This window comes from Pinus tabuliformis, chromosome 2_1 (genome assembly GCF_031772625.1).
Source record: "Pinus tabuliformis cultivar Carrire ecotype Pingquan chromosome 2_1, CPIR1, whole genome shotgun sequence".
NCBI lineage: Eukaryota > Viridiplantae > Streptophyta > Pinopsida > Pinales > Pinaceae > Pinus > Pinus tabuliformis.
This window is the reverse complement of record NC_142299.1, coordinates 327,217,013-327,289,101: the sequence shown is the minus strand read 5'-3', so window position 1 is coordinate 327,289,101 and position 72,089 is coordinate 327,217,013. Positions and strand designations below refer to the sequence as shown.

At 37.8% G+C, this 72,089-nt stretch overlaps 1 protein-coding gene across 1 annotated transcript; it reads left to right on the top strand.

Annotated features, from left to right (window-relative positions):
• The first annotated feature begins 35,735 nt into the window (after nucleotides 1–35,735).
• Nucleotides 35,736–38,914, top strand: LOC149200167 (acyltransferase GLAUCE-like). Its single transcript, XM_089400875.1, has 2 exons — nucleotides 35,736–36,191; nucleotides 38,030–38,914. Exons 1-2 carry the CDS (start codon nucleotides 35,736–35,738, stop codon nucleotides 38,912–38,914), a joined length of 1,341 nt encoding a protein of 446 aa, XP_089257001.1.
• The last annotated feature ends 33,175 nt before the right edge of the window (nucleotides 38,915–72,089 follow it).

Here is a 72,089-nt window from a genome sequence, read left to right as displayed (position 1 = left end):
TTGAATTCTCGAGAGATGAAAATTCCCAATTGAATGAAACATTTTGAAAGATTTTATACAGATAAATAAAGTCCTAATATGATAATCATAACCTGACAATGTAGATTGCATGCACCCAACTAAATATGAATTTTGCATGCTTTTATTCATTGACAAATATCTCTTCCTACTCTCTAATGCAAATTTGAAATCCATATGTTTCAAGCAATCTTTTTGGCAACATTCACTTGAAATGAGTGCACTGATAGAACTTCTTCTCGTCAAATATTCTACTCTACCCCTTGTATAACTAGAACATCTTGCATTAATACGAAAAGGTCTGCTCCTACTCCTCGATACAATATTTTTTGGCAACATCTCCATCATTGTATCATCATTTGTATAAGGATTTTCATCATCATTAAGAGGAATGTTATCCACACTATGATCAACTGTGCTTTTCAAATACTGACTTGGAGGATATTCTTCATCTTCCCCTTCTTCAGTGTTATTGTCATAGTCCTTAAAATTTGAACTCAATGGAAAATTTGACTCGATGTTTATTGGATATTCTTCCTCATGTGCATTTTCAGTGCTGCTCTCACAGTCCATAGAATTAGGACTAAGTGCATCATCCTATCCATTATCACTGCTACCTTTATACTCATTAGAATTAGGACTAAGTGTATCATCCTGTCCTTCATTACTGTTGCTCTCATAGTCCTTAGAATTAGGACTAAGAGGACATTATGACACTCCATTCTTTTGAAATTCATCATCACGCTCTTCATCACTGTTGCTCTCATAGTCCTTAGAATTAGGACTAAGTGGACACCGTGACACTCCATTCTTTTGAAATTCATCATCCCACTCTTCATCACTGCTGCTGTCATAGTCCTTAGAATTAGGACTAATTGGACACTGTGGCACTCCATACTTTTGAAATTCATCATCCCTCTCTTCATCAAAGCTGCTCTCATAGTCCTTAGAATTAGGACTAACTAGACACCATGACACTCCATAATTTTGAAATTCATCATCACGCACTTCATCACTGCTGCTCTCATAGTCCTTAGAATTAGGACTAAGTGGACACTTTGACACTCCATACTTTTCAAATTCGTTATCATGCTCTTCATCACTGTTGCTCTCATAGTCCTTAGAATTAGGACTAAGTGGACACCGTGACAATCCATTCTTTTGAAATTTGCCATCATGCTCTTCAACACTATTGCTCTCATAGTCCTTAGAATTAGGACTAAGTGGACACCGTGACACTCCATTCTTTTGAACTTCACCATCTTGCTCTTCATCACTGCTGCTTTCATAGTCCTTAGAATTAGGACTATGTGGACACCGTGAGACTCCATTCTTTTGAAATTTGTCATCAAACTCATCATCACTACTGCTTTCATATTCCTTCCAATTCGGACTAAGTGGAATCTGTAACTATTTATTTATTTGAAATTCTCCATCCCCTCTTTCATCAGTGCTGCTCTCATAGTCCTTAGGATCAGGACTAAGTGGAAGAATTGACTTTCTATTCATAGTGGAAGAATTCCTGCTATATTCATCCATATGAATAGAGTTGTTACGCGATGAAGATGTTGATGTTGTATAAATCAAAACTTCACTATCAGGACAATCCATCCCTTTTAAATAGAAGATGTTGGATTATACAAATGGAGAGTCTCCTGAAGATATTATATAGCTTAGAGAATGAAATTTTCCCTCCAAAAATTTTCACCCTAAAAAATTTCGTGAAAATATTTCCCTCCAAAAATTTTCCTCCCAAAAAATTTCGCGAAAATATTTCCCTCCTAAAAGTTTGTGAGATTTATTTCTCTTCATTATTTTATTCTACAATTTAATGAAAAATGTAAACTAAATTTTTTTATGAAATAAATCATTAAAGTTAAAATTGTAAACTACAACTTCTACCTAAATTATTTTAATAGTCAAAGTATATAATATTTACTAAACAATTGAATGTTTTTTTTAATTTTTATAATACATTCTGAAACAAATTAATCCCACATTCACCCCATTGTAAAACAATTCCATAATATTCACTTTATCATATTTTCCTTCATCGCCATAAAAAAATTAACATGTTAAAATTTATTAAAACTGATTAATCCCACATTCACCATACAGTTAAACATCTCTGTAATTTCACCTATATATTCCATTATCACTATTACTCACATTATATCAAGGTTTTCCGAGGTTCGTTGAAAGACTTGGAGCGAATTTGTGGAGCAGCTACATTGGTATCAACAACATATTCAACGAAGAATTCTCGCAATTGAAAGGTCAGTTAAATTTTTTCCTTGAAAATTCTCATGTTAAATTAGTTTAATGAAATAGATTTTTTTTTTAAACTTCAGATTTTTTGTCAGCCAATTTAACCAATATTTTCACCGTGAGCATGGTGGGCCGGGGGCACCCCCATCCTGTAATCGGCCGGCCACCCACTCCTTCCCGCCACTTCGCAGATGGACGAGGTGGTGTCGGTGGGCTTCTGCCATTTCTTAGTGTTAATATTTTTTTAATTTCAATTATCTGATTATACAAATTAAAAATTTATGATATATTTTCGTTGTGGATTTAAGTTAATATGTTTTCATTATTTATTGATTTATGTGTTTCTATTTTTCAGGAAAATGGCATCAAAGAATATTTCTGTGAATATGTCTAGACCAAAGACTCTTAAAGGTGCATCTAAAAAAAACATTGGTGAACGAACTCCAACTGAGCTCATGGCTACAAATCTTTCAAGTGCCTCAAATGATAAGAAGATGATTTCAAACTAGAAGAATTCAAAAGAGGTGAAATTCCTATCAAGAATATGGTATGTGAAAGAAAGAGAAAGCCAAAATGTGAATATATATCTATATATTGATATACCGAATGAAAATGGAATTTTTGAGCTGATGGGAAGAGTCATAGATATGTGTTCGATACCGGACACTAAAGTTGTTTACATACTTACAAAAGCTCCCAAGTCACATGAAAGGATTAAATATCGACTAACATATTCATTGTATGACACGAGAGAGGTATCTACAAAGTTGTGTAAACAAATCATAAATGAGATGAAACAAAACATCGTAAGTATAGTTATTTATATTTGTATTTTGCTTTCTTGAAAGTGTCTCATTATATTTTTTTAATTTTGTTTTTACTGACATATGATATTTTGTTTGGCAGAATTTTGTTGAAAGTTGTTCAATTAGGTTGGGATGCATTCATTTCATAGAGCATGATATCATGAAAGTTGTCAGCAGTTTTTACTCAGTGTCAGAAGAAGATATGGAAAACAAGAAAAATGTAGTAATTGATGATGCTATAAAACTACATCCAAAGGATCAGAAAAAAAGGTCTCTAGTGGATAAATCTAGCAAGGGTAGACAAGTTACTTTTGAGTGCGATGAAGTTGAAACTGACAATGAAGCATATGTTTCTGTTACTGAAGATGACATTGGAACTGAGAAGAGCCATAAAAGACTAAAAGTAACAATGCCCAAGAATAAATCTGTTGAGAATGTTATGATGAAGAAAAGTAAAGTTGAAGATTTTGAAGTAGTGAAACTTCAAAAGAAAGCAGAGAAATCATTACACTAGGAGCTGATTTAGAGGATGGCATTATTAGAACAAAACAAAATGACATTCGACAGAATTTGAAAAAGAAAAACTTAATTGATGGTGGTCGTACATTTCAGCTTAATGTCAAACAAACCTATAAGGAAAGTGAAGGACAATGTTAATATCAAGTCAGAAAGCCACACCATCTGCATGTTCACAACTTGAAGACATTGATGAGGTACAATCCATATGCTCATGTGGTTAATTATGTGCTTCTTGTTGATCCAGTTCAAGTTCCCAACAAAGAATCATTTGATAAGTCAAAATGTTTTGAATATAATTATTATGTGCTTGGGGGGAACCATTCTGTAGAAGCTCAAAGACAATTGATGGAGGAATATCCCAATAACCCACATTTTGAAACAATGAAATGTATCATTTATGCTGGTTTATCGGATACAGAAGCAAAGTTATTGGCATGGGATCATAATTCAAATAATGAATATAGGATGTCTATGGCTTTCATCCAAAGGGTTAGATTTATTCATAGTGAATTTCAAGAAAAATGTGGTAGGGATAGGATAAATGTTACTGCAGATTTCCGAAGGGAATGTTGTATGGAAATAGGCTATCAAATTGAAGAGAAACCCAATTCAAAAGGTGGAAAACACAACATTCCTAGTGATATATTCAGAGGTTTTGATAACATTTCCCAATTGGCATTTAGAACTGGAGATGTTTGGAAGTTGATTGATGAGATTTTTAGCATGTGGGAAAACATTGGCATTAAAAACCAGAAGGTCAAAAAGTCTAAGCCATTGATATGTGACAGCAGTAAATCAGGTCCTAAATTGAAGAAGCTTCCAAAATATATGACTATCACACCTTGGAGAGCAATGCAAGGAGTGAAAGATGAAAAAATTGTCAAAATAATATTATCTCATGTGAAGTCAGGGGAATTATCATTGGAGGAAATGTCTGAGGAATTTCAAAAGTAAGTTTGTTGAATTATTTTTATTTATTTCTAGATTATAATTTTCTTTTAAATAAAACATGTTGTTCTTGGTAGTATTTGTTATACATATCATTATATTGACTTTTTGTTACTTTATCTATGCAGTCACAAAGTTTACATGAAAATTCAAAAACAAATGGTTAGATTGTTGAATGAAGATAGTTGGGAGGATGTTGTATGCAACTATCTAGATTCAAGTTCTACATCAACATTAAAAGTTTTTTATCTTTCATTTAAAAAGGTATCTTGATTTACACATTCATTTTTATTCATCTGTGTACTATTTTTAATTTATAACTTACACATATATTTGTTTATTTTATAAAAGATGAAGAAGGATGATAATGGAGCGCCAACTAGCTTCAGAATCTTTATTGAAAAAATAAAGATAGAAAGATTGAGGAAGCAATGTGTTAAGAATGTTGAACTTGATCCAACTCTTACTCATTTCGTTTGGAATGGGCTAGACACTATTCAATATCAAGTAATGCAAGGTGACTGTGAAGACATTGCTAAACTCATACCTAAAAGGGAGTATGCCCTAGTTATTGTAGATATTCCCCATGGTTTCAATATTCCAAACATTCACTATGATAGTGACCCTTATAGTTATCAAGCTCTTAGTAAAGTGGTTGCGGGATTTGTAGAAGTCACGTCATCACCATTATGGAGATTTGTGACATTTCATTCAGACACACAATTGGTAATGATATTGTCAAGCTTTAAAGGGAAAACAAATTCAAGGATGCAGCTTACATGGTAAGACGTTTAAAATGTATATTTGATTAATGTTGAAAAATTCATTTATGTACAAGTTGATTGAACTTTTACTATTTCATGTTAAGGGCAAGTCAAATCTTCTTAACCGTGATGATCAAGTATTTATAAATAATTGTGAGTTCATTCATATTGATAGTTGGGCAAAAGATGATAGCTATATGTCTATGATTTTTAATCGGGTAGACGGAAAGAGTCATAGCCAAATACTGACTTATGATGCTGTTGAGAAAACTAACATATGAAGACAAAGAAGCAAAAGGAGAGATAGTTAACATTTATCAAAAACCACAATTATTGATTAACTATCTTATAGACATATGTTCAAATGAAGGAGATTGGGTTCTAGATTTATTTTCTGGCTCAAGTAAGTTTTATTATATATAATTGAATTTCAATATGTTATTTTTTTAATTAATATGTCATTGTACTAATTTACTTCATTATTTCTTTTGTGCTTGATAATTAGGTACAAAACTAGCATGCTACCTTCAAAAAGGAAGAATTGCATTGCAATTGAAAACGATCCATTACAGTGCAATTTCATTTAGCAAAGAATTAATGCTCTTCAATTTCTTCTAGATGCAATGCAAGAAATTGGGTTGAAAAAATGGGACTTTAGTGAATCACGTGTGGCAAAAAAGGCAAAGGAACCTCAACCACCATTACATGGGATGTTTGGAAAGACATACATTGGGAGATTCGCAAACATCAAAGATCCATTATAAGACGAAAATGAGCAAAAGGAAGCAGAAAATATTATGGAAGAAGACTGATGAAACTCTAGAGGACGAAGAGTTTGGATTACGTGACATTGTTGATTAAATTTAAGTTATGCCTGGAAATCAAGCTCATTTTTTGTAACTATTAAGTAGTTATACTTGCAATGTTTTGACTTTGACATTTTATGAGAAGAATATACACTCAATCAAGGTTGTCATGCGTTCAATATTTGTAATATGTGATTTTCGCATTAATTATTAAGTTAATCATTATATTTTGAAAAAAAAAAAGTGATTATTATTTGACATGAAATTCATAAAAAAAACTATTATTTAATTATTTTTAGTTAAAATTTTCATATAAAAATTGTGATTTTCGCATGTCAATTGTAGCAAAAAATGATCAAAATGTGTAGTTTTTTAATTATATTTATGTTAAAAATGGTTGTTTTATGTCCATTGTTAAAAAATATTGTTTTTTAGAAACAATTATTTCTTGTAGATTGAAAAATTAATTAATGATGTATAAATTTGTAGAATATCGAAAATTCAAAATATCGACGTTCTTCTTTAAATATGCGAAACAATAAAAACCTCACTAAAAATAAAATAAAATAAAAATAAAAACAAGAAAATATGAAGAAAAAGACCACTTCAAAAATTATTAAATTTATAAAATAATTATTTACTTTTCATACATTAGAAAAAAGAAAAAAAAAAAAGCATTTTAAAAAAAGGGCCTGGTGTAGAATTACCACGTTTTTAAATCAACATAAAAAACACTACCATTATAAAATGCAATGTACATAAAAAAAATTATAGTGCCAAAAACTAAGCTCTAAAAAACACATTTGTGTTCTGCATCACCCCTTTTCAAAGTCAGGTCACTTTTTTGCTATCTCTACAAAACGGGTAATAGTATGGTTTCCCGTTTCAAAGTTTACATTGTTAACACCCTATGACCTGTCTACTTGTCTGCAAAATGTCCCCCATAGGGGCCATCATGAGCATCTCTCAAAACATCATAGATGTCATCTCCACTTATGTAGTGCTAGATTTGATGATCAGATCCTGTATAGAAGAGATATCCCTCTATCCATGAATAATGAGCACAGTGATGGATAATCCTTCATTGTTCTCTGTAAGACAAGTGTTGAGGCACTTTTCTTGTAGAAAGAAAGTTAGCAATATCTACATACCATAGAGTGTGAGTAGAAATTGCAAAAAGATGTTCATCTGGAAAACTAGCTTTTACAAGTGTACCTTCATCACTAGTATCCATCCTAGACAGGAAATTTGTGACTGCGTTATCTTTCCTTGGTTTGTCTACAATGGTAATATCAGATTCTTGAATTAACAACAACCATCTTGTAACACGACCATGGGTTATTAGTTTGTTTTTCAGATACTTAATAGTTGTATGATCATTGTGCAAGAAAGTAGGATATACTGTGATGTAATGCTGAAATTTATGAATAACGTAACTAACAACCAAGAACTCCTTTTCAGTTACCGTATAATTTAATTCAGTAGGGGTTCAATTCTTGTTGACATAGTAACTTATGTACGGCTTATTGTCCTCATGCTGCCCCAAAACTGCCCCTATTGTTGTTTTAGAAGCATCAGTAGAGATGTGGAATGAGAGCCTCCAGTGAGGACCGCGTAGTATTGGAGCCTTGCAGACTAGTTCTTTGATTTCTACAAAAGTTGCTTCACATTCATCTGTCCACACAAATTCTGCATCTTTAGGCAACAATTGAAAAAGCGGGAATGCTATTTTAGAAAAGAAATCTATGAAACGCCTATAATAGCCTGCATAACCAATAAAGTTACGTACCTCTTTTGGTGTCTTAGGCATAAGAATTTTTAAATTTACCTCTACCTTTGCAGGATCAACATGAATTCCTACAGCTGAAAGAAAGTGTCCCAGCACTATCCCTTCCTTCATCATCATATGGCATTTGATTGTACTTAGAGAAACATGTGTCTGCATGCATCTTTTAAGTAATTTCTCTAAGATTTTCAAAGCTTCTTTAAAGGAATCCCCATATGGGGTGATGTCGTCCATGTAAATCTCGACATTGTCATTAACTAGATCAAAAAAAAAAATCCTAATATTGCCCTTTGAAAGGTAGCAGGTGCGTTATAGAGGCCAAATGGAAGGATTCGGTAGGCGAAGGTTCCCCAAGGGAATGTGACGGTAGTTTTGTCCTGATCCCCATGAGCTATTTGTAGTTGGTTGTATCCACTAAATCCATCCAGAAAGGAGAAAAAATCCTTCCCGGCTAATGTATCAAGGACTTGGTCAATAAAGTGTAAGGGAAAATAGTATTTCTAAGTTTCTTTGTTTAGTTCCCTATAATCAACGTAGATTTTCCACTTGCCATTCTTCTTAGGAACAATGACCAACGGGGAAACCCATTGATTGTCCGATATCGGATAAATAAAGCCGACATCTAATAGCTTCTGTAATTCATCTTTGACAATGTTTTTTAAGATGGGATTCATTCTTCTTTGTGGCTACCTAATAGGTCGAGATTCCTCTTTAGTGTACATATGATGAGTACATAAATCATCAGGGATGCCTTTCATGTTGGTGTACTCCCAAACAAAAGCATCTTTATGCTCTCGAAGGACTTTTAACAGCTGTTTGTATTTGGAGTGTGAAAGGTCAAGATTAATATTCAATGTTTTCCCTGGTTCTATTTCTACAGGAACACTATTACGAGGCACAATTTCAATAATATTTTCTATTTCTGTTTCTAGTTCGATATCTTCCTAAATATTGCAGTGCATGGAAGTTTCTAATAGTTGATGGTTTGAATCAAAAACAGAGTTGGAATCGCTAAGAAAGGTGCTAATGGCATTTTCCTTCATTTCATCCTTAAAACAGAGAACCTCGCTAATGGTAAGGATGGGTCTACTTTCTTCATATTCAGATTTAGGCTCTTTGGAAGGTAGAGACTTTTGAATCAATATAAATCTAGGTTTGTTTGATGAAATTGGTTCTGCAAGGGGTAAAGGATAAGGTTCTTTGTAATTTCCCCATTGAATATTACCATCTTCCTAAACCAACACCCAATGTAAGCATCTCCAGTTGTGAGCCACTGTCTTCCTAAAATCAAAGGGTGCCCACGAGCTGGGCATTGAGTATGTAAAACCAGAAGGTCAATGGGGTATTTCCATGAGTCTACTGAAATAGTGATATCTTCCAGCTTCCCTACTGATCTAATAGTAGACGATATGCCAATTCTAGGACGTTGGGAGTTGGTTTAAGGTTCCGTAGACCCAAGGTAATTATAGTAGCAAAAGTTATAACATTAATCATTGCCCCCAAATCTACCAGTACATTTGGGATATCCACCCCATTAATTTGCACTGTCATAATTGGATTCCTAGGATCCCCGTATTTGACAGGTATAGATTTCCCTAGCATTATATTTGATAATTTTCCCATGACATGAATAGTAAGTGGGTCCTTTGGTTTTTTACTAGTTTTCTTAGAACAATATTCTTTAATTATCTTAGCATAAATTGGTACATCCTTCATATCCTGAAGTAACATAATTTTAACAAATAAATTATGCAATTCTCCCAAAAAGTCAAATTCAAGATGAGGACTTTGTTTGCTCAAAGATAGTCTTTCAGGATAGGGTGGACCTGTCTGACCCTCTAGCGACAATAGTTTGTGAAGGGGTTTTTTTCTTTATAGGAATCTGGGTTGGCTCTTCCCCTATGGTCCTCTATTTTGGTTCTGAGACTTCATCGTTTATATGCTCAACAATTATAGGCAAAGTCTAAGTATTGACCACCTGCTAAGATCAAAGCTTTAATTCATTACATTCCATAGTGGCAATACTATATGCAGGGAGGTTGAGTGTCTCAACTTGTTGAGCCCCTCTGTTATTAGGATTCATATTGGGTTGGACAAGCAATTGAGGATGAAGAGGAGGATTCCTAGTGGGTGTATTATCACGCAGTTGTATTTGTTGTGGCACAGGTTGCGAGAATTGTCCTGAAGGAGGAGGAGGGGGTCGACACCAATTCTGGGACCATGAAGAATTTAAACTAGATTGAGGATACCAAGGTTTCCATGGCATTGGATACTGGTAAGATTGTGACCAAGAGGGTGAAAAAGGTACAGACTGTTGACCAAAATTCATATTATTAAAATACTAAGACAGGTCTTAAGGCATACCTTGATTCATACTCGGTGGTCATGGTTGCCATGGTTTCCTTGATCCCATAAAATAGAGTTGTTCTGCTTCTTCATTTGTCCCCTAAAATACTGCCTTCAATCCAAGAAGAGATGGGCAAGTGCTCGTGGAATGACTATGTTCACATATAGCGCAAGACTCCACAAAATTTAATGGATGTTCCTTCAACGAATGCTTCTTCCTACATTGAGGGAAAAAAATGGACATGGCCTTCTCTGCTTCTATATGCTTTTGCTTTGCCTGCAACACATCTAGCTTCGATGATAATGTGCTCAGGATATCGGTTCTCAGATTGTCCAATAGATTCCCAATTTCATCCTATGTAACTCCACCACTGGATGGTTTAAGAGTTCAGATTCCTTGCCTCTGTCTCGCAGCCCCTCGTGAGCACTTGATTCATAATTTACAGATGGTATCAAATTCGTCCTTTGATATATTTCCTTTCCCTACTATGTTCAATAACTCCAGAGATTCCTCCCTCAGTGCCTTGAGAAAAATGATCTTCAAGATATTCTTGTCCAGGTCACTGTGGCCAGATCTCTGCAAACTATATTGAAAACGTTCCACAAAATCTTCCATATTCTCATCCTCTTTCTACATGATCTTAAAAATTTCTTCCTTTACATCCTGAGATTTGCAGTAGTCCTGATATTTCTCGAGGAAAATCGTCTTCATATCTTCCCATGTAGCAATGGATTTTCCTCCTAAACCCATAAACCATCTCAAAGTTGTGCCTTTCAAAGTAGCGGGAAATATCTTCAATTTCTGAGCATCAAAAATGTAATCATACCCCCAACAAACAACGTTGAATTCAAAAAGGAATGTGTCTGGATCCTCAGAAGTAAGACCATGGAAATTGGGTAGTGATGTCAAGGGAATAGGCTTCATAGGTGCATCACCTATGATATCTCCAATTGGAAATTCAATTGAAGAAGTTACAGGAGCCATGAATATCTGCCAATACTCACTTGGAATTTCAACAGGTTCTAGCTCTAGATATTCTATAACAAGTGATGGAAGTTGTTTGATAGCACTCCATTGATCCAATGGTGCCAAGAATCCATTCAAATCATCTTCCTCTAAACTTGCAATATGAAATTCCGCAGATCCTCTGCTTGCTACTTCTTCTTCCTCAAATTGCACTTCTGCTCTTGGAGGAGGTTCTGGTTATGAAATTGATTGCCCTCCCAATCTTGTATGAGATCTTACCCTAGCAGCAGCTCGTGACGATGCTCTAGACTCAGCCCTTGATATGATCTCCTGGATGTAAGTTTTTCTGCCCAAATAAACCCTATTTATTTACAGGGGTCTCTCTCTGCCCCTTTTATTTGTGTCTCTGTTCATACAATCAAGAAATAAAAGTGAAACATTCAAACAAATTAAAATATCAAGACCTGGAGGAGGATAAGAAACCCCTTCCCCAGGTCGAGAGAGTGGCCCCTAAAAAAAAAACAAAAGAAAGAAAATAAGAAAATCACATAAATCAAGCTCAGGACCTGAAACAGGGTGAAAAATAAAACTTCCCTTCCCAAGACGAGAGAACAATACTCATGAAAACAAAACAAAACAATCTGAAGCTCCAAACCTGGAGCAAGGTGATAAAAACTTCCTTCCCCAGGACGAGAGAACAACCCTAAAAATACAAGAAAAGAAAAGAACCAAACAACCAAACGATCTAATACTTAGGACCTGGAGCAAGGTGTAAGCTTCCTTCCCCAGGACGAGAGATCAGTCCTATGGTCAATGTTGGTTGTACTTTTGTGCCTTTGATAGCCTCCCCGACAATAGTGCCAAAATGTTGGTGTCCAAGTATGAATCGTGCAATTCACCCAAACCACATTTAATTATCAACCCAGGGCTCTACGATTTATTTCAAGGCTATCGTGAATTGTATGTGCATGCCACAGTTTCCCTACCGAGCAGTGAACATTAACTATAAATTCATCAATGTGTAACCGCAAGCAACACTCTAACAACAAATAAGAGTAACAACAAGTAATAACTGTAACAACAATTACAAGTAACAGCAATAAGGACTCACAACAAAACACTGACAAACATTTACAACAATAATAAACTTACAAAAATACACCTAACTCACATCTAATCCAATAGCACCTGGTCAGGAGAGTGGGCCCAACTCCCTGATCAGGGCTATGGCGACATCAAAAAATCATGAGATACTCAGAAGATCAATTCATTATTAATAAAATAAATACTACAACTGTGTTGTTACAAACTCGAAGTTAGAGTATTCTCTTGCAAAATTTACGCCTCTTAACAATGTTGGCTTTCACAGCCTGCAACTCTACTTTATACAAATTATCAATGATACAACTCCTAGAATTACGACACTATCTGCCCTTAATTACACGGTGGTTTCTAGAATGAAACAAAATGTTAAAAGATAGCAGTGTGTGAATCGAAAAGTTGATTCACCATTGTATCCATCATTCAACAATAGCACTGCAAGTTTGATAGCTTCGTTCATTGAATTGGTCCTAGTCATTCTCCCTTTGAATCTGCAGAAATAACTGAATTAGTAAGTCACTTTGGTAATAATCCCCTACAACTATGTTTATATATATAATTCATCAACTACAAATCCTTATTTATACATTTATTATCTAGGTTTCACATTTAATATTATTTCTTTAACCCAATTAAAATGTGCTCATAGATATTTTACTAATTATATATAACTCATTCTCCCTCCATCTATAGAAATATATACATTCTATATATTTACGTATAATTATTTAGATTAAAAAACCTATTCATAGATATTAATATATAAATTATAAATTATATTTACATTCCCTTAGTCGTCTTTAAATGTCTCCTAGACATACCCATCCACTATTGATTCCCTTCCGCTTTCATATAATTTTGACATGTCTTGACAATGGACCAGGATAGTGGCTCTGAAACGTTGACAATAAAACTCATATCTATGAATCTTCTTGTATCAACAAGTAAATTTATTGTTTTAAGGGCCTTCTTTCTATTTTTTTTCTTGGAAATTGATTGAGTTCCCCTAAAATTTATCAGCATGGATATATTTAGAAGTTATAATATTCCACCACCTTTTATTTTTATTGATCACAATTATTATTTTCGGGCCATTAAAATGAGAACTACTATAGGAATCATATTGTGTTGAATGGGTTTAAAGAACCAATAAGTCAAGTAGCTTATACAAACATGACACGAGATAAAAACTATCAACAGATAACCAACAAGCACAAGGGCTTCATTGACAAAGCAATACCATACCACATGCATTCATATTGGGGCATAAATAATGAGGAAAAATGAAATAATATATTGAGAATATAATAGTATGCGTATTATAAGGTATTTTTTATACAATACATTTTGAAATTAGGTCGTAAAGGAATGGATTGAATATTAGGATGCATAAGAGACAACTTCAACTGATTCCTTTTTAAGTCCATAGCAGAAAGCAACCTTGTTTGATAGGTTATTGTTGTTTGTGTTGTTGACTGAGTTTCCATGTTACTTTTGACCTTGTAATTTCTCTCTTCAGTCTGTTGGTAATCTTTTTGCCATGACAATCTACTGGGGAAGAAGTCTCTTCAATTGGAAATGTTGAAATAGAAGAAGAATCAGTACATATTGTGTTTCCCAATTGCATTTGGAAACCAGGCTAATCTAAGGGCCCTTCTATCAATTTAACTTGTATATCTCCTTCATATTCTCCTTGAACCTTTGAATCCTTCATCTTCTACAATGTATATTAAAAGAAGAAAGGTGCATTGTAGAAATCATGTGGGGTGATAAGAGAGGCATCATGTCACTATACTAGTGATATAAATATAAAGGGTATAAAAAATGTTAATGAAAAAATGGATACCTACAATATCTAGTGAAAATAGGGGTTTTTTAAATGGGGAAGGTGTATTGGGTTCATATTGGTAGGGGGTTAAATAAAAATGATTTTTAAAGGTATTTTTCAATATGTTTTCAAATTAAGGGTATTGTTTAGTATGTCGCGAACACACCTTCTATGTTAGAGGTTCTTTGAGTGAAGCCCCCATGCCAACAAGAAGTATGATGCAACACCAATTTTTTCATTAAAAAGGGGTTGGATGATAACATTGTCACTAAAATTGCAACAACAACTAGGTCAAAGAAAGTTTGGGATATTATAAAGATGGCATATAATGAAAGCTTAAGCAAGAATGATCAAAACATTGTTGTAATTATTTAAAGAAGAAGAATATTTACAAGACATGGAAAGTATACTTGTCATACACACTATAGAGAAGTTTGGTGAACAAATTGCAAAAGAAAAAGTGATGTGGTACTTGAGATGCATAACATGACCAGGGTGAAGAAAGTTAAGCACATTGTGTAGATACACTTATGGATGATGAAATTAAAGTTGAAGATGAAATTAAAATTATCTTTGTAGTACTTGCAAAATGTAAAAAGAATGTAGCATTGAATGTTGAGCTTGATTATGAAGCCAAGTTAACATTCCTTGAAGAGTGATTTGCAAAGTTCGATAGTATCATGTAGATGAATGTTGATATGGAAAAATTGTTGTCACGACTACAAAAGAAGGAACATAAATGATAAAATAAACTATTGGAGTTGTGGAATTTTTTGTGAAAGTTAGTGAGGAGATCAAAGAAAATGAATAAGTTTTCTATCTTATAGAGGTTGAGGGAAATGTTTGATTGATAATATGTAATGCACAAGAAAATGTAAAAGAAAAACTAGAAGATGAAAATAGTTAAAGTAAAAGTAGGTGTAAAATAAAAAATAGATGAAGATGAAAATAAAAATGAAGAAATATTGAAGAAGAAGACTAGATTAAAGTTGAAGCTAAAAGTATGAAAAATATAAATTTTGGAGCAACATGGAGAAAAATTTTGCACAACATAGAGGACAACCCGCACCACCACGTAATTTTAACAAAAGTTTTTGAATGGATGTACAACCTTCCCCAGCATGTAAAACTAAAAGAAGTTTTTGAATTGATGTCAAGTCTTGTAAGCCTAGCCTTGGCTTAGACAAGAAATAACTAGTGGTTGTAATTGATAGGAATTGTTGGAATGTGTTAATTACTCCTATTTTTCATGTAGTTTGCATGTGTTGCATGTAGAATCTAAATTTAAGATGCAATAGTTAAAATTAGTTTGGTTATTATTAGCATTATTGGATCCTTCTAAATAATATCTTCATAAAAAAATTCTATCTATTTATTCTTCTATTCCCGATCAATTCATGTAATTAGAATTCATTAACTACGACTCTATAATCAATTCATGTAATTAGAATTCATTAACTATGACTCTATTGTATAGTATTGTGTGAATTATTTCTATGCATTTAACTATTATAGCGATTTTTATTTCCTTTTCTATCCACTAGATTTGGCAATAAAAATGTACAAATATTTTAAACGAAAACAAAGATTCATAAAGACATGACTATATATTGTCCTTGTACATATGCACATTTAAATATCAATTTTGTGATCAAGATTTGTATGAGTTAATTGGAAGGGAAGCAGTTGGCAGTGATAGAAATTCTACATGGGTTTTATATGTAGAAAACATATAACTTGCATCAAGTGAGTGGAATGAAGGAATGGATCGTGAGATGAAACTTTTGAGGGTGTTGGTTCTGCTCTTTGAAGTGGATATATATTTTGGCAATATGTTGGTGGGAAAATATACATTTTCCATCTGAAACTTTGTTTGTTTTTATGCTTGAACCATCCAATGTGAATTGAATTCAACAATGCGAGGCAGGGTAAGAGCAAAGTTGGGAAGTCGTTCACCCTTTAAAAATAGTGGGAATTGGGCCTCAGCCACCTGACAACGTAAATATTTATGAAACACATGGAATGTTGACCACATGACTGTTATAGACATTTTTGGGCACTGCAACCCCAATGATACATGTCCATAAACCAAGGGCTCCTAAGTCCCTAAAAGTGTTGCTTCACACCCCAAAGGAACAAGGTTAGCTAATTACATCATCTCCCAGAAGTTCTCCACAGAAAACTGCTCAGAATTGGTCAAAGCTGGACTCCTGTGACACTTGCCTCTCTGAATTCGCCCAGGGATGAGTAAGAGATCATCAATATCCAAGTGGAATCAAGAACTATCAGAGAAAGGACAGTAATCAAAATCCCAGAAGCTGACTCACCCCCTTGCAATCATCTATATATGGATCCCTCATCCCAGAGATCCAGAGGCTAGAATTTTGTATTTTGTAAGGAAGTGTTGTTGGTTTCTTGGTGGAACATCATAGTGTTGGGTGATCTAAGCTTTTCATGAGGTGAAGAAGGGCTTTCATGCTGAGAGGATGACGCTGGGTTAGAACAATTGGTTGTAATCCTCTTTGCTATTCTTGATATTAATAAATCTATTCAAATTTTCCTCCACATTCTTGTATGTTTGATGATATATGCATTTGTGTGGTCAATATATATCTAGTCCTTTATTGTTTATGATTGTAGATCTCTGTTCTTCGATAGTATTCTGCTGCTTTGATCCCACAGGTGCTCTTTGAAGCCGGGTAGATGAAGGAAAAGCGACAAGGATCTGTCAGAAGGGAGAGGAACCAAGCAAGGAATCAAGCGCAAGACTGAGGTTGGTGTCCTTTGTTCCTCTCTTATCTACTTCTCATAAAGGAAAGTGAAATTAGTTTTAGTTTGTTTATTTCTAAGATAGCTACCAATATTAGTGGGACTAGTAGCTCTGAGTGGACACTAGATTTCCCGATAAAAAAATGGCGACTCCACTGTGGAGTGAATAGATTGTTTGCTTGTCTATATTTGTTTGCTTTATAAACTTACAGACGGAGCCTGAAGTTAAGCCAGCTAGCCTTCGAACTATTTTCTATGCAAGTGCAAAGTAGATCAATGCCGCTTCAGTCTATCTCCAGGTTTTGTTTATAAACTGAACAATTGATTTGCAAACATCCTAATTGCCCTAGTGGTGGCTCTAGTAACCTCATTAGATCAACCCTTGTGATTTATATTTACTGAACATCACTTGCTCGGCCTAAATCCCTGAACTGAGCTGCAAACTGTGACCAAATACCAAGTAAAAGTCTCACACTGGTACCATCGCACCCTCTCTTCAAGGAAGTCTATATGCATCGCACCTCCCGTGTGCAGTAGGTGGGATGCATATTGGACTCCCTATGTAACAGGTGTGATGGTCAGAAAAGGCTAATTTTGCCTTCATACTTTGGCTTTTCTTCACTCTCTTCAGCTCTATTCAGGAGTTTTTTTGTTTGTGATCAGTATACCACTGTAGAAACTTCCTTCTTTTGCATGATTCTACCTCCATAGTACAAAGAATTGTGAATGTTTTTATGTATTGTGTGCCATTTACAGTTCTCTTTTACAAAAAGTAACATAATAAAACTGTCGTCTTTTGATTTGGAAGTGTTGCAAGTGTCATTTTCAGTCAAAGAAAAGAATTCTATTGTTCTTGATGGTCGATTATACAGTTACTCTTGTATTTGATTTGAATTAGTAGTTTTTCAAGTGTCGAAAGTAGTTTTCAATTCAAAATAGCAAAGTGTTGTCATTATCTTCCTTTCGTTTTTGAAGAGAAATTTGTTAGGACTGTCGCTTTGAAAAGATAATTTAGATTTGTACTTAGCATTCTTCTTGTCATTCACACATTAAGAAAGCTGAAAACAAATACATGCATGTGCATTTGCATTTAGACTGCTTGTTGGTTTGATTTAGGACAGTGCATCTAGTGTGTGCTCTCTGCTCTATGTTGAAAGAATATCATCTCTCTTTCTTTAGTAGCTAGGATTTTCATTGCAAAAAGAAGATTAAACGATTGTTTATCATCTTAGATTGCATTTTATGAATTGTATATCTACATCACACGGTGAACCTGAAAGGAAAATTTCTTAAGAAAGATCAACTGTAAAATAAATTTAATGAACATAAAAATGCTTTGGAACCTAACGCACAACATTTAGAAGTCTAGGCTAGAGACGTATTCCGGTGTCGTAAAGCCTGGTAACTGTCGCTTTCATTGTTGGTTGGGTGATTCCTCCTCTTTGAGACGACAAGTGCCAGTACAGACTTGTGCTCCCACGTACCGTCGAGTATATATTGGGAGACCACAATAGGCTATATCCTTTATCCATAGGAAGCCGTGTCTACCGCCCCATCAATCGCAATGCACTGAACACAGCATTTGAGAAGATTAACTGCCGTACCGTAAAAAGTATTCTGCAGTTTTGCAATTGGTTTAGTAATCCCTATATCTAGATTTCCAAAGTAGTCTCTTTCGTTCCTGTTCAGACTCCTTAAAGGAAAAGGTCCATCTGAGCACTTGTCACTTCAGGCTCATTAAAAATCGAAGGCGACTAGAGTCATCTTTTGTTTTTTCTTGACTCTTAAAAATTGAAAAAACAAGTTGTGTCAAAGCGTCTAAAATTCATTTAATTCAGAAACATTTTCCCCCCTCTATTTTTAGTTGATCGAGTAATCCACAATCATGGAGGAAAGTCAATCAAAACCCCGTCGTTCGCGGAGACTTACGAGTCAACCGTCTTTGTCTCCAGAATCAAAACTATTCCGGACAAAGCGAACTCGTTTAACCGGTTCAAAGTCCCTTGGTCTGGTTGGAACAAGTGTTCTGACACCCTCGGAGACTCTGGTTACTCCAAACATTTCTGGTATCCCTGCCTTTACAGAAGAAGTTCCACAGCCACTAGAGGATAGTAGAACTTATCCTAGTGTGAAGGTAAACACTTCTATTCCTAAACCGGCTCCATCTGCAGCTGATTCGGAAGGTGTTATTCCCCAAACATCTGTCACTGCAGAATCTATACCTTCTTCAGCATCGGAAATATTTTATGGACCTGACGGTCTACCTCTTCCACCTAGATTGATTGCTATAGAAGAGATTGTGGAGGATCCCCCATCTAGTACTCCATCGCATTTTGGAGTTGGGATCACCCTATATCCTTCTTCGTCATAAATTAGTCTACCATTATCGGAAGTTCCTGTAGAATTGCTAGGAAATCTTTTGGATAGACTAGATATGTCTGAACAACCATCGACATCTAGGACTGTGTCATCTGACATAGCAGCGGCAGAACTTCCTGCTGCCACTCCAACAATGTTCGTCGGCGTACCGTCTGTCGCAACTAGTTCTCAATCGCTGGATGGAATCCATCCAGGGGCTGTTTCAATAGTATGGTCTATTCCCGTTTGTTCGTTAGGAATAATTTCTGGAATCTCTTATGTTGAGTCTCAACAAATTGATCCTTCGCAGTGTCAATTTGGGCAGTCCGGTCCTCAAAGGAAAATCATTCCCTTAAGCACTGGATTACCGCCGTATGGGGGGCAATATGCCCTTTCATTGTCTCCTCCGGGAGGTCAAACATACGAGAGTTCACAACAGAATTCAGGTTATGCTAGAATTACATCCAATGGTTGGATGCCAATACTACCTCAACAACTAAGAGTTGTATACTCAATGCAACAAAGTCTGCCTATGTCAAATATCCCCACTACACCGGCTATTGTGACGGTGTCGCAAGTACAAGTGTTACCTGTTGTATGCCAACCTCAAGTCTCTCAGGTCGTAATCCAACAGCCCCTTGTCTCTACGACGCCACCACAATCATTGATTAGTGGCTCCTTAACTGGAGTGACCCAGGCTCAAATGGGTACCATTACCCCTCATCTTGGTCAAACAACGAGTATTGGACAACAACAAATGGTCTCACAACCATGGCTGGTGCAATATCAACAACCACAATTCCAACAAGTTTACTAAGGATCTGAGAACCAAATATTTGCAAGTAATGGGCAACCGTATATTCAAAACCGTCAACATCAACCATTTCATAATGGTTATGCCCATCAACCTTACCAAAATTATCAGCATCAAATGCACTATGCTGGTATGCAAAGACCCACTTCTCAGGCAATCACATCTTATCCTGGGTATGCTTCGCCGAACCCGAATCAACAGTTGCCCTTCGTGGCAACTTTAGAGTTACCAATCTAAATCGGCTGACAAACGATCCAATTGCTTACGCCCCTTGTGGCCAGCGATTCCTCATAAACTTCTGTCAGATATTCCTAAATTTAATGGAAATCTGGGTGAAGACCCGTCAAATCATGTGATGACCTTTCATCTGTGGTGTTCATCTAACACTCTAAATGATGATTTGATTAAGCTTTGCCTGTTTCAGCGAACTTTAACTGGTCCGGCAGCAAAATGGTATATCGAATTGCCTAGAGCTTCGTTTGATAACTTTAGTACCCTAGCCACAACCTTTTTAACCCATTTTCAGTTACCCATAGGTACAAAACAGGAACAGAGCTTCTTACCAATTTCAAGCAAATGACAGCCACTCACGTATCCGATCATATTCATGAGTGGCGACGTCGTCGTAGAATGCAAAAAACATATGTTCCTAATCAGCTGTTGGCTGAATGGTTTATTAAGTCATTGTTACCTTTTATTACAGAAGATGTGGCAAAGGGAGGAGTCGTCACTGAAGAGCAAGTCATTGCTCGTGCGCAATATTTAGATTTGATCTATACTCAGTCTGGCACGCTCTATGATAAAATCCCTGATGCTCCTAGACCAGAATTTTCCGTTCCTCCCTCTCCTAAATCAAACAAAGACTCTCATGCCAGGGACGGTGTGATAGGAACACCAGCACAAAAACCGTAAATGTTAAGTCGAAGAAGGCCCGTACGGATTCAGGTCAAAATGAAAATGAAGAACTTCTCGCCTCGGAAGTAAATGCCGTATCGACTAACAAAGGCAAAGAAACCAAGCAACTAGGAGGCAAGAAGAAAAAGAAAGGGAAGAAGAAGAAACAGGAGGAGTCATCCCCTGAAAAGTCTTCTACAAACCCTTCTGGAGATAGGAAACCAAATCGTCCATGCCTTATATGCAATGAGGATCATTGGACAAGAGAGTGTCCATATAAAGTTGAGCTTAGAAAATTCTTCAAGAATTCAAAAACCTCGGTGGTATTGACTGATCCGTTTCCAAATCCAGGAACAAATCTGGTTGCTAGTGACAATGCTTCCCTGTCCCAAGTGCTAATGTTGTCGGTTTCGAAGCAGCAAAATGATGCTTTGATATCAACAAGGAATAAAGATTACGAGAATCCACAGCTGTCGGACAACAAGGCCAATGATCAACCTATTAGTTCGACAACAACTTCAACCGAAGTTGTGCCACCCATCATTCCTGAACTAACGATAAAGCCGCCAAAGGGAGTAAGTAGTACACAAATCAACATTTAATCCTCATGCCAAAGTAGCACAGCATTATAATATAGTGGAGGATCTGGCCCAATCGTCGTCCGCTATGTCGACACTTGAGGTACTACAAAATTGCCCCTCCCAAAAGCAGGCTTTATATTCAGTGATATGTGGGATTGACCCAACAGATTCCAATCTTGTGTCCTTTAATCACAAAGGATATGACCCTCAATTACCATCTCAACTAGCTTTCCTGATTCAAGTGAAAGCCCTCAACAAAACTGTTCATCGAACAATTATTGATGAGGGGACATCTACATGTATTATGTCGATGAGTTGCTAGAAAACTTTAGGATCTCCACCCTTGTTGCGATCTTCAACGAAATTAAAAGCATTTGATGGACGAACATACACCCCATATGGGATTTTAAGTAACTTGCAAGTCGAACTGGGGGGAAAAACAGTAAATAGATGTTGAAGTAATTGACGGAAACCTTGATTACAACATCCTACTGGGAAGGCCCTGGATATATGCTATGGCAGCCGTTGTGTCGACCCACTTCAAGAATATTGCATTTCCATTTCAAGGAGGAATTACAATCGTTGACCAACAAACATTTCTTCCCAACAGTTCACAAGTTACGGGAAGCATTCCGATGATCCACAGAAGCCCTCATTCACTTCAAAATATCGAAGTAGGCCTACTAAAAGACCCTATATTAATGGGGACTTTTGCCCTACCGCCTCCAATCAATCTAGCAGAAGTGGCAACGGTGGGAACCTGCAATATGATATCTTCTATTCAAAAGATCTTTGAAAACGATATTAACATGGATCATTTGCAAGTATTGCCTCCAAGCCCAATAGAAATATTGTAGCAATCAATGTTTTCGGCATGGAAGGAAAACCCAAATCAACGATCATCAAGCATTTGGATAGACAGGTCTAAGGAATATGGTACCCCTTCAGATCCTTGGTCGCAAGTACATTCTACAGATGAAGGAATTGTTTAGTCAATGATGATTGACGGGGCACCATGGGAAGATTACCACCATCGTTCCCATCTTCTGGATTACAAAGAGGATACTCCTACTGACCTTCATCATCCCTCAGTTTTTGACTTTCTATCAAATAATGTAAACACGGTGGATTCCGAATGAAACTTGTCCAATATTGAAGAGACTATCGCCATAAATATCTCGACCAAAACAGATCTTTTAGAGAATATTCATGTCGGCAAATCTTGTTCTCCTTTAGAACTGGAAATATATCACGCTCTTTTTCGCGAATTTAGAGATGTCTTTGCTTGGTCGTATGATGAAATGCCAGGCATTGACTCGAGCATAGTTGAACACAAAATTAAGATGTATCTAGATGTCAAACTGGTACGACAGCGGCTACGGCAGGTGCACCCCAAGAAAGTCGCTGCCATCAAGGCAGAAGTTGAAAAACTTTTCCATGCTAGTTTTATTTACCCGGTTCCTCTAATCGATTAGGTATCGAATATTGTTCCTGTAATGAAAAAGCAAGGAACGATTAGAGTGTGCGTCGATTATAGGGATGTAAATCAAGCTTGTCCAAAAGACAACTACCCTACACCCTTCATTGACCAGATAATTGATGAATGCGCCGGATGTGAAATCTTTTCATTTATGGATAGATTTTCTGGGTATAATCAAATAAGTATCCACCCATAGGACCAATCAAAGACTACATTTATTTGTCCGTGGGGCACATTTGCATATCCCATGCTACCCTTTGGTTTAAAGAAGGCAGCGGCAACATTTCATAGGGCAATGAATTATGCCTTCCATGACATCAAAAACATCGTTCAACCATATCTCGACGATCTTCCGGCTCATTCACGAAAGCGGACCGATCATCTGCAACATTCGAGAGCGATATTTCTACGTTGCCGACACTACAAGATACGACTCAATCCACACAAATGTGTGTTCTATTTCAGTTCTAGTCTTTTACTTGCCTTTGTGGTCTCAAAGGAAGGGATTCGTCTCGACCCATGTAAGGTTCAGGCAATCATTAACTTGCCTCCACCTTCAAATTTGCTTCAGATTCAGAAACTCCAAGGGAAAGCAAACTTTCTGAGGAGGTTCATTCAAAATTATGCCGAACTTGCTAAAGGTTATACTCGTCTATTGAAAAAAGAAGTACCCTTCATCTGGGATCAGGTTGCACAAGTTCCTTTGATGCTTTAAAGGAATCCCTAATAAAAGCATCATTAATGTACACTCCTGATTATCAAAAAGACTTTAACCTGTATCTGGCTGCAGTGGATATGACCATCGCAATGGTTTTAGTTCAAGAAGACAATGGAATTGAACATCCTATATATTATTTGAGTAGAAACTTAAATGATACAGAAAGCAAGTACTCCTACGTTGAAAAGCTGGCTCTCGCAGCTGTTCAAGTGATACAGAGATTTCGACACTATGTCCTCTTTCGAAAAACTACCCTTTCGTCAAAATGCAACCCCATGACTTATATATTGTCACGACAGTTGCTGGGGGGCAAATATTCAAAATGGATAGTAATTCTACAAGAGTTTGATCTGGAATTTATAAAATCCAAATCGAAGAAATCCCTGGTTTTCACGGAGTTACTATGTGATCTCCCATCATCGTCCAACGATGCAACCTCAGAAGAAGCGATCATGGACGAATCTTTGTTTCTGATATCTTCAAGCAATCCATGGTATGGAGACATAATAATCTATCTCCAAACCCAAACATATAGGTCTAATACCTCACGCGCGGAACAAAGATGAATTCGATACCAAGCAAAAGACTACATGATCGTCGGTGACACGCTTTACCATCGTGGTGTCGATACAGTTCTGCGGAGGTGCCTCACCCATGAGGAGGCCGAAAAAGTCTTGAATGATTGCCATTCAGGCGCATGTGGGGGGCATCAATCTGGTTACACTATGGCGCAAAAGATTTTACAGGCAGGATACTTCTGGCCAACAATGTTCAAAGATTGCATAACCGCAGTCAGAATTTTCCATGCCTGTCAAATCTTCGATTGCAAAACCAGAATACCACCCACACCTCTGCAACCAGTAGTTGTTGTTGGGCCATTTGCCAAATGGGGCATAGATTTCATGACATGTAACCCCACCTCGGCCGGGGGGCATGGGTATATCATAGTCGCAGTAGACTATTTTACCAAATGGGCCGAGGCGATGCCTACATTAAACAACAGCGGCGAAACGGCTGCCCTCTTCTTTTTCAATCATGTAGTCTCCAGATTCGGCATTCCACAGGCCATAGTTACAGATCATGGATCACATTTTTGCAATCACATGATGGTTGAGTTGGCTGCCAAATTAGGGTTGTCCCATGACAGCTCTACTCCATATTATCTGCAGGCTAACAGACAAGTTGAGGCAATCAACAAGGTCCTAAAGCGGATGCTGCAAAGGATGATTGGAGTCCATAAAAGGAGTTGGAACTTGATCCTATATTGAGCCTTGTGGGCATACCGGACCTCAGTGAGGAATGCAACCATGTTTACACCCTTTCAACTGGTGTATGGCCTGGAAGCAATCTTACCGGTTCAATGTGAAATCTCGTCCCTCAAACTCGCGGTCGACCTTCTCCCCGGAACTTCAGAAGAGGAGACTCATTTCTTGGAACTAATCCAATTGGATGAAACCCATCGTGATTACGCTTTGGCTAACGAAGCCCATAAGAAACGAGTCAAGGTGCAGTTCGACAAGAATGTCAAACCCTGTTTCTTCTCAGAAGGTGACCTGGTCTTACTTTACGACCAGGAGTCTGATAAATTGGGAGCAGGCAAGTTCAAGTCTTTATGGATGGGCCCCTATATAGTTAAGCGTGTATTAGCAAAAGGAGCCTACGAGTTAGTGGACTAAGATGGGATTCCACTGGCGCAACCCCACAAAGGGTTGTACCTTAAGAGTTACTATGCTTGACTCAAGATAGTAGCCCCTATGCTTTTGTTATATTTTTGTTTTCACTAAGGGTAATCGTTTTAGTTAAGTGATCCACTTTTACATTTGTTGCAGATGTCGGACCTCTTGGAATCATTTGTTGGATATTCCGACGGAGCAAGTCGTAGTTCATGGAACCTATCTTCTGCGGCCTGGGCCATCTTCGATCCAAGCGGCGAGTTAGTGAGTTTCAGAGGGGTATGTATTGGTCAGTCAATGAACAATATTGTTGAATACAACACATTGATAGAGCTCCTCTCTGATTCCATTACCTGTGGCATACACCGACTCATCGTTAGGCTAGATTCACAACTCATCATCCTATAGCTCACTGCTATCTACTCCGTACGAAATCCAACTATCTATCGCATGTTCCTAAGGGTCAAGATTTTGGAAAGGCAGTTTGATTCTATTCAATATCAGCATATTTCTAGAAACTTAAACACATTAACGGATTCATTGGAAAAATATGTGTTAGATAGACATTTGCAACATTTATAAAAGAAGCATCTCATCAATATTTACATCAAGATCACATAACTTAACCAAAATAAAGCTCCGAAAATCAAAAATATATATATAACTGTTTGTGTTTTATACATAATGTTCTGTAACCAAGACAAAATCGGTCAAATGACCCAAAACTCAAAATGCTAGGGGGCACCCTAGTCTAATGATGCTAGTGATAACAAGTCACTGCCTATGCAATCATGCGTAAAAGCCTAGTCCATCGACTTGGCACGCTAGTACTATGTCGCTGCAACCTCAGAGGCAGCTCGTCGGTCCTCATGTCCAGAATACCAAGAGTGAGGCCCTCGACCTAATCCTGCAATGCTGAAAGAGTCTCGGCCACATCAAGGTCGCGAAGGATAGCCCTCCCCACAACCTCTCCTGCTGGAACGGCAGCTGGTGCTCTCAGACATACTACTAGCCGAACTGGTCCAATATCTGCATGGGCACATGAGTTTTGATTAGTCTTGATAGAAGAAATGACAAGAACATTATAAAAAGAAATGATAAACAGAGATATGGTCAGAGAATTTACCGATAGCACCCCACTGCTCACCAGCCGGCAGCACCAAATCCAGGTCACCCCGGAAATCCATACCAACATATGGACACTCGGAAAAAACCATCTCCTAATGGTTGAACCACTCGAAGAAGGTATCAGAGAAGGAAACTTGAGACTGACTAGCATGTTGGGCCATAAGGTCGACCCATCTCTGCATCCGTGGCTCAATCGGTGGAGGTAAGCTAAGTGAAATGTACTGCGACTGCATCAGTGGCATCTTTTCCAAGGCGAAAGCGGTCAAAATAGAACCATAGCCGAAGTCCTTGGATTTTCCGCTTTTTACCTTGGTCAGTTGTTCTTTCATCACAGGAAGTACTGCGTCACACCAGTTGAACACCTTTGGTTCAAGGCATTCCAAGGTGTACTACATATAGGACCTAGTAGCCACGTGAAGAGCCACACTACTAGCCAGTCTAGCAAAATTGAACAGAATAGTCCTCAAGGACCGGTCAGTGACATCTTAGATGTTGATCTTGCCATCCCTACTAGGCTGAGATCCCTCTCTGCAATACCGGCGAATATAATCTCTCACGGATTCGCCCCCATGGGCAGAACCTGATAATGAGAGAGGGGCACCACGCCTCAATAAACTGGTCAAAAAATAGATGTCCATGACAGTCAAGGGGATGGATTTGCCTCTGATCTAAAACACCTGGTTGGTAGGATCCCATGCATCGAGAAGATATTGCAACAAGTTGATTTGTTGCCTCATGCTATAAATGCGGAAAAACTTGACCAGGCCACAATTCCGCAATGCAGTTACCGTACCTGGATCATGTAAAGCAACCATATCCTCTTCTTCATGCTCGAGTTCTCACCATGTAACAACCATTTTGCTTCGATGAATCTCTACAAAACAAACAAGAGAGGAGTCAGGGTCCTGATATGGAAAAAAACAGGCAAAAATTCCATGAGAAAACAGTGCAAAAGTTTCCTTTCTTGCACCCATCACACCCTAGCAGTGTACTGGGTGAGATGCATACTAACTGGCCAATGGGCAGGCCAGTATGCATCACACCTTTCGATATAGGAAGGGTGCGATAGAGCCAGGGCGAATTTTTCAAACCCCAGGGGCTCAGAAAAACAGGGAAACATGCTCAGAATTCAAAAAGGAAGGAATGCAACTGAAGAGCTCAGGTTTAGCTCCTACCTAGTCTAGATGGTGCCAAGAATCGTCCACAGAATCTCCTAGAATCAGCTGGTGAAAATCAAGGGGGAAAAGCACCTCCAGAGCTCCAACAAACCAAAGTTCAAATGAAATGGTAAAATGAGGGGTAAAAACCACTTTTAAATTACTTTTCACGTAATTTGAGTAAAATATTAGTGTTTTAACTCATTTTTCAAACATATATTGTTCATTTCTAATCAGTTTGATGAAGAAATTGAATAGGCAGTACAACCTTTGAAGGAACAAAGTGGTTAGCGGTGAAATCAAATAATCAATGACCATTATCATGAGCAGTTTTTATGCGAAGTTCAAGCTCATTAAAAATTAAACCTTAGCAATGAGCAAACGTTCCCCCAGAGTTTAAGCTCATTAAAAAATGAACCAATCTCCGGTAAATAACCATTGTGAATGCATTATCATCAGCTTTTGAGCCCTGGTCGTGTTCTTACCATCACCTCCACTCTGTTTTAGCCGATCATTCACCTCCATTTGATTGTTTACCCCTTTTGAGGAACATCTGCGAAGATTGATGCTATTAGCCATCCTTGTGACACTACGGTGATTGGAAAATTCCAAACCTTACCTGGAATCAGCTGCTACCTGAAATTATCACTCGTTCCTCAAAAATGAGTCTCCTTTAAGCTCTTTACATCTGACTCGTAAAATATGAAAAGATTGCCGAGCAATTGTCCTCTCCAGCTCGTTAAAGCTATCGGGAGTGCTATCCCTCCTCTAGAGTTTAATATTTTTGGACCTGAGGGATTATTACACAAAAAGATCGAGCGCTTGTTTTGTTCAGCTCGTTAAAATTACCAAAAATTCATCTCTTTCGTATTATTTTATACTTTTTTCGGACTTAAGGGATTATATGATGAAAAAGGATTATTGGAGTTTCCTTTACGTCCCTTTCAGACTCTCTAACATTGAAAAGGACTGAGTTATCTTTGTCGTTAAACTCGTTAAAACCAAATAGCGACAAACTTGTCCATATAGACAAGAACGAGTTTCACTGTCACTAGGCTCGTTAAAACATAGTGACGGGTTTGCCCGAAGGGCAAATTATAGAACAAGCATATGTTATCCTCCTCAAGCTTGACAAAAATAAAGAGGTACTGGTCAGCAATGACTGGGGAAAAATTGGGAAGAAAACTTGAAGAAACTTTATTGGTAGCAAGTCGCTCTTGAACATGACACTTTCACTCCACATCCGAGTCGGGTTGGGTTATTCTGTTCACCGGTCATATCACCATTGGTCCATCGCACCATCCATATTTGGGGTTAACGCTACCAATCCATGTCAGTGTCACCGGTATGTTCAAGAGAAGTCGCTCAGAGAATTCACCTGTGTCTCATCCGCTGCAATACATTCACGCTCCATTCTTTCATGACTGCCACCCTGAACCCTGTATCATCAGATCGTTTTCACCTCCAAAATCATTTACTTCGTTCCGTGTCGTAGATGTGGGATTCATTAAGGCCCTCCTATGATGGGTCGCTTCTTGTCGACATCAGCTCATTATCCAAGAAGTTGACTTAGGAACAACCCTTTTAGTACTTTGAAGCTTGCATGTCTCAATGGCAAGTTTCTCACTTCCGGCGATAGGTTTACATCAATGGCCTTCGACCGAAAGATTTTGTGTGGTGTTCAATGCCAAGTCCCTTTTTCACACCACACAAATTGTACTGTAGTACCTTGAGGGTCATCATCATTATCGGTGATTCCTCTCATGCTTGTTAACAGCTTACATCATTGGCTGGTAATCAAGCGATGTCTTTCCATGTTCGACTCCAGAACATCTTTCACATGGATCGACTTGTACTCCGAGTGAAGATTGGACGAGTTTGAAGACCCCGGATCTAGTTTCATCCATCTGGGCTACGATATATTTAGGAAAATAAATACATCAAATGTACATCATTGCTGCACAGATGATCATCCGAATCAAAGGATGATGACTCTATCAGAATCATCAGTCTACCACACAAACGGTTGTATGTCTTATGTACATGAAAATGAATTTATAAAGCTAAGCATGCGAATGCACGTCTCAGTTAGATCATGAAAAATATTATGAAGATAATGTATTTTATTGTATCTTATTACAAGTCACCTTCCAGCTCGAAAAAACTTTGAATTCTCATGATAAAGCATTTCACCCGACATCAAAAGATTAATGACCTCATGCTTTAGGGGGCAACTGTTATAGACATTTTTGGGCACTGCAACCCCAATCATACATGTCCATAAACCAAGGGCTCCTAAGCCCCTAAAAGTGTTGCTTCACACCCTAAAGAAACAAGGTCAGCTGATTACATCATCTCCCAAAAGTTCTCCACAGAAAACTGCTTAGAACTAGTCAAAGCTGGACCATACAGACTACCTAGTGTAGAGGGTATGATGCATCTCACCTGCTCAGTGTAAAGGGTGCGATGCATGCTAGAAAGCCCTTCTGTAGGGTGCGATGGGCGAGAGTAGACAAATGGCAGAGACAGTTTGCAAGGTGGATTGTCATGGAATCTTCCAGAAACTTCTCCTGTGACACTTGCCTCTCTGAATTCACCCAGGGATGAGTAAGAGATCATCAATATCCAAGTGGAATCAAGAACTATCAGAGAGAGGACACTAATCAAAATCTCAGAAACTGACTCACCTCCCTGCAATCATCTATATATGGATCCCTCATCCTAGAGATCCAGAGGTTGGAATTTTGTATTTTGTAAGGAAGTGCTGTTGGTTTCTTGGTGGAACATCATAATGTCGGGTGATCTAAGCTTTTCATGAGGTGAAGAAGGGCTTTCATGTTGAGAGGATGATGTTGGGTCAGAACAATTGGTTGTAATCCTCTTTGCTATTCTTGATATTAATAAAGCTATTCAAGTTTTCCTCCACATTCTTGTATATTTGATGATATATGAATTTGTGTGGTTAATATATATCTTGTCCTATATTGTTTATGATTGTGGATCTCTGTTCTTCGATAGTATTGTGCTGCTTTGATCCCACAGGTGCTCTTTGAAGCCAGGTAGACGAAGGAAAAGTGGCAAGGATCTGTCAAAAGGGAGAGGAACCAAGCAAGGAATCAAGTGTAAGACTGAGGTTGGTGTCCTTTGTTCCTCTCTTATCTACTTCTCATAAAGGAAAGCGAAAGTAGTTTTAGTTTGTTTGTTTCTAAGATAGCTACCAGTCTTAGTGGGACTAGCAGCTCCGAGTGGACACTAGATTTCCCGATAACAATGCCAGTGTGCAAATCAACATGAGAGAAAACTTTGAAATATAATTCCTACTTGTCTCAAGTGTGATGTTTTCTAAACAAAGAAGTATGTTCATATTATTTGGGAGTTTTTTATATCCAAATGTTTCCTAGACTGATGTGTGGTTGATATATTCTCTCAACCAAGTAATTGTGTGTCCAAAATAGTTTTCTTATCTTGAAGCAACACTACATGTATCTATATGTAACATTATTTGATTAAAAAAGAGTGTGATCAATAAATTTAAGTTGGTATCAAAGGCTACATGGGTGAACTTCCTCAGGAGAGGGCCCAGGGCTAGGATCAAGGACAATAGATAATTTTGGTGAGTGTTTGTTTTTCCATCGTTTGTTTTAATGTGCAGTGTTGCTACTATGTGGAAGGAGAGATGATTAACCCCTGGAATGAGAAACGAGAGGAGTTGTGAAGCGTGGAGCTTGTACTATTTTGAGTGTTGACGGAACTAAAATTTTTGTGAGTGAAATTTTTAGAAGGGAAAATTGTGGTGAATTGCAGATGTTAAACTAGTATCAAAGGCTACATGGGAAAACTTCCTCAATTGAGGGCTCGTGGCCAGAATCAAGGAGAATAATGAATTTTGGTGTGTTCGTTTGTCCATCATTTCTTTTAATGTATAACATTGCTTCTATGTGGAAGGAGAGATGTGACCATTTAGAGGAAATTAACCTCTGGAATGAGAAACAAGAGGAGTTGTGAAGCATGGAGCTTGTCCTATTTTGAGTGTTGAAGCAACTAAAATTTTTGTGAAGGAAATTTGTAGAAGGGAAAATTGTGGTGCATTGTCTTGTCTCTATCTTTTCAATGACTCTCCTTCTCTCACATCTTTCATGAACAAAACTGAGATGCTGATATTTTGTCAAAAAGTGGCTTCTCTGCTCCCCTGGGCTCAATCCACTTCTAGGAATTCATTTAGATTCCCTTCTTCGCTTGGGTCAGATCGCCTTATAGCTCCCACTCTGTCTCTTTTTTTTTCCTCTGTGTTTTTGAGCCTTTGTTCGGTTGGAACAACCTTTGTTTTCGTAGCCATGTTGGCTTAATGGGGTTGTCTTCTCTCTGTCATTGTTTTTTGGATTAAGATCTTTTATGTGTCTTTGGTTGTAAAAGGTGATTTTTTTAGCTATCACTTGGAATCTCCCTAACACAGGTCCCATATGATTGTTATCCCTCAATTTGTATGGTGATTGTATATGGGGCTTTCTTGGTCCATAGACAATTTTTGTTCTTGTGGACATCAAAACTTTGAATATGTAACTCCTTTTATCTATCAATGAAAGAAGTTGTTTATTCTGGTTTTCACTTATATAATTGCAAAACTAGTCACAAAGGACCGAGTCTTGTCCTCCGGGAAAATTGAAAACCAATCTCTCATCGATGCTTCTGTTGTCCAAAGTTGATAATCCAACTACATAGAAATTGACATCAACAACAATTGAAACATGTGGTGGTAGGTGATGTTCATGTCCAATAACATCACTTTCTTAATCTGCGACAGATAGAGAGGCTATTGTATCCTAATTAGTCTTTTGTCTTCAATGGGGTTGCTATGGGAGGCAGGAAAATTAACAGAACGTGGTACAATACCGACGGTTCTATAAGGGTCAATGAACTAGGGAAAAGGAAAGGAAATTTGCATGTAAGTCGTTGGCTTCGCATTAGGAACACCAAAGATTATTGGACTATAATAAATAATTTATAGAGCCAACGAATCACTGAGGAGTGTCGTTGTTCCAATGGCTATATAAAGCATGGATTTGATGAGGAAAATCGTCCATGACTGATTATTTGGGGTAATAGGTCGCTCTTTCTTTTTTGTGTCTCCATAGCGAGCTCTATCCTTGTACGCAGTGCCTCTGTTGTGAGCCATGAGATTAGTTTCACAATTTCTGCGGATTCCATTGCGATTGCAGCAAAAAATGCATCTCAGCGAGTGAATTCGGACTTTGATTCCTTTCTTCGAATGGAAACTCATTTCTATTGACCATTTTTTATCTTTTGTACAACGAAATGATTGAGTGGAACATGCTAGTGTCCAATGATGTAACATTTATCGCGAGCATAGATAGAAATTTGGTAGTTTGTTTGAAAGCATGGTTGTTTTTGCATGCTTTGGTAAATTATAATTTTTATGGTGAAAGTATCTTGGAATTAAAATTAGTGTGGATATTGAGATTAACCACCTCCATATGAAGATATTTTGTTTGAATTAGTTACTCTAATAAATGACAAGAAGTATGGAGACCAAGACTACTATCAAAAGTATGAAGATCTAAAACTACAATAAAAAATGAGGATGAAGAGGTTCATGACATAGCGAAGAGGTTTTTGGAATTTTGTTCAAGGATAGCAAGTGACAAAGGTTGTGGGAGAGACAATGTTTTTGGAATAATTATGTAAGCAAAGTGTATTAGTTGTGGCAACAACAAGAGATGTTGAATAAGGATGGACAACAAAGCTAAAATTGTGTGTGTAGAATAATAGCATACTCATTACCCTATTATTATGTGAGTCACATGTATTGTAGAAATCCTATGTGTTATGTTTTAAATTGATCTAGTGGTCCTAAATATCGTGTATTGTACGTGGGTCACCTGTGAGCTTGATGAGACATGTAACCCCCATATAGTTCATGGTTATCTTAAAACCACTTTGTAAGTGCAAGTTTGTAGTAAGCCATAAACCACTTTGTAGTGCAAGTTTGTGGTAAGCCAAAAATCACTTGTGAGAGTGAAGTGGACAATGATTCTTGTAGCATGGTTGATGGTCAACCAACAAAACTCTAGGCATGGTTGAGGGTCAAACGACAAGAACCTGAGCATGGTTACGGATAATCTAAGGAAACCCAGGTTGATGATGATCGAGGGGGACTTGCAAGTACAAATATAAATATGAAGATATAATGGTTTACTGAATCATGTACTTGAAGGACATCTTAGTAGATTCACAGTTGCAACAGTTGGGTGTCCATGCATTCTAGTGAATGGTGTTTCTTTATATGGACATCAACATATTTTTTGATCATGTTTGTAAACATCAGGTTCGACAACAGCTAGACTTCGCTCATTGAGATTGAGAAAAATAGTCATTAAGGGAGAGATTTAAAAAATATAAATCCTACTTGTCTTAGGTGTAATGATTTCTAAGTAAAAGAGTTGGTTCATACCTTTTAGAATTTATTTAGATATAGATGTTTTGTAGATTAATGTGCGGTTGAAATATTTTCCCAACAAGTGATTGTTTATCTAAAATAATTTTCCTATCTTAAAATAACACTGCATGTATTTATATATAACATTAAAAAAAAAAAGGAAAATTTCCAATAACCAAATAGTTACAAATTACAAATTTAGAAATTTTATAAAATAAATAAAAATTAAAAAAATAATTTCAATCTAACATCACTTTATATCAATTTCCCCAAAATAAAATTCCAAAATATTTTTAAAATTAACCATCAATTAAATTCAATGATACATAAGAACTCCTCTCATAACCATCATGATAATAGAGCCATCACACCCAACTACCTTGTAGCCATCATGACAGTACGTGGTCCCATCAAACCTTGAACAAAGAAGGTTATTCAAAAACTACAATCATGTGCATACGCTGTTACAAGAAAACACAAATCGTTAGAGGATTGCAAATTTAATATTTTAGAATAAAAATCGTTAGAGGATTGCAAATTGAATCTTTTAGAATATGAAGAATGAGTGAAATTAATTGTTTGACTTTATTTTTATTTTGTTATATTTTATGGGTTTAAGTCCTTGTAAATCTCAAGGTGGTGTAATATGAGTATTTTTATTTGAATGGTAGATTTCTGAAATATATCTCATGGACATGGATGAGTTCAAATGTTTATAGTGCTTCAAAATGAGAATTGTAAATCTCAAGGTGGTGTAATATGAGTATTTTTATTTGAATGGTAGATTTCTGAAATATATCTCATGGACATGGATGAGTTCAAATGTTTATAGTGCTTCAAAATGAGAATTCGTAATGAATTTAAGTTTAGAGATGTAATATAAGTGATGTAGTATGGTTTAAAAATGGAATTGTTTTTAGTAAGATTTTTTGGATTTTTTTGGTGTGGGTGTAATTTTTTGGAAAATATAGAAGTGAATTTTTAATTTATATTATTTAAATTGGTTTTTTCACAATATATCGATTCATCACTCTTAAAAACTTTTGAGGCACTTCAATTATGCAGAAATTACTCATCGAACTTATGATTTCAATAAATTCTTGTAAAATTTTAGAAAAAAATATTAAAAAAACCTACCCATAAAACTTTCGAAAAAAAAAATCGCTAAACAACTCTTTTAAAAATCAAGATCACTTCAAGAACATGAATTAGTTTGCATGTCATATCTGTTCGGTGGCTGTTTCTATTTCCATCTGAGTGTTTGCATGGCCATTGTTTTTGCATACGATCTTCGTGCTAACGATCTGCCAGTCCATCGAAGCAGGAGTAGAAACAGCAAGAAGATGGATGCAAGGTATTCGAATTGCTAGGGTAATCCAGAGTTCTTTACGCTAACCCAGGTAACGATCTGCCAGCCCTACATACTACTTTTATATTCATACTTATCCTAAAGCGTAAATTGAAAGTTATGTGGCATCCAGAAAATTATATTTTATTACTATCATTCTCTTTGGAATGCTGTGGGTGAATATTAGAGTGTTTATGGAACACAATGAGTTCAGTGGATGAGTCGGTTCTAATTTCTGAGTCGGACATTAAAGTTGGGGAGGTGGTGACACTGGTTCCTTCAGAACCAACACCTACAGGAACACTATATCTCTCCAACATTGATCTGGCCGTGGTTTTCCCAGTGGAAACCTTATATTTCTTCAATCCGCCTCCTTCAGACAAACCCTCCACAGACCATGTGGTGGAGAAAATGAAGGAATGGCTATCCCGGCTACTGGTATCTTATCATTTTTTTGCTGGAAGGCTGCAGCTTAATCCTGAAAATGGCAGGTTGGAGCTCAATTACAACAGAGCAGGCATTTTATTTGCAGGAGCATCGTCAGAGCTTACACTTGTGCAACTTGGAGATGTATCACGTCCAAATCCATCCTTCAGAAATCTGATTGTGAAGACCGATGAATTCAAGGAGCTATGTAATACTCCTCTGCTGACCATGCAGGTATGTATAGTAGCTATAAATGTAATTATATAGTTTTTCAAAATTTTAAGAATATTTTGGAATTATTTTGGGAAAATTTATCATAATTTAGTTCAGTTATTATTGGTTGCCATTAGTGAATGCAAGTTGACACATCACTATTATTCAAAGAAAACCATGCCACCACATGTGGTCCACAAGTGAGCAGGTTTCCACTCTTGCCAAATGCCTCTAGATCTTGGGCTGTTAACCTGTTTCCTTGTGAAAACCAGCTCTTAGCCAAGTAGAGGTAGTTTTAGCACATACTCCAAGCCCAATTTTGAAATTTTATAAACATTTTTTTTGGTAAGTTTGGTTGGGACTACATCATTACTTTGTCGGGGAATTGAATGAATAACTTACATCAATAAGTGCCTTAACAGATAACCCATAACCTTTGAAAACAACATTTTGAAAATATTATGAATTTTTATAAATAATAAAGAATTTATTTTTATTAATCAAATTACAATATTTTCAAAATTTATAATTAATTTAAATTCAACTACCATTACAGATCATGCTGAATACTATTTATTTAATTATAATTAAATTTATTTTTATTAATCAATTTCCTAAATATTTTCAAAATTTATAATCAATTTAAATTAAACTCATTACTTAAATTCAAAAATATATATATATATATAATTATAAAACGGATTAGATTTATCCTCTCCAATATATATAAAATTTTCAATATTCATAATTCATCTATGTACAACATGAAGGTTACAGTTCAAATTTGTATGGAATTAGATATTTTATTAAGTCCCATATACATTGTATAGAGTTAGATATTTCAGGTATACCCTTTTAGGTTATTGATGTTTTTGGGTATTTAAAATTGGTAAATATAGTTATATAAAGAAAATTAGTGGATAATTTTATAAGTATTTATAAATAATAAATATTAAAATATTTGTTTTATAATATATTTTTAGATAAATAAATAAAATAAAAAATTATAAAAATTAACTGATTTTATTTTAAATTATTATTATTATTTATTATAAAAAGAATTAAAATATAGATTAAACAATTTTATTATAGAGATTTTTAAGCTATAAATAATTTGTTTACAATATTATGCATTATTATCATAGCTTATTAAGTAAAAGAAATAGTTTCTCTTATATGACACTTTTTCATATGACTGTTTTTCTAATTAATCAATTTAATTCAAAATATAAATAAGACATCTGCAATATATATCAAACTTTAATTTGTAAATATTACTACAAATATTCTATTAATAAAAAGTAAGAAAACTTTAGATGTGATCCAAATATTATTTTTATTTTATTTTTAGATATTCATTTCATTAAAAAAAATGATTAATTATTTTGCTTAATTCAATATTAACAACAACAATTATTTCTTTAGATTAAAATATTATTTATTTAGTCAAATCTAAAAAAAATTATCTTCATCTATTTAACTTAATGACAAAATCTGATTCTTTATCTTATCCTGATCAACCACACTGAATGATTAAAAAAATTAAAAACTTTTCCACAAAACTCTAGTGATATAACTTTTATTGAAAATTTTCTTACTTTTCGATGATATAAATTACAAAAACTTAAATTAAAATATTCTATTAATATTAAACCCTTAACCTCTATCTAATTTTTAATTTAACTAATCTAGATTGTAACAGGTTGTTGCTCTAAATGGATTTGAGTTCTGGTATGTTGTTGATTGTAACAGGTTGCTGCTCTAAATGGATTTGAGTTTTGGTATGTTGTTCTGCATAGCATTATTTTGATAAATTTACATCCGTAAAGTTGGAGAGGAACTAACAGCAGGATGTGCAGGTTACTAGGTTTAAGTGTGGAGGATTTTGTGTTGGACTTGTAGCCTGTCACAGTCTCATGGACGGCCAATCTGCTGTAGAGTTTCTCCTTAACCTTGCATCCATTGCGAGGGGAGAAGGCCTCCTCATCGAACCAAAATTTGACAGAACCTTCTTGAAACCTCGGATTCCTCCGCAGAACAGTCATCAACATCTTGAATTAGTCAAACTCCAAGACAGTATGACTGCACCAACAGATCCACATGCCCACTCTCTCAAAAAGCTCCCAGAAATTCAGTTCTATAGAACATTCACGTTATCTACGGAGATACTGCAACGCCTGAAACAAAAGGTAATGCAAGACAATACCATCAGCAAATGCTCTACCTTCGATGTCATTGCAGCCCACATATGGCAGGCCAGAACGAGGGCAGTATTCCAGAACCCCACACAGATGTCCACCATGTTATTTGCAGTGAACATACGTTCTAAGGTGAATCCATCCCTGCCCAAAGGGTTTGTAGGTAACGGGGTGTTCACAGCCTCTGCAACTGCATCGGTACGGAAAGTGAAAGAGAATCCACTCTCTTATTGCGTTGCAGAGATTCAGAAGGCCACAACTTCCATCACGGATGATTATGTTCGATCATATATAGATTGGCTGGAGGTCCACCCTGGCATCCCTGCTGAACTAGATGGAACCATGTACCTCTCTGCTTGGTGGAAATTGCCATTCTATGAATTTGATTTGGGGTGGGGGCAGCCAGTCTATGCAGGTCCAATAGTCAGCAGCAGGCCTGAACTTGTTTTCCTCAACGCCAATGGCGCTCAGCAAGGAATAAACGTGGGGCTGATTCTGGAACCTCGTCACATGGAAAAATTTGAAAAGCACATAAAAGAGATTTAGGGATACAATAATTTCAAAGGTTGATTGGCTCTTTAACGCCATATGGAATTTTCATTGACAGCATATTGCTGCACAAACTAATAATGGAGCGGAGGCTCCTATTTATGTTATGGTTTGTTTGATTTATGATAGATCTGATCTTAACTTGTATATATTGACATCTTTTATGCAGTGGCATTCTTTTTTTTTTTATCATGATGGGTAATAGAGGGCAGATTTTAAAAATGGAAATTGAAGTTTTATAAATTTTGGGAAATTTTATTATTGGTTAATATAAAATTTATAAAATGTTTAATTATATTGTGTAAAAAAGTGTAATTAAATGAGATAAATATTAATTCACATTAAACATTACAATTTTTATTTTATTGTACATTTAACATTACTAAGATTTTTAAAATTACAAAAATTAATTAAATTATATTTTATTCTAAATTATTATTATTAATATTATTAATTATATCATACATTTCATATTACTAAAAATTTAAAATCATAAAAATGAATTCAATCAGTATATTATTTTAAATTATTATTAATTATGTCTTTGGGGTCTTAGATATAGGGTGCTCGCACTAATTGAGGTGCTCTGTTAAGGCACTAATTGATGTGAAGTCATCAATTCAATTTTTTGCTCTATCGGGGTGATATGTTGGACATGATGAAGATGTATTCCCACCAAGATTACAAAAAACAATATTATCAATTATATAATAAATCAATATATGAGTTAAATATTATACATTTAAAAAAACATGTAGCAAGATTCTTAACCACTATCGCTCCCACTTTATCATGGAGATTCTTAACCTGTATATAGCCTTTGTTACAATATCATGACTCCTCAATACCACATGCCCAAATAAAAACCATAGTGCATTTCCTATGACACTTGTTTATATAACATTTTTTTTTAATTAGCCAATTTATTTAGAAAGGGAAAAAAGGGAATAAGTACTTTGAAATAACTTTTAATCATGTATTAGAAATGAGAAAAGGCGAGAGGTAGGCTTATGTCGCCCCATCATGTCACATGACTATGGGATGTGGAAACACACCCTCATAATGGCTCTATATATAGCGATTGCAAATGGCATAGGAGAAATCCCCACTTTGTTGTTCAACGCCCAATAAATGTTTCATATCATGTACACTCATAAATTCTCAATGGTGTCCAATGCATGTCAACGAATTCTCACACCCTTTTTATGTCACTGCTAGAAAATTAGTAGGTCCAATCATTTCAAAAAGGTGAATCATTGTTGATCCACTAGAATTCCAAGCCATAGATAAATTTATCCAACTAAGACCTTACACCAAATAAATTTATCCAACAAAGACCTTACACCAACTACAAAGTCTATAAATAAAATCCAGTTTCTTAGGATGCTCTATTCATGATTATGCATCAGAACTTGTTAAGATCGCTACACTAGGACATCCCATTTCAAGGTGATGACTAGGCATAATAAAATTCCATCACTCCGAACCTTGCACTTTCAAATGCCCTATTAATAAACCCTACTTTAATATAGATTATATCCTTTACTTGTCCACCATATATTTGTTATCATTGAAGTCTTGGTCCAGTAAGGGGAAGATAGTTATAAGCTTGTCATCTACTATGTGAGAAAGAACATATCCATACATCTTCTGAACTACAATCACGATTCCACATAGCCACCATTCATGTAGTCTAGAAGCCACACCATTACATTTTTCTCTAAACCACTAAAGTCATTGCAAATTATAATCCCATGTAATGCCTACTTAATTAATGAATTATCAATGGAAATTTCACTCGTTGGATTACAATCCATTAAGATTCAATATTTATTTCATACCCCTATGAGCAAGAAGACACTCAAGCTCAATATATCTATCATAGACCTCTCATTTGACACTAAAGACCTGCGATCAAATGATAACATCCTCGATGATCACCTCTTCCTAAATTTGTCAAATGACCAATGGTGTTGTAACATCTTGACTAACCTTCACTCCTAGAAATTTCACTCAAACCTAACAGAATAAAATTAATGGCGCATATTCTATTAATCTACTCAATATCTCCTCATTAGAGATATCTTCTATAAGTGGGGAGTGGATACTACATTTCATCAATGCCTCACCCTTAAGGAAGATGAACAAGCCTTTAATGATTGTCATAGTAATTTTTGTAGCAACCATTTATTAGGAATGTCAAACACCTATAAAATAATCCATCCTATCTACTTTTAGCCTATCCTCTTCTATAACTACGCTCATGTAATCAAGAAATATGCCATTTTCTAGATATTCACTCACAAGACTAGAGATCCACCAACTCTACTACATCTTATCATCATTATCAATCCCTCATAAAATGGGGGATTGTCTTTATGACATACAATCCTCCATCTAGTGGGTGATAATAGTACATCATTGTGGCTACCAACTATCTTACCAAGTGAGTTGAAGTGGTTTCAACATATAATAATAGAATAGATATAATTGCTCACTTTTTATTTTTCCACATCATCACCTGCTTTGTCGTCTGAAAACAGCTAGTCTTAGACCATAGTGAGCATTCTGAGAATGAGATTTTTCAAGAGTTATCCTCATTACTCCAATTCACCAATGAGTTTGCATCCCTTTACTATCTACAATCTAATGGCCAACGAGGCTATCAACAAAATCCTTAGAACATGCTATAATGTATTGTTAGCAAATTCAAGTTTAATTGATATCACATGGTGTTCTTATCACTTTGGTCCTATAGGAATAAGTTAAAAAAACCATATAATTTACCCCTTTCCATCTCCTCCATTGAGTGCAATTATTTATACATGAATGTGAAATTTGAAGCCTTTGAATAACATTTGAATTCCTCCTAGATAAGACTCCACTAGAGTAGGGCATCATGGCTTTGGAGAGTAGTAATGAACATCAACAATATTCATTATAGAACAATGTATCTAAAAAACTATGATTGAAGTCCAAGAATTACTATAAAGTACATCATTCTTCCTTCAATGAGGATGACCTAGTCCTTGCATATGACATCACCAACAACACATCATGTTTGGGTAAGTGCAAGGCTCTCTAGAGAGCCCCTTTCATCTTCAAGCATTACTTGAATCATGGTAAGTACATCCCTGCATTCCTTAAGGGATGAATCTTCAAAGACCTTATTGTTAGGTTGTATTTGAAGGGATTCCAACCTTGAGAAGCCACTCACTCAACGACCCATCACATTTACATAACAATTTGTAATTAAGTAGCATTTTTTAGTCTTGTACTTTAGAGGGCCTTAGTTATTGTCTCTCCTATAAAGTGTGCTTTCTTAATATGTCAAACAATTTGTTTATCAACATATTACATCAATTTTTCCAATGATACTAATCAATGGACTCAAAATATTACCTCCATGCCTTGGGTCATTTACTCAACTTCATAGATACTACTCTAGTCAAGTGGTGTACACCTAAGGATAGCGACAAAATTTAACCATGCAAAGTATGCCATTATAATTATATTGCTTTCCAATGAAGCTCAAATTTAGTCCATTACCTTAGCATTTATATTGATTCCTATCTCTTAATGGTGTCATTGAATAATGTTTACCATGTTCATGATTCATTTAAGTGTAGAAACAATTTACAAGTGATATTTTTGTTAAGGAATTTTTAATCCATTACATTCATACATATTTATATTGAGGCTCCACTATAAATCCTCACTCTAGCTCTTATTAATTAAACCCACCTCAAAATTGGTCACTACTCAATTGATATACTTGCATAGGAATCAACGACCTCCTCTCTTAAGTCTATCTAACTTGCCTCTAAGATGCCTAACAAAACTATGTCTAGTCTCTGTCATAGGTTACCTATGCATGGAACCCTACAGTCTATCACCACTTGGAATATAGATTTAGATGTGACTAATACCTTTGTGATGTTATCCCTACATCATCATCACGGAAACCCTATCATTTCCCTACTAACTCTAGCCAAGTAGAATGCATTTCTATCACTCCTACTACTAGTCCTCATCCACTCAACCATACATCTACACACACAAATGGGTATCAATATGTATCCTATATGAATCAATAGTTGAAGATGTAATACCCCTTGATTTACCCCCTAAATGGTCTTGTAAATGTATATACAGTATTTAGGTTGGTGAACCATTATATGTTAATTTGGTTGGTGAGCCATGTTCTATTCGCCCTTGCATGCCTATGTGAGTATATATGTGTTAGAATGGTGAGCCTATTTACTAATTTGTTTTGACGTTGGGGTGCTTATGTAGAGATTTAGTGTGTTAAATTTCCAATGAGTCTAGTAATTAAGTAAACATATTTAGAATAATAAAGTGCACCACAACTTCAAACTAGGGGATGAAAAGAGTATGGGGGGATAAGTCTTCACAAAAAGGAAAAGATGAGGCAGTGGAACCAAGTTTATTAGGGGAATTTTGAGGTCTAAAATGGGCCTCCTAAGGAAATTATAAAATAATAGTGGAAATAATAAAATAAGATTAGAATACATCATCAAATTTTAGAGGGAAAAAAGAAAAAACTATTTTTTCAACTTGTATTTTCAACTTATATCCTTATGGGTTTACTCAAATTTCGAGTAGAAAAACTTGTTGGATGAAAAATTTGATTCCTCATCCAAGAAGTACCCATGTTGCATACTTTTGATTGACCCTACTACACGAAAAATGAGAAATACATGAAAAACATTATTGCAATCACATTTTTTCATGTATTTCTCATTTTTCGTGTAGAAAGGTACATCTAAAGTATGCAACATGGGTGCTCCTTGAATAAGGAATTAAATTTTTCATCCAATGAGTACTCCCACTTGAAATTTGAGTAAAACCTAAGGGAGTTAGGTTGAAAATATGAGTTGAAAAAGTATTTTTATTATTCTATTATTTTTTAATCTTTCTACTTTTTACTCCGAAAATGGTGAATCATCCCCAATGATTGACATCATCATCTTGAACCCTATTTTTTCTTATAAAGTTTATTTTCGTTGTACATTTTTCATAGGAGGCTCGTTTTAGACCTCAAAATTTGCCTAGTATGGTTGTTAGGGCCAAATAATTATTATTGTTAAAGCATTCCTAAAGTAACTTTAAGAATAATATTAAAATATATTATTATCCCAAGCTGTAAATACAAGGTAAAGGGAGTGGAATGAGACCCACTCAACCTCCCTTTCCATTAAAGACTACCAGGGGATTATTGTTGATGTAGTTTTGAGGGGAACCAAAGGAGACCTATCTACCATAACTCATGGACCCTAGGTGGGTTTGCATACTATTTTCGTTGCGACAACGATCCTCTAAATTTTTTTCCTAACTCAATTTGGAGCCTATGTGAACTGTCGTTACAAGCTGTGTAGTGTTGTCATGTTGTTTTATTTTCTATTCTTATGTTTTCTCTAAGTGTCACATCCTCCTAAGTCAATGAGTTCTAAGTGTTGTCACCTTATGCTTAGAGGTGCTTGTGTCATCTTGTCTAAATATAGGTGAAGTCATAGCTTTCTTGACTTGGTAACTAGCCGTATTCGCCATGCACACAAAAAAAAAATCAAACAAAAGCAAGAAAACACACTTTTAAAGCAAAATTTCACTTCAAGATCACGATCAATTGCTCTCTTGTTGAACGCACTCCTTTAGGCTTAACAACTACGCCCTCCTTTGAGCACACTCCTTCATGCTCAGCTAGTGCACCCTCACTTGAGCATGCTCCTTTAACACGAAGACATGCACCATTTCAAAACTCATGCATGCACTTTCTTGTTGCATGTGGGCGCACTCCTAGAAAATAGGAGCCCACTTCACTTCGCTTAACTAACTCATTCACTCATCGACAAGTGGTGAACATGCATGGAATGGATTTTCATGTGATGCTTTATAATAAACCTGGATAATAATTCTTTCTCATAATCATTCTCATATGGGTTGGGTGCACATCTTTGGATCAAGAAGCTCTTCGTCGATATTCATTCCAAGTAAGTTTTACATGTCAATTCTATTGGTTTCCTTTGATGTTTTTGTTGTCGATATTTCTTTCCTTACTCGTGTTTCACTTCCTTTCATTTTATTTATTGGCGTTTCAATATGTTCTTGTTTCTAAAGTGTCAAATTGTTGTTGCAGGTGGTGAGTCTTGATATTCTCTAACTCTTCATTTTGTAGTCATGATTGCGAAAGAATATATAAAAAATTGTAGATATTTCCTCTCAACATTTTTAACATTCTATCTTGTTGTTGAACTTGTCCTTGAGCCATTTCAATATAGAGCACACTTCTAGAAGTCAAAGCCTAACTATCTCATAAAATTGTGCCTAGAATGACAAGTTTTCTTCAAGAGTGCACTCCTTCATCACAAACAACTACACCCTCCTTGAGTGCATGAGTGCACCCTAAAGGCTTGAGTGTTTTCCCCTTCGTCTCTCCAGTATGCTTCTTTACTCCCTCCTTATTCTCTTGAGTTCATGAGCATACCTTGAAGGCCTGAAGGCCTAAAATCTAACCGTTTCGTCTCTTCGGAGTGTGCCCTTGCACCCTCTTAGCCTCCTTGAGTGCATGAGCACACCTTGAACGCCCAAAATATTTTAGTTCATACTTCATCAATGTTCCCTATGCCCTTAATGATATCTCCCTCTTACTTAATGACCCTTGAACTTCTTTCATGCTTTGATGGTGCACCCTCCTTATTTTTATGCAGATTTATTACATGTACAAGTAGCTATGTCCCGTCGTTGATAGAATGATAATTTCAGCTAAATTTTATGGCTTTATGAATATGATTTGCTAAGTTACCATTTATAATAGATAGAATATTTTGTAAAGATAATCTTTGTCGCCATGAGTGTACTTCCACATACAGGTGTTCAAGTTGCTAGTATTGTTATGCTTTCTTCATTTATTGGAATGATACCTCCCACTACACATGAAGTATCCTCCAAAGATGCTTAAGAAGGAAGCACTGAAGAAGAAGTAGAAGTTACAAATCCTAGCATTCCCATATTTGTATATACACAGTTCTTTATAGACAATTCTATTCAGGTCACGTCGAAGGACATCAAAGACACATTCATGCATAAAAAATTCTGTAAAAACTTGAAAGATTTGGAAGTATACATTAATATCAAGTGGTCCAAGTGTTGACAGTGTTGGACCTGCCAACATGTCAGGGGATCTCCCCGGTAAGGAGTCCCAACTATACCTCAAACCGTTTGGTGTAGGAGTCCCAACAGTGTGTAGTACGGTATCCCCTTGACCATGGTTGCACGTAGAGGTGAGTAAGATGTCTTTGTTGGTAGCAAGGGTGTGAACTTGAAGCAAGTCAAAGAAGGTGCATGAAAGGCTCTAACACATGGAAGGGGGAGTGAGTGTGCAACATAGAAACCTTTGATAACACACAGCTTGAAAGGGGACACACGAGCAGTAAGACATCATGAGATGAAAATAAGGATAGCCAACAATCCAAAGTGATGGGTTTTATCAGCAACACACTTCGATAAGATTCATACAAACACATACGGAATAGTCCATACATACATGCGAAATAACAACTACATGCATCATTAAAGTAACCAAGATAGCCGAACTACAATAACAAGATATGCATGAAACATGTTGGCTATGTTATATTAATAAAGTGAAAGATCCAATCATACATACAACCAAGACTTCCACTAGCCCTGATGACAGAACATTACAGTCATTGCCGCCTGCTCCTCCAAAGAGATGTATTAGCTCTGCATTGTGGATAAGCCAAGGCTCGTTACAATACAATCCAAGCTTTCTCTAAGTTACACCTTTAGGAAGATTGGCTCCCAAAAGCTTGTCCAATGAGTTATGAGGTTCTATAAATAGCAAAGGGTGGGGTGACCCTTGACATTCCCCTTTGTGACTCTTCACATATCCTCATGACTCTTCAACTACTACATGACTGTTACATTCTACTATCGACACTTAGTCTTTCGCTGTTACAACATGTTTACATTACAATCTGCACATGTAATCATGTGAGACAAAAATAGGCTTGAGTAAGACATGCAATACATCACTAAGACTCGAACAACTGTGGGAAGACTAACTCTTCAACATCCTCATAATGATCAACGATGGCGAGCTAATGACAAGCTTGGTAGTATTTGATGGTGTCTGTGTGCTCTATGGTGACATCCTTATGAAAGCGAACTCTTTCCTTCGTTGCATCTAGGTACATTGATTTGGTACCTCTATCCAACTCGTTTAATAACATGCGTATATTAGTCTTGAGTGCAACTGGACCAACAACATATTGTTGCATAGTGTCTGCGTTGATCTCCAAGTCTACGCTGGTGGCTACGTGCATCAACTCATCAAAGTACATGTCCAACTCTAGTCAGACTTGGTTCTTTTAATTTTCCTCAGTGAGTGTGCTAATGGATGGGATCGTATGTGTGTGCACAATGACATTCATGCTCCTGAACACCCATGCATGTGAAGACTGCAAACTGGTGATAAACTATGGGAGTTCCTCATAGTTCCAGAACTGACTCCGGATGCGTGGCATCAACTCTACCGCCTTTGGCTTCATCATCCTAGGCAAGTGAAATGGGGCTCCTTTGTACCTCATTGTCCATGTTTTCATGTGATGGAAAGCAGTGTGTAGATCTGACAAGATGCATGCTCTCCTAGCAAAATGGTGCTACCAACCCTTGAGATGGACAACTGACTCATGCATGGTGACGAATCTCGAGTATAACTTCTACATGGTTGTCTCAAGAGACGACACTTCATCTAGTATCGCTCTCCTCAACTCTTCTCTAGCAGATGTTGTAACCTTTTCTCCTCCCTGCTTTGGCCGCTTATAGTACCTTAGCCATGCACTTGTTCTTAGGTATCAAGAATCTAACACTCGAGCTGGTGGCTTCGACGTATGCTTTGGTAGCATCGACCAATGCAACTGTATGCTTGTGCACATTGGACATGATCACTCGTTCTTCAAATTGCATAAGAGATGCATGGACATCCGAAGTAGGCACTCTGCGTGACTTCACAACTCTGTGTTGTGGCTTATTGAAAGATATTTTATGCATATTCGCTTCCAAATTGTCTTCAAGGATTTTTGTGTCTCCTTGATTTCTTGGGACTTTCTCTTCTTCTGGATCTAGTGAAGCCAATGGGGTGACCTCCTGGTTATAAGGGATGAGGTCAATATCTTGATTTAACTCTCGTTGAACCATGTCTGTGTCCATCTTCTCTAGAATCTATTCAATCTCTTGAGAAAGGTCATGCTCCTACGACTGCTCACCCTATCTGCTTTGTGTCAGATGCTCAGATGAGTCTATAACCTGTATGGGTGCAATTTCATCAATTTGTGCATGCTACAACTCCTGTTGTACCTATTCTTGCTGCACTTCCTTCTCTCTTCTGTACACCTCTTGTTCTTCTTTGAGTTGTTGCTTCAATTCCTGCAACTCCTTTTCTGTTTCATCCATCCTCTTCTTATTTCTTTAACTTTGTGTGATTCTCCAGTCACATTGTCACCTCTTAGCCTCAATCTCCAAATTTTCTTTCAACAGAAGTGGATCTTCTTTGAACTTTCAGCTTCACTCTACCTCTTCACTATCAACAACCATTATCTTGCCTTTGTTGCACACAGGTATTCTACCCTCTTCTGCTGCTGATGATGCTGCTCTCTGAGATGATGTTTCCTTCTACTTTACTAACCACTCTACAACTATGCTGACTGGTTCATTGAGCCTTGAGAAGTGATGATGCAGGAGCATGAGGCTTGAAGACAAAATACTTCGAATTTTATTCCCAAAATACAAAAAAAGCTTACAAGCAAAGTAGTGGGATCCTTTAGCTGTCACTTTACAAAGCTTTCTAGATAGGATTTGAGCTAGAATTCAAGGATTTGAATTATCTTGTAATTAATTCAAGTATTTAGGTTTAGTTGAGATTCTTGAGGAGAATATCATACAGATTATATATTATCTAGGATTAGGCAGATTTTATCCATTGATTTAGGATCTGATTGTTGTATGAGCAGGTATTTATGTAAGTTTTGAATTAGTAGAATGGGATTTTTGACATATTTTGGCTGGATTTTGGTTGAGGAGGATTGGAATGTAAAATTTGGAATTTCTCTATATCTCTGTGAATACTGTGCATGAATGGTCAAATCACAGAGGTTTTATTTCCTTCAAAATATTTCTGATTTTTGTATAATCTTGTGTTGTTGCATCTAAATCTTCACTCACTGTGTATTTAAATAATTTAGAGATAGAATAAACTTCGCAGAGGTGCTAAGTCTGGCGAGGAAACCTGATAAATTTACGAGAAAATCAGGAAAAGGTATGAATCGTCCGATTGGACAGATCCAACATATATAATGGTCATCACGTGCCAACAAGCACAGACATTAATCAGAATAGGAGAGTCGTCTTCGTAGGCGTAAGAAGTATCTCGCGCAGTCTCAAAGCGATAAGTGGTATTTTGAAAATGCATGTGATTACCCTTAATGGTTGACATATAGCACGGGAAAACCTCTTTTCTCACACGCTTTCAACTTGGTATGCATCATACAAGAATCCACGCGAGATTATGCAATAGTCGTTGGATCAAGTGGGATTGATTAATGGTGGGGATTGGCCAAACTACTTGGCGAGCGGGTAACGTGACAGCCGTCGGATTGAGGAATGAGATCGATGATGGAGATTTAATGCGCTAAAGGTTTTTGGAGTGGCGAACGCGATAAGGTTATGAACTGTGTTTTAATTCCTTTTAGTTTTGCCATATATCGGGTAAATTAAAAAGTTCTACTATTTTAGCAGAATAGCTAAATTTGGAGGTTGATTACTGATACTCCAAAGAAAACCCGAGAAGAAGTTCCACCCGAACTTGAAGAAATCGCTTCTAGTTTTGAATGATTATCCTTAACACCTGCAACCAACCCACCATTAGTGATATCAAAGAAACTTATTGACACTGAACAGGATCTCAATGATCAGAAAAAGAAATCCAACATAGGAGGAAGTCGTGGTGGTGGTCAAAGAAGAGGAAGACCAGTTGCAAATGTTGAAGTGTTGAAAGCTATGCAACATATGCAATCTAGATTAGAAGCAGTGGAAATGGGAAATCAAAGACACGCAAGTGTTGGAGATGTCAGTGAGCCTGAAGTTGAAGTTGTATAAGAAGAGGAACATGCAAAATTTACTCTTGAAATGAGATTCTTTAAATCAATGTTGGGATCCACATCTAAACCCAGACTTGAGGGTTCAGTTTATACAGGAGGTTTAAACCTTGAGGAGTTGATAGATTAGATTAATGACATGGATAAATTCTTTGACTATGAAGAAATGGAAGAAGGAAAGAGAGTGAAATTTGTTGTCACAAAATTGAAAGGACATGCAGCACTTTGGTGGGATGGAGTGCAGGCAGAAAGAAGGAGACTTAGTAAGCAGCCAATTAAAAAGTGGAACAGGATGGTGGCAAAGTTGAGAGGTAAGTTTTTTCCAAGTGATTATCAACAGTCATTATTTAGACAGATGCATAATATTAGATAGAGGTCTTTGATAGTGAAAGAATACAAAGAGGAATTTTACAAAGTGAGCATAAGAGTTGGACAAATTCAAGATACAGACGAGAAGGTTGCAAGATATATAAATGGTCTCAGAATGGAGATCCAAGATGAGATAAGTGTGTTGTCTCCTAAAACAGTAGAAGAGGCTTATCAAATGGTATTGAAGGCTGAAGGAAAACCCATGAGGAAGCAGTATGCTAGAAGTAGAGGTACTTTCAAAAGAAGAGGAAGTCAAGGTGGTAGAAGAAGATCTACAACACCTAGAGATAGAGCTAGCAGTAGCTTGAATCAACATACACCCATAGAAGGTGATGCAAGTGGCAGAAGGAGTTTTTCAGAGGAAGAGGAGGCAGAGGTAGAGGAAGAGAAATAAGATGTTACAGATGTAACAAGCTAGGACATTGATCCTATGAGTTCCTAGAAAATGCAGGGACAAATCAGGGAAATGTAATTGTTTCTCAGACTGAAGATGAAGTAGCAAAGGTGCTAGAAGAAGAAATTGTACCAGAGAAAGGGGAATGTTTGGTAGTTAACAAAATTTTGTTAGAGCCAGCAAAGGAAGTTGTTCAACCAGCGTAAAGAAATACTTTGTTTAGGACTGTGTGCAAGGTTCAAGGAAAATGTTGTCAAATTTTATTGATAGTGGCAACACCAATAATTTGGTCTCTACATAAGTGGTGGAAAAGTTGAAATTAAAGACAAATAAACATCCAACACCTTACAAGGTGTCATGGCTTCAAAAAGGACATCATTTGTTAGTGAATGAAAAGTGTGAATTTGAGTTGCAGTTGGGCAGATACAAAGACAAAATTCTGTGTGATGTGATGCCTATGGATGTGTGTGACATATTGTTGGGAAGACCTTGGCAGTATCACAGAGGAGCTATGCATGATGAGAAAAAGAACACATACAAATTTGGTAAAGATGGTATTAATCATACATTGTTGCCTATGGAAGAAGAGGATGCATCAAGAAAATCTGATCCAAAGACTCTATTGCTGAGTGGAAAAGAATACTTGCAGCAGATTGAAGAGAATGAGGCAAATTTTGCATTGATTTGCAAACCCAAGGTAATAATTATTTCCACTAAAACTTCTAATTTTCTAATTGAAATTCAAGAGATGATGGAAAATTATTCTGATATCATTGTAGATGATTTTCCTAATGAGTTACCACCCATTGCAAAAATCAGTCATCATATAGATTTGATTCCAGGGGCAAATCTGCCAAATAAAGTAGCTTACAGGATGAATCCCACAGAAAATGAAGATATCAGAAGACAGGTTTAGGAATCATTAGATAAAAGATTGGTTAGAGAGAGTTTGAGTCCTTGTGCAATGCCAACAGTGTTGAGTCCAAAGAAAGACAGAGGCTAGAGAATGTGCATTGATTCAAGAGAGATCAACAAAATAACAATTAGGTACATATTTCCTTTACCTAGAATTGAAGATTTGATGGATTGTTTAAGTGGAGCAAGATATTTTACAAAGTTGGATTTAAAAAGTGGGTATCATCAAATGAGGATTAGAGAAGGAGATGAATGGAAAATTTCTTTTTAAACAAATGAAGGACTGTATGAATGGATGGTAATACCTTTTGGGTTATCAAATGCTCCTAGTACATTTATGAGGCTTATGAATGAAGTGCTGAAAGAATTTATTGGTAAATTTGTAATAGTGTATCTGGATGATATATTAGTTTATAATAGATCTAAAGAGGAACATAAGAGACATCTGAGTTATGTCTTATAGAAGCTGCAACAAGAAAAGTTACTACTAAATTTAAAGAAATGTTCATTCATGAAGGAAGAGTTGGTATATTTGGGCTTTGTTGTTTCTGTTGATGGATTAAGGATGGATCTAGAGAACATAAAGGCAATCATAGAGTGGCCTTCACCGAAAAGTGTTTTTGAGGTAAGAAGTTTTCATGGTCTTGCTAGGTTTTATAGAAAATCCATAAGGAGTTTTGTAAGATCAATGCTTCTATTATTAACACTATAAAGAAGGATAAACATCCATTTAAATGGACTATTGATGGAAAAAAGAACTTCCAATTTTTGAAAAGAAAGATCACTGAAAAACCTATTTTAATTTTGCCTGATTTTAATAAACCTTTTCAAGTGAAATGTGATGCTAGTGGAGAAGCTATTGGCGTTGTTTTAAGTCGAGAGGAAAGAGTTGTAGCTTATTTCAATGAAAAACTGAATGAATCGAAGAAGAAATGTTCTTCTTATGATAAGGAATTTTGTGTAGTTGTACAGTCGTTGAAAAAGTGGAGACACTATTTGATGTCTAAAGAGTTTATACTTTATTCAAACAATCATGCATTACAGTACATTATGCAATAGCCAAAGCTTAGTCAAAAACATGCAAAATGGGTAGAATATCTTCAAAGTTTTAATTTTGTGTTAAAACATATAAATGGCCAATCAAACAAAGTTGAAGATTCCTTAAGCAGAAAAAGTATCCTACTTCAAGAAAGTCAAATTCAAGTGTTGGGTTTTGATTTTCTTAAAGAATTATATGAGAAAGATATAGATTTTAAAGAGGCATTTGAAGCGTGTAAAAATCTTGTTTTGTTAGATAGAAGAAAGTGGCTAGATTTTTTCTTGCAAGAAGGATTGTTGTTTAAAAGAAATTAGATGTGCATACCAACTTGTTGTATGAGGGAAAATTTAATCAAGGAGAAACATAATGGTGGACTTGGAGGACATTTTGGTGCAGACAAGACTTGTGAACAGTTGAATCGCTTTTATTTTTGGGCAAAGATGAGATATGAAGTGGAGAAGTATGTAAAAAATTGTAAAGTTTGTCAGTATGCAAAGGGAAGGAGCCAAAACACAGGTTTGTATGTTCCATTACCTATTCCAGATAGACCTTGGGATATGGTAAGTATGGATTTTGTTTTGGGTTTACCAAAAACCCAAAGAGGAGATGATTCAATTTATGTTGTGGTTGACAAATTTTCTAAAATGGCACATTTTATTCCATGTTATAAAACCAATGATGCTACTCACGTTGCTAATCTATTTTTTAAGGAGATTTTAAGGTTGCATGGGTTACCTAAGAGCATTGTTTGAGACAAAGACACCAAATTTGTTGGTCATTTCTGGAGGACCTTGTGGAAGAAACTTGGTATTAAACTGAGTTTCAATTCAGCGTATCATACTCAGACTGATGGATAGACTGAAGTTGTAAACAGAAGCTTGGGTAATCCTCTGAAAAGTCTTGCAGGTGAACATCCAAAATAGTGGGATCAAATTTTGGGATAGGTTGAATATGCTTATAATGATTCTCCTAACAGGAGTACAGGACAGATTCCATTTGATATAATTTATGGAATGCACCCAAGAGGAGTGTCTGAATTAAGAGACTTTGGAAAATCTTAAAAGAGAAGTTCTAAAAGAGAAGATTTTTCTTCAGAAATTCAAGCAGTACATGAACGGGTAAAACAACAGTTACAGGGTAGAAACATAAAGTACAAGAGCATAGCAGACTTGAAGAAGAGAGAAGTTAATTTTGAGGTTGGAGATTTGGTTTTAGCACACCTAAGGAAGGAAAGATTTCCAAAAAGGGAGTATAACAAGTTAAAATTTAAGAAAATTGGACCATGCAAAGTCTTGAGGAAATTTTTTGCAAATGCATATGAAATTGAATTACCTCCTGACATTGGAATATCTCCAATTTTCAATGTTACTGATTTGTACAGGTATGAGAATAGAAATGATGATGATACAATAGAAGATAAAGAAGAACAAGAGGTCGATTGGGAAAAACAATTACCTACAGCAAAGGCATTGTAGCCAGAAAATATTTTAGACAAGATATTGTTTAAAAAGACAATAGGATAAGAGTATTTTCAGTATTTGATCAAGTGGAAAGATCAACCAATTGTTGATGCTACTGGATGACAGATGCCATGCTACAGAAGTTGGGTAGTTCTCTGAGAAGAGCTCATGGACAAGATCCCATGAAGAATTTTGTCCTTAGGAGTCTGATGCAGAAGCATGAGGCTTGAAGACAAAAGACTTCAAATTTTCTTCCAAAAAAAAAAAAAAAAACATTACAAGCAAAGGAGTTGGATCCTTTAGTTATCACTTTACAAATCTTTCTAGATAGGACTTTAGCTAGAATTCAAGGATTTGAATTATCTTGTAATTAATTCAAGTATTTAGGTTTAGTTGAGATTCTTGAGGAGAATATCATGCAGATTAGATATTATCTAGGATTAGGTATATTCAATCCATTGATTTAGGATCTGATTGTTGTATGAGTAGGTATTTATGTAAGTTTTGAATTAGTAGAATGGGATTTTTGATAGATTTTGGCTGGATTTTGGTTGAGGAGGATTGGAATGTAAAATTTGGAATTTCTCTGTATCTCTGTGAATACTGTGCATGAATGGTCAAATCCTGGAGGTTTTATTTCCTTCGAAATATTTCTAAGTTTTGTTGAGTTTTGTATAATCTTGTGTTGTCGCATCTAAATCTTCACTCACTGTGTATTTAAATAATTTAGAGACAGACTAAACTTGGCGGAGGTGCTAAGTCTGGTGAGGAAACCTGATAAATTCACGAGAAACCCAGGAAAAGATCTGAATCATCCAATCAGATAGATCCAACAGATCTAATGGTCATCGTGTGCCAACAAGCGCAAACGTTAATCAGAATAGAAGAGTGGTCTTCGTAGGCATAAGAAGTATCTCGCGTGGTCTCAAAGCGGTAAGTGGTATTTTGCAAATTCACGCGATTACCCTTAATGGTTGACATGTAGCATGGGAAAACCACTTTTCTCGCACGCTCTCGACTTGTTATGCACCATGAAAGAATCCATGCGAGATTATGTGATAGTTGTTGGATCAAGCAGGATTGATCGACATTGGGGATCGGCCAAGCTAGTTGGCGAGCGGGTGACGCGACAACCATCGGATTGAGGAATGAGATCAATGGCAGAGATTTAATGCACTAAAGGTTTGTGGAGTGGCAGACGTGATAAGTTTATGAACTGGGGTTTTAATTCCTTTTGGTTTTGTGGAAAAATTAAAGTTTTTCCATATATCAGGTAAATTAAATAGTTCTGCTATTTTAGCAGAATAGCTAAATTTGGAGGTCGATGACTAATACTCCAAAGAAAACCCGAGAATAAGTTCCACCCAAACTTGAAGAAATCGCTTCTAGTTTTAAATGATTATCCTTAACACCTGCAACCAGCCCACCAAGTGATAGCAGTATCTCCATGGTTCTTCCTCAGGCTAATGACACGCCCCGTGGATACAAGGATGTTGCACTCTCACACAGTGGTACTTCACTAAGAAATGTGGGTCATGCGGATTGAAACTTCTGGTGCCAAAGGTGAATCTTTTGAATTCCTTTGTCTTGGCCTTAGCATGCTTGAGATTTCAGATCTCATACAACTTGATCCGCAAAGAAAAATCGGGCCAAGATGCTTTATTCTTCTTGTGTAGTCTCACTGACAACCTTGTCAATATGTGATATGACACTCTTGCATGACGAGCTTGTCCATGGAAAACTTCAGGAAAACATGCGAAGCCTTCTCTGCACTATACACCTATATGAAGGTGTTAAGGGGTGAGGCATACCAATCTGTTATATCGATCAATGCCTCCATCACTACATGCGACATGCAAGGTGGATCCTGCTCAAATATCATCCTATGCATCGGGCTGACGAAGTGGTCTGATAATTGTATGATAACTCCACAGAGTTTGCATTCGAAGAAAATCCTGCAATAAGGTGCACATAGGTTTCTGAAGGTGTCCATGCCCAACCCAAGCCTGGAAATTGCAGACGGGCACAGAATGCATCCAGTATGTAAGAGGACATGTATATATTGGCTTGCTGACCCTTAGGCAGATGCCAGCCTTCTATTACCTGTTCTTTCAACTTGAGCACCAACATGTCAGATGAGTTGCAAGGTCTTCCTTCACTAGCAAGTTGATCCAACATTATCACCCAACTCTGTGGGAAGGTTTTTGTGCTCTCTTGGCCATGTATGTGGCATACAAAGATGAACAGGAGTTGATATTCCTTCTGCAGTATCTTTGTCTTGTAAACCTAGCTGGGTGTTGTCCTAAACTTGGCTGGCTCTTTCACCCAGCTCTTCAAGATATCTCTTGAGTTTGCACTACTAATGGATTTAGTGAAGGGTGTATCCATCGTGATCACTGGCCGTGGCAAGTGATACATCTCCTAAAATTCCTTCGCCCTAAGGGTAGCAAGTTGTGTTCCAATAACACTACTCAACACCATTGACTCTGGATCAATACGTAAGACAATCCAGTGGATCATGTACGTGCATGGAAATGCGAGATACCTGCATGCAAACCGGTACAAGCTAGACTTGTGAATGTTGACATAGACACTACGGTCTTCCATATTTTCCTCAAATGTGCTTGAAAGGTGTTGTTGATGTCCTGCCATTTCATCTTGATATCCTTTTCTTTGAGAAACTTGGTGTCTCCATAGGTAGGTAAGCTCATAGAGACTTGCTCAACTATACTTCTAGTTGTGCTCTCAACGGTGTCCTTTGACCCTGCTCTCTTGGAGGCGATTGTACCTATACTCCTAAGAGACAGATGAACACCCGTGACACTTGGAGATAGAGCAACACTCATGGCAAGCAATCTGTCAATTGAAAACCAAAACAATTTGAGGACTATCATGCAACATAACTAGGTGACTGACTGGGAAGATTGCGTAATTTTCACCGGGAGGCTGGGAGACTGACTGCCAAAACTACACAAAGCACAGTCTATACTATCAGTGGGATGATCGAGTGTTGAAATTTTGCAATGGGCAGTCCATCCTGGCCTGCTGAGGACTAAAACTGCGCAGTTTCAGTAAGCAGTGACTATAAACCAACAACTGCATTTGCGCAATTTCGGGGGCTAGCAAGGCACTGCCTCTTAGAATTGCATAGAGAAAGCCTAGAGGCTAGTGGTGGGCCAACTTTGTGCAACTTTTGGGAGGAAGGTAGAGCCTTCACTCTCAGAAATGTGCATTGCCAGTCAGGCAAGGCCAGGTCTAGGCCAAGGCAACCCAAACCCACCGACGGGCGACTGAACACATGAAAAGTATGAACAGATGGAAAATCTAAGTGAAAACAAGAGTGAATGATCATGCATGCAAACAATTAGTGCAAGATTTAGAAAATGGGAAAAAAATCATGTGTGTGAAGCGAGTCGTCGCAACGATGACTATTAGTGCATAAACAATGTCATGCCTGCGAGAATAGTGAGATGCACTGAAAAACCTGAAACAATGCTTCTACAAGCTAACATGCATTAAAACGACAACATGTGTTCAACAAAACCAAGAAAGCAACACTCACACAAGCTAAAATACAAAAAGAGACAGAAAAGAAGCAAAAGACATGAAAAGTGGACTTACCTGGAAAAAGCTGAGCTGAGTGTGTTGAATGCTCCTAGATACAATGTGGGATGTGAGAGCTCCAAGATCGATGTGGGGAATGAGCTTTGAAGCGTCAAATAAATAAGTTTTGATAAGATCGAGGCTTATGATGCACATGCCACAAATCTAGGAAAAAGCGACACTTGGTGGGAGGTTTCTAAAATGGCTTTTGCATGTAACCTCTAACTGCTAAAAATGGATCCCTAAAATCAAGGGATGTTTTTTTCTTTTTTTTTTTCTTTTTTCTTTTTCGGGAAAAGTATCCCATGCATGCAAATCAATATTGCTCAGTCCTAGAGGGAACTGGTCAACCTGGGAGCACATGCAACAACCTGCAAGCTTGGGAATGACATTTGCGTAGTTTCTGGGTTGAGCAAGTCTAGTTGACCCGAATGCATTATGCAATTTCTGGACTGAAGCCCTGGTAGTCAGACAGAATTATGCAATTTTTTGAGAGGAAGCCCTGTATTGGGCTACATTACATAGTTTCTAGAGGGAAGGTTTCCTAGTTGTTCTACGCATTTCAAGAGAGCAGCTGGAAACCTAGATGGATTACACAATTTCCATAGGGAAGGCTACTTCCCCTCCAGAATTGTGCAATTTTCCAAGTGAACCTGACGACCAGAAACTGACCAAGTTCTGAAGTGTTAGCCTACAGGTGGGATGCAGCCAAGTTGAAAAGCACAAACTAATAAGCCACTGAAACTTAGATGAAGCATTTGTACTTGGATAGTGCAAGACATACTGCTAAGGATGTTGGTAGGAAGGCTCCAAAACAAAGCTAAGGAAAAATTCTGGAGGGTGGTTGTAGCCACTACAACACTTGGTGACACACTGGTAGAACTCCAGCGCTCTGAATGGACCTTGTTTCGTGAAAAGCAAGTCTAACTCCTCGGGAAGTATTGTTCGATTCTTAGATCATCATGGTTTCGACACTAGCTTGATTGAAAGATGTAGCACCTACAATGCTCTTGATTGGTCAGCACACATTCCAAGCCAAGTCAACACAATTGTTTCAATTGGAGATGAGGGGTATATTGGTGCACAAGCAATATGACATTCAATGTCTAAGTTTCATCTCTAGTGTTTCTCCACTACCAGCAGGCCTAGACAGTACCTCGACAGAGTCATGCATGAACACAAGCATCGCTATGCTACCAGTGAGCCTGGTCATTACCCTGACAAAATTACTTGCATCACCTCTCTACGTAGGAAGCCTTTCTCTTCTTTCTCCTTATTCATTTTTCAAAAATTTCACATTTTCATTTTTTTCATTTTCGTTTTTTCAAGAACTGTGCATAGCACTTATTTATTTCAGAGGTGGAAGAGGGATCCCGACTTATTGAGAGCAGAAGAGGTTGTTCCTTTAGAGAAGTATTTTGTATATACCTCTGACATACTTGTTAAGGTTTTCCCCCTCACCTTACTCTACTTGACTGGGTTGACAAGGGTTAACCCAAAAACGACTGACTAGAGTAGGTAATACTAGTTAGCATGCAAGCGTTGTGTTTTCATCACGGTTCACTTTGAAATGAACATATTTTCCATTGGTATATCATTGAATGAAGACAAAAAGTTCTACATAAAGAGATAGGACAACAGATAAGCAGGTATTGATAGTTGTACAAGTCCTCTTATACTTTACCCTGCTTGTTCTAAGAGTCATACACGGTTTCATGAGAAACTAACCTACGTGTGTAAACAAGTAAACATAACAAAACAACACAAAGAACAGAAGCGAATTTGAAAGTAAAGAATATAAGCAAAGAAAGCAAGAAAGAAAACAAACAATAAAGCAAGAAAGCAAACATGCATGCAAGCAAACAAAACAAAAGAAAACACTACTCTTGCTCCTAAGCTAACGGTATATGGGTCTGATAATATGAAGTGATATTTCCAATGCAGCCACTGGCACATTGGTTAACCCATGTTGGTGAAGGCATGGTTCTTGAAGAGCACAGTCAGGCGAACCAACAAACTTGAAAGATATAACAATGAAGACAAACACACTTCAAGTTTAAATGCATCCATAGAAAAGAAAAAAGTGAAAGCGCATGACATGCACTTTGTGGAATTGCCATGGTGATGTGCTACAATGCATGTAGATGTTAAGCATATTCATTTTCTTGACTATGAAATGCAAGCAAACATGAGAAACATAGACAATTTGTGTCGCGCAACTGTGCTTTCTATGTAAGATTCCTCCAATGCATGAGCGATGGGATCATGTGGTTTGAGTGGAGGAAGCGAAATCTGTGTGTTGGATTGATCTTCAATGCATACAGATGAGTGATGAGGAGCCTTGGGTGTTTCAACAATTTCCTGATCATAAGTGAAACTAACCTCAGGATAGCAAGGGCTTGACATAAACATCAACTTGAGTTGAAGTGCCTTGACAGCCTACGCGGTTTTGACTTCATTGATAGATAGATCATCATAAATAGGTGGTTTTGAAAGATCAACAATGATAGAATTAACATTGTGATCCAATACGGAGTAAATGGAACACGACGGCTATGATAAAAAAAATCAATAATTTCATCGACATCCTCATAATCATATAAATCAAACACAGGGGTAGACGAGAAGCAAGAATGTTCATCCTCTGCATTTCCAAAAAAAGCAGATGAAAAATTAAGTGGATTTTCAATGAATAATTTGTCCTCTCCGCTATCGAATGATGGACTGACATCAGATGTGTTTTGTGAATGATCAACAGTGGATGCATCCATGGATGGATTTACACAAGGAAAATTAGAGATAGAAGAATCACCAAATATGTTAGGAAAAGCGGAGGAGGTGTGGACAGAAGGAGATCATCCTTCGTCGCGAGTTGATGTTCAGGTTCCTAGTCATACTCATCCTAAATGACAGTGCAGGTTGGTTGTGAAACACCAACTCCATCGATGGCTTTATCCTTATTCACAATAGGTGTAGAGTCTAGAACAAAAGAACACAAGACAATACAATCCAAAGGATCGGCAAAACGCAAAGACAGAGGCTGAGGTAACAAATTCATGTGACAACCCATGGGATTCCCAACCAATTCTATGTAGAAATTGAGAGCAGTGATGATGGGAGGATGTGACAGTTGAACAAACGTGTGTGCATGTTTTCCCACGTCACTCTGTGGTGGCGGAGCTGTTTGATGAGGGGAAGGAGGAAAGCCACTTATGACAGCAACTGTGTCCACCTGTGATTGCACAAATCCATTGTCAAATTATGCTGAGTAGTGTTTGAACTTCAACTTCATTTTGGGATAGAATGATTTGTGAAGGAAATATTCAAATATTTCCCAAAGATATTGGAATTTCATATGGTTTTTGGGAGCTTCAAACCGAGGTACATGGAAGTGCTGCCAAAAATCCATAGGTAATACATGCAGAGTCTTCCATTGTTTTAACAGCTTTTTGTAAAGAGGCTCAGGATAAAAATGATGGAAAGTAGATTCAATTAGATCACATAACTGCTTAAATGATTGCATGCAATCGTGAGTTAGGTTGCGGCACCATCATTCCAAGGATTCCGAAGTGTGTGTGAAATCAGCAAGCTGACCTCAACTTCATCAAACTCCTCTACATCCTCTACGAATGCAAGGAATTCATGTAAGTGATCAAGCCAAGCTACTTTGTCTTCACCATAGTACGTGAATTCTGACAAGAGATCATAAAACTCCTTTGTGATGTTAAAGGGTTGTGTGTTAGATAGGCATAGTGGAGGGTGGACTCTAACGATATCCATGACAGATGTGCGAAGATTCAAAATAGGATTTGAGGACGCAACTTGTCATCTGGCCCTCCTACTAGTGCCAGAAATGTTGATCGTGTTCGACCTGCCAACATGTCAGGGGATCTCCTTGGTAAGAAGTCCCAACTAGACCTCAGACCATTTGGTGTAGGAGTTTCAGCAGTGGCTAGTATGGTATCGCCTTAACCGCGGTTATGGGTAGAGGTGAGTAATATTCCTTGTTGGTAGCAATGGTGTGAACTTACAGCAAGTCAAAGAAGGTGCATCAAAGGCTCCAACACACAAAAGGGGGAGTGAGTGTACCCCTTAGAAACCTGTGATGGCCGCAGCCTTAACGGCTGCAGCCTTTCAGGGGTGCATGGGGTGTAGCCGTTGGCGAACAGGCTTAGCACCTGGATACATAGGTATCTCATGCACCAGTATGCTAGGATCAATGCTGGGCATTTCTTTATAGGACCAAGCAAAGACATCACGAAATTCGCGAAAAAGATCAGTATAGAGCTGAATTTCCTTCGGAGTACAAGTGACTCCAACATGGATATGCTCGACAATCCCTGGTTTCACAGAGATGTCGATGGGTTGGGTCTGTGTGATGTTTCCAATATTTCCTTCAGAAGACACTTGAAAGACTTGAATGCGTTTCTGAAGGGTTTGGGATGGGAGACAAGGAACAAACCGCTCGAGACAGGTAAGCATTTCCCGGTGGGCAGGGAGAAACGAGGAACGATGGTGATGGTCAAACCAAGGGGGTTCCTCGAGAGACATGGGATCGATAATGGCTTCATCAGAAGGAAATATTTCTTTTAACGGATTCGAAGAAGCGTCATATCCAAGCCAAGGGGAATGAGTGTACGAGTCGGGAGCCCTGCTTGAAGGAGCAGGTTCAGAAGGTGGAGCTAATGCAGAAACAATTTCGACGTAGTTGAGCTCGGCAGGACTCAACGGCATCTCATCGCCCCAAGATTCTACCTGATCAGTGGGGGGAAGAACCCACGGATCAGAGTGAACGGAAATCATATTGATAGGAGCGACGTTAGGAGGTGGGAGTGAAAACACACCCATCAGGGTAGGATCTTTAAAAATTTCAACTCCCACACTCTCATATGGGATGGAGGTATGCTCCACAAAGGGCACGTTACCTTCGGAAGAGGAGGCGAAGAAGGACAACTGTTCTACAGTGACAATCTTCATCTGATGAGGGAAATGAATAACCCGAAATAGAGATGAAGCCACGGATCACATGGCGTATGTCCAGCTGCGTCTCAGAAGGAGGTTGTAGGTAAGATTAGCACCAACAACTTCAACTTCCACATCGACCGTCTTCCCTTCCAAAGTAATGGGCATATGTTGGAGTATACCATAAGGGCGAGACTCTCTCCCATCAAAGGCTTCCAAGGTAATAGGAGACTAGCTCAGAGTCGAAGAACCAATAGCCTTCCAACAGGCAACAAACATGATGCAAGTTGAAGCACCTTCATCAATGACTGTATGATGAATTATTTTCGAATTAATGATGACCTGAATGAGGAAGGAAATTTGGTGAGGCAGTCTTGGTACATGGCTCTCTAGGTCAAAAGTAATCAGATCTGATTCAGCCGGGTCTATGCCACCGATGGCTGATAGCAAGGACTTCCTCTGAGAGGGGCATCTCTGGAGTACTTCTAAGGCAGACATAGCCGACGAAGCCTGGGATAAGTCCTCAACAATGTTGTAGTGCTAGGCAGCATGAGCATTAGGGTTGTAAGAAGATTTCCAAAGTACACCTTTTGGAGGGGGTCGGACCGGCGTCTTAGTGCTAGGTCTCTCGATATGGAGTGGACCAGAACTGGATGGAGGAGCGCTAGAGGGGACCTCAGGCTCTTTCCCGGCAGGCGACAGATACTCTTTTGCTCAAGTACTGATGTGGACGGGAATCTTCCCAGCCATAAATACTTGAGAACCAAGGGGAGAAGAGGATTGGGATGGATCAACCACCATTTGCATTTGCTATGAGGGAAAAGGCTCTTTCAACACAGCAGGAGTCCCGGGAGCACCTTTCAATAAATGACTAACTATAGACCACCTTAGGCGGTCTTTGGTATAGTGATCCTCGTCACAGATAAGACAAGGGTACTTGGGCTTGCGTTTGGCGTCTTCCTTGGGTGGAGATTTAGGGAAATCCTGCTTAGGTTGATCCACTTTATTCTTTCCTTTTCCCTTCTTCTTTCCTTTCAAGGCTTTGTCTGCCGTGGTGGACTGAACATCGTTAACCTCAGAAGTACTACCAGAATTGGATACAACCTAAGACGTATTTTCATTCAAAGCATTCGACTTTTGCTTCCCAGGGTTCGCGGAAGTTTTCTTTGAAGGCGGATTAACGGAAGCGATGATACTGTCAACAGATGGCGTTGGCGGGGCTTTGGAAGTTCCGGGTCTCGGGGCATAAGGAAAATAATCATATAGCGTACCGAACTGGGAGTAAACCAAGTCAAGGTACTGAGCACGCATAATAGCTTGCTCTTTAGTTACACATGCCCCTATATCAATGTCATGTGCTATCGGACCGACGAATGAGGTCGTGAACCAGTCGGTAAGAAGCTGATCGGGAATCCAAAACTTAATCAAACGGCGACGCCATCTCCATTCATGGATATGATCAGAGACATGCGTAGCCATTGTCTATTTTAAGGATGTCAAGAGGTGGGTGCCCATTTCATATCGAATCGACAACTGAAAATGAGTTAAAAATTCCATAGCCAACGAGTTAAAATCCTGAAAATATCCGCGAGGTAACTCAATATACCATTTAGCAGCAAAGCCAGTGAGAGTCCTTTGAAAAAGGCAGAGCCGGATTGAATCATCAAGCCATGAATTCGATGAACACCATAGATGATAAGTCATGACGTGAGCCTGGGGATCTTCTCCAACTTACCATCGAATTTGGGGCAATCACCAGGAATCTTAGTTGGAACCGAGGGCCAACACGGATTATGAAGAATAGGATCATTGGTCAGTTTTGACACATCCGATAATTCCAACGTTGCTAAAAAGGGTAATTGAGGGTTAAAGGAAATCTGAGGCTCTGGGTAGGAAGTGGTACCAGAGTTCCAGCCAGCTGCCGATTACCCCCATTGATTATGTCCAGATGGATTTGGCCTAGGAGGGTTTTGTCCATAGGGATTTTTTCCATAGGGGTTATAGGATGGCTGACCCTGGATTTGCCCCCCAGCATTCCATTGATTACCAACTTGGCCTGCAGGAGCAACATATGGTTGCTGGTAATTCTGATAAGGACTCACCTGCAGTTGTTGATAATTTTGATACGGGGCAAATTGAGTTTGCCCTTGGGATTGCTGGAAACCATAAGGCGGTTGGGCTCCAAACTGAGCCTGAGAGGTAGGTTGTGTTTGATAGGCCGGTTGGGATTGAAATCCAACCTGCATTTGAAGACCGGATTGGGCCTGGAGCCCAGCCTGGGGCTGAAAATTGGGTTGAGCTTGAGAAGTAACAATCATTTGAGTGCTCAGTTGAGCAAGCCTAGAAAGATGTCCTTGAGAGAATTGAGGCTGAGCCATCTGGCCAAAAGGTTGACCTAGTTGAGAATGAATTTGACCCATCTGCCCAGAAGGTTGAGCTTGTTGGGTGTTGGCTTGTCCTTGCAAAACTGAGGGTTTTCCTGATAGATCGGATGGCTGAGCAGACTAGACAGTTGGTTGACCTGATTGGATCTGAGGCTAACCGACTTGTCCAGATGGTTGACCATACTGGACAGTGGGTTGGCCTTTCTGAACGTAAGGTTGACCGACTTGCCCAGAATGGTAGCCTTGCTGGACACCAGGTTGACCATGTTGCATGTAAGGTTGTCCCGGATTACCAGAAGGTTGCGCAAAATAAGTAAACGACAGACCACCAGAGGCCGAAGGTTATCCCTGGAAGGGTTGTCCTTATGGGCCTCCAGGTTGCCCTGGATAAGACTACCCGTAATATTGTTGACCATAAGAGGTTTGCATGTAAGACGGTTGGCCTTGATAAGGTGGTCCTTGAAGATGTGCAGGCGATATTTGGCCACCGCCATAACCAGTGGTGGTCCAAGCAACGGATAATGGGACCGTGACCTCAACTGCAGGTTGAGGTGGCAGAGGTCCACGGTAATAGATATGAGCCCCTCTAGAATCATAATAATGAAATGGATTTTGAGGATCGACATTCTGAAGAGCATGCAAATATTGATCGTATGCCCCCCTGCTGGAATAGAACCAGAAGAAGGTGGGGCACCTAGTGTAGGGTCAACGACTCCAGGTATGGATGCCGATGGGCCACTATTAGATGACCCTAAAGAAGGTCCAACAGCAGTGGTCACAACTGAGGATGCAGTAATGGCACCGAAAACGGGGGTTGAAGAAGCCACACAAACAGTTGGAATAGTCGGGACGGAAGTGACAGGCACATTGTGAATTTGAGGAATAAAGGACTCTGAGGTTAGAGTGATGGTGTGCGACCACATAGAACTCGTAGGGGGAGTCCTAGAAGACATAACATCCCTCAACACCTTATAGCGTAAAGGCAACGTAACACCAAGAGGGGTGATACGAAAAGGTGGAGTTTCCGTTGAGGTGGGAATTTCACCGCTCGTCGCAACGGATTCTTCACTTGTGACAAGGGATGTGTCCTCCATATCAGAAGAAGACATTGGGACTGAAACACTAGGAGGAGTACCAGGAATATCTTCTTTGGAAGGCTCCCAAACGGGGTTCCAGTGAATCTCGTAAGTCTCGTCCTCTGGAGCACGAGAGTTAATCAGTTGGATACTCGGAATAACAGGGAGAGTATCACTCACAACCGGTACCTCAGGGGCAACAGAAGAAGGAGACCCTTGGTCACTTGGAACGGGAGACGGGATCGGTGATTCCGCCAGGATGATGACTTCAAAAGATCCTAGGCAAACTAATGAGAAAGGACCCTACTCAAGCTAATGCAAACAAGATCTAACCGTGTAAATGTGAATCGTGGCCGAATAAATTTTAAGACACAGGAACAAAACTTGACCTTTTCATCTTTAAAGAGTCGATAAAAGGACAAAATATGACTCTAGTCACCTTCGAATATTTAATGAGACTGAAGTGACAAGTGCTCAGATGGACCTTTTCTTTTAGGGAGTCTGAAAAGGAATGAAAGTGACTACTCTGGAGAACTAGGCAAAAGGTTTACCAGACAAATCCGTAAAACTGCATATACACCTTGGAAGTCATATGAAAACCAAGGACTTTCCGTATGGCAGTCAATCTTCCTGAATGCTGTGTTCGGTGCGTTACGGCTTGTAAGGCGGCAGACACAGCTTCTTATGGATAAAGGATGATAACCTAGTGGGGTCTCCCAGCATATACTCGACAGTACATGGGAGCATAATTCCATGCTAGACCACTATTGAGTCACAGAAGGAGGAATCACCCAACCTTGAGTGGAAACAAAAGTGACTAGGTTTAACGACGCCGGAGCACGTCTCTAGCCTAGACTTCTAAATGTGTGTGTTATGTTCCAATGTGTTGTTAGATTTATTCAATTCATTTTAAAGTTGACCTTGGATTATGTTTCAGTGTTCAGGCCTTACCGTATGTATATAACAAAACCTAGGATGCAACTAGAATGAATGAAATATCCTTTTTAATTCGATGAACACCTACCTATGGGAGGGTAGATAGATCATTCGCAAACCAAGAAAACCAAGGAAACAAAACAGTCAATGCAAACAGACATCAATCACTAAAGTGCACGGATACTACTAATGAGAGATATAATCATTTGCTTTTCAATATGTAACTTGAAATGCAAATTCACTTTCACTTTTGCATGCTAAATGAAATGAAATTCTTTTGATTTCGATGTCTCTTAAATCTAAAAGAAACCAGTAAGAAATAAACAAATGTGGAAAAGTGGTTGATCCAAACAATTGTAATCTATGTCCGGGTAGTGAAGAGAAATCGAAAAAATGCCGAGATTGGTCCAATAACAATCACTAAACAATCAACCAAAAGTAAGCAAAGGGAAAGCTCAATCAAACCAACAGCAAGCTGCAAACGAATCTCTGCAAACAAGCAACTAAGCCAAACTGATCCAAAAGACTTGAAACAATGACACTAGGTCACAAAGCAAGAAAAACAAGATTCATTCAACAAAGCTCACAAGAGAGTGCCTCAACCTCTAAACAGTGCAAAACAAGTTATCAAACAAGTGAGAACAACAAGGGACTAGCAAGACTGTTGGATTCAGGAGGCAGAATTGAAAAAATCAATTCTACAGCAATTAGCGCGGGTGATACACAAGCAACAAGCGCTGATATGAAGCACACCGCAACAACAAAGCGATGTTAGCGCGGAAGTACATGACTTTTCTGCGATGGTCAAGCTTACAGAACCATCGCAACTGTTAAGCGTAATTACACGATGAACAGGATACTACAAAAGGGGTGACGTGAGTTAGATTAAAAGCCGCGATGATTTTCAAAACAGTAACAGGCGAACCAAAAACTCCCAAATCAAAGACAATCAATCTTTAATCAAATAAGGGCATTTCCCAGATCAGGCCAGGAAACTCAAAAGACTGGTAACTAATCCCCAAAACTTCAAAAGAGACCAAACAAAAATCAAGACAAGAGCAAACAAGAAAAGAACAAAGGCTCCCCAGCGGAGTCACCAATTTGTGATGTAGGAAAGTGTGCCCTCTACGGACAGAGGAAATCCCTCTAGCCCTAGAGTGGGTCTAGTCACAAACAAGGACAGATCAACAACAGCTTTCCTTAAACAGTCATAGTTGGAGGCCTACCTCAACCAGTGGTCGACAGAGTTCTGTTGCGCTGCTCCAGCTTCCGCTTCCTTCTCCTAATGAGTAATCAACCTGAAACAAAGCAAAGGAAATACAACAAAGCACGTAACCAGAATAGCAATGATCTATTTACTCACAAAGTCAAGAAGTCATGATCTATCAAGTACAATGCATACAAGACATAGGAAAACATCATTGATTACATTAATTTTGAAATAAGAGTAAGCTTACAACCAAAGTATTGACTTCACAAGCCTTCTCAGAAGGATCCAACCAGCATGTTCCTCAAGCATTCACTCTTGAAGATGGATCTCCCAATACACAAGTCTCTCTCACTCACAAGTTTTACCCAAGATCAAAGCCACTTCACAACCTTCCTCAAGCTATCAACAATCCCACACTTGTCACACTCACACCAGCTATCTATCAAACTCACAAATACTAACAGCACTATCAGCAACCATTCGAAAGACTAAGAACTCTAAAACTAGCAGCACATAGCAATGGTGAGAGTTTAAATAGGAGAAGGAGTCTCCATGAAAGGTGGGAAGATGAGCTTATCTCCAAGGAAGGTAGCACAAATGATGGAACAGCCATGCCAGAGAAAGGAGGGCGACATAAACTAGGCCAACAACCAGGTCTGGAGTCATCTGGAAGGCCGACTGTTGGAACAAATTCGCCCAATCTGGATCATCGTGGGCACATAACTGGTCTTCCGCACTGACATCGCTATTGAATAATGTAGCTAGTCAGGTCATCGTTGGATACTGCAAGAGATAATCGCGCTGGCACATAAAACCCGACCATTGCGGGAATCGGGTGTACTTCGGCGATGGCAGCGCTTCTGGACTTTTTTGGAGCGCCCTTCAGCACGTTTATTTAGCCAACAGACACGATGAGGCAGAAACCTTTGGAAAAGAGGGTCATTTGGCAAAATCAAAGAGCATTTGTCTAACATGTGCATGTACAACTTTGGACACATGACATAGTAGGAAGACTGGAGTGAAGACAATGACAAATTACAGTGTAACACCACCCAACTCTATACTTTAGAAACAACCATGGGAGGGGGACAACATGATGAAGATGATTTGATCGAACACATACTCCAAAATCCAACTCCCAGTACATTGTCCTTAGAAGAAGTAGTAAAGGAAACCCAAAACAACCATCAAATTGATCTATGCTTAGCCGATTCCAAACCTATCCGTGTCAAAACCATAGAATTTAGCCTTGAGAGAACTTTGAAGATCAATCCATCTCTTTCTGTTCTCCAAGAAGAAAAGTTGTGCAACATGCTAAAGGAACACATGGATGCCTTTTCTTAGAGTTACCAAGAAATGAAGGGAGTGCACCCCTTGGTGTGTAATCACCATATTGATATCAAGGAAGGTTGCAAGCCAGTCCGATAACCCCAAAGGAGGATGAATCCAGCTCTTAAAGATATAGTCAAAGATGAACTGCAAAAACTGCTAGATGTAGGATTCCTTTACCCTATTTCAGATAGTGAATGGGTATCTCCTTTGATGTTGGTTCCAAAGAAAAATGGTAAGTGGAGGATTTGTGTCGATTACAGGGAGATAAACAAAGCCACAAAGAAGGACTGCTTCCTTCTACCTTTCATCGGCCAAGTGCTAGATGGCCGGTAGGAAAAAAAAAATTGTCTTTCCTAAATGGATTCTATGGGTACAATCAAATCCACATCGGCCCAGAAAACAAGGATAAAACTACCTTCACTTGTCCGTGGGGTACTTTCGCCTATAGGGTCCTTCCTTTTGGCCTATGTAATTCTCCTACCACTTATTAGAGAGTAGTCATGAGTATCTTTGCCAAGCTACTCCATCATGCGGTAGAAAGATATATGGATGATTTCACACTTTATGGAGGTGATTTCGAGGAGGCTCTGTCAAACTTAGGCAAATTTCTACACAAGTGCATTGAAATGAACCTGTCTCTCAGTCCCGAGAAATGTGAATTCTTGATGACTGTGGGGACTGTGCTAGGTCATTCAATATCTCAGTAAGGACTGCAGGTGGACCCAAAAAAAATAGCTATCATTCAAAGGGTCCCACCTCCACAAAAGTAGAGAGATGTCAGAAGTTTCCTAGGGTTAGCTGGATACTACCAAAGTTCTATAAAAGACTTCAGCAAGTTGGCTTCTCCTTTATTTGGGTTATTGGCCAAGGACTCTGAGTTTGTATGGTCAAAAATATGCCAATAGACCCTGGACACCATGAAGGACAAGTTAACCACTACACCGATTCTCCGAGGCCCAAATTGGGCCCTTCCTTTTCATATTCATGTTGATTCCTCACACAAAGCCATAGGAACATCCCTAGCCTAGATAGATGAGAAATTTCCTTATGTCATTTACTTTATCAGTAAGAATTTGTCAAAGGCCGAACTGAAATAAATAGTAACCTAAAGGGAGCTCCTGCCTGTTGTGCATTCATTGAATAAATTTAGACATTATATTACAGGCTATCAAACATTTGTACATACTGACCATGCTGCAATCAAATATTTAATGAATAAACCTGATGTGAATACCCAGATTATTAGTTGGTTACTTTTATTACAACAGTTTGATCTAACTATTGTTGATAATCCTAGGAAGGAAAATGTTGTTGTAGACTTTTTGTCCAAATTAACTTTGTTTGTGGGTGAGGGGGGAATGGTTGATGGTTAGTTACTAGACAATCACTTATTTGTCATCTCATTTCTCTCTCCATGGTTTGCTGACATAGCAAACTATTTGGTATCTACACAGTTCCCACCAAATTTGTCCTCTAAAGATAAAAGCAAGATTGTGAGGAAGAGCGCCCCCTTCACCTGGATTGGGGGCAACCTCTTCAAACTTGGCCCAGATAAAATTATGAGAAGATGTGTCAGGGAGGAGGAAGTCTTTGACATTCTTCTGACCTGTCATGATGGGCCTTGTCGAGGTCACTTTCCAGCAAATAGGACAGCATTTAAAGTCTTACAAGCTAGGTATTATTGGCCCACTCTTCATCAGGATGTGAAAATATATACTAGTCAGTGTGATCGGTGCCAAAGGATGGGAAAGCGTACTCCAAGAGATGAAATTCCTATGCAACCTCAAGTGACTTTTGAGCCATTTGTCAAGTGTGGCATGGACTTCCTTGGACCTATTGACCCTCCTTCCAAGAAAAACAATATATCATTGTGTGCACTGACTATCTGACTAAGTGGGATGAAACCAAGGAAATTAAGGAAGCAACAAGGGAGAAGCTGGTTGAGTTCTTAAGGGAGAATGTATTTTACAAATTTGGGTACCTTAGAGAACTGGTCACTGATAAAGGCAGCCAGTTTACCTCCAACATGATTGAAGACTTGCTCAACGAGCACAAGATCAAGCATAGGACCTCCACTCCCTATCACCCACAAGCTAATGGGCAAGTGGAGGTAACCAACAGAGTGTTGGAAGACATCTTGAACAAAGTGGATAGTAGCAGCAGGAAAGATTGGGCGAATAGACTAGTTGAGGCCACCTTGGCCTATAATACCACTTGAAAGACCACCACTGGATTCACACCCTATGAGTTGGTCTATGGGAAAAAGGTCCCATTTTCCATTGAATTTGAGTATAACA

Excerpts from the sequence above, each read along its gene's own strand:
- LOC149200167 (XM_089400875.1), top strand. The coding sequence starts at position 35,736 with ATGAGTTCAGTGGATGAGTCGGTTCTAATTTCTGAGTCGGACATTAAA. Across the intron at positions 36,192-38,029 it reads CTCCTCTGCTGACCATGCAG|GTTACTAGGTTTAAGTGTGG; the intron begins GTATGTATAGTA and ends CAGGATGTGCAG.